At 43.4% G+C, this 72,089-nt stretch overlaps 3 protein-coding genes across 3 annotated transcripts; 1 reads left to right on the top strand and 2 right to left on the bottom strand.

Annotated features, from left to right (window-relative positions):
* Positions 1–23,807: 23,807 nt before the first annotated feature.
* LOC308366532 (L-asparaginase 1-like) lies at positions 23,808–32,504 on the top strand (the record flags this gene model as incomplete). Its single annotated transcript, XM_080840250.1, has 11 exons — positions 23,808–23,898; positions 25,153–25,291; positions 25,741–25,867; positions 26,207–26,332; positions 26,766–26,861; positions 27,214–27,340; positions 27,540–27,652; positions 28,125–28,304; positions 28,758–28,865; positions 31,416–31,463; positions 32,375–32,504. 11 exons carry the CDS (start codon positions 23,808–23,810, stop codon positions 32,387–32,389), a joined length of 1,170 nt encoding a protein of 389 aa, XP_080696376.1. The 3' UTR covers positions 32,390–32,504.
* A 10,532-nt stretch (positions 32,505–43,036) lies between these two features.
* LOC308366531 (GTPase IMAP family member 7-like) lies at positions 43,037–46,615 on the bottom strand (the record flags this gene model as incomplete). Its single annotated transcript, XM_080840249.1, has 3 exons — positions 43,037–43,168; positions 45,347–45,948; positions 46,588–46,615. 3 exons carry the CDS (start codon positions 46,613–46,615, stop codon positions 43,037–43,039), a joined length of 762 nt encoding a protein of 253 aa, XP_080696375.1.
* A 2,650-nt stretch (positions 46,616–49,265) lies between these two features.
* Positions 49,266–50,566, bottom strand: LOC308366530 (GTPase IMAP family member 7-like; the record flags this gene model as incomplete). Its single annotated transcript, XM_080840248.1, has 2 exons — positions 49,266–49,987; positions 50,539–50,566. The coding sequence occupies 2 exons, from the start codon at positions 50,564–50,566 to the stop codon at positions 49,266–49,268; spliced, it is 750 nt and encodes a 249-aa protein (XP_080696374.1).
* Positions 50,567–72,089: the final 21,523 nt, after the last annotated feature.

Here is a 72,089-nt window from a genome sequence, read left to right as displayed (position 1 = left end):
TAGTCTAGTTTTAGGCACCTTTAAAATTCCATATTATAGCCACATTAAAGTCCTTCCCTTCCCTTCTCAGGCCCAGGGACCTCCTGTGTTGTGTCTACTGCATAGTAGTCTAGCTTGCAGTAATTGTGGATGCAATTAGTCTCCAAGATACAGATCTCATGCCTACAGCTGAATTCCAATTAAATCAATGTAAATAATAATGTAAGGCAATACTTGATTAACAGAATTGTCATTCAAATATATGAGAATTGTCATTCAAATATATGAGAATATCACGTCTAGATTTGGAAAATTCAAATGATGTGATGGCAATTTTTCGAGGTGCCCATTTGAAATAAATCTTCATTATCAATGATAAATATTGTATAATGGGCTGAAATGGAAGGCACCCAATGCATTCACTTAAATTATGTCAAATTAAGATTCACTAGCATTAATAACTGATTATAAACAACAACATTCTATAGGTAGGGACTGATATTATTGTTTCAAAATACTAGAGAAATATATTAATGTAAAGAATAGAGAGATGTCGATAGTTATTTCTTGTATTTCGAATTTGCTCGTTCACACTAACAAAATAGCTAGCTGGCTTAGTGTTACCATAGCCCACTACATTCCAATATTTACATTTACCTCAAGTAAACCTACATTTGAGCAGGTTACAATCGTTAACAACTACAGATAACAGATGCAGCCACATTCTGTAACTACCTGTAGCCTACTTACAATTTCACTCCTTGCACCGTTTACTTTGAGCTAAACTCCATGGCTATAATCCTGGCTGTCTTGAAGAGACGTTAATAGGCAAAAACAAATACATTGTAACGCTGGTTGCACAGGTTGCAGACGCAGACCACTATGATTGACTGACACACGCACACATTGTTCAAATCATACGCTGGACGCTTGCTTTATTAGTATTTCTACATGGATTTAGTTAATGATCAGGCTATAATAAGACCACATCGGCTATGTAATCGCTGACAACCGGGACGATTTCATAGTGGTTGGTGTAAACCGGGACATATTAGCGTCCCGACAGGTTTTTGTCGGGACGCAGGACACGCAACTCAAAACCGGGACGTCTGGTCACCCTAGGCACAATACAACTAGGCTACTATGCCTAGCTGGCCTTAGAGTCAAATCAACCACATATCCTCCATATGAAATGCTGTGAAATGTCATAACCAACAGATTTAGCTAGACGGATAGTTTTGACAGTTGAAAATGGTGTCAATGATAATAACAATTGCCCAAATAGACAAACTATAATAACTTAGCTAGGATAATGCTACCTCATAGTTAGCTAACGTTAGCTAGCTAAACGTTTACCAAGGCTAACGAATTGCCCAAATAGACAAGGCTATTCAAACCAGTCACATATTCATTTATTTTTTGCTTGATTAATGTTGTGCGTAGCCTGTCCTATAGTCCCTACTGCAATGAGTTTACTAGTTAGCTATCGATAGCTAGTATAACTTAGCTAGGATATGCTACCTCATAGTTAGCTAACGTTAGCTAGCTAAACGTTTACCGAGGCTAACGTGAAAGTATGGGAGCTAGCAAAGCCATTTCTAGCTCTACTTCACAATATTGCGCACGTACCTATTTTTAGGCGCATATGCGAGTGAAATACTCGCACTGTGGAGCCCACTGTAGAGCCATGTGCTCGTAAATTAATATTCCTAGTTATACAGTTGAATGGAGAGGGACAGAGACTAGAGGAGCCTTGGCGCAGGTGTCAGTGAAGCACAGGTGCTAGCTAGTTTTAATGACCCCATTATGATGTCATAATCCACAGAGTTCTGCCATGCAAGTCTATGGGGAAAAAAGGTGATGAAAAAGAGGAATAAAAAAGGAGTGGCAAGGAGAACCGCCACGAAAAGATATAGCAGGTTGCACCGGATCGGGCCAGACGTTTCGGTGTTTGAACGGCGTCTGTACCTCGAACAGGCGAGGCCTGATTCGATGCAAGAAAAACGGGCGGAATAAAGAAAATTATGAAGAACAATAGTGTGCTTCCCTTCGGGCAAGCACACTAATGATGGACTTCTTTCAACATTGGATTTTTTTTTCCTTTTCCCACAGGCAGTGCGTCACCCCAAACGCCTTGATGGACGAGCCGCCCCTGCTTGGAGTCTATCTTAGGCTACTTTTATTTTGAAATAGTTGGTTGACGCACCTCCTTACAATGTAACAATGTTTATTGTTTGGGGAAAAATAGTGTGCAGAGAGAAGTAAGCAAAGAATTAGCTGGGAACGATGTCTTTGTCAAAAGGTCTTAAGAGGAAAGTTGACAACCAAAACAGAGCCTATAAAGGGAAATGGAAAGACCATTTTGTGTTCATCTTACCCGGTTTCACTAATGGAGGACCATGTTTCTCATATCATATGTAACGAATTTGTCGCAGTTTGCAAAACATAAACCTATGTTTTTTATTTCGCAATAATCTTGTTGCAACATTTCTGTCGAGCTGAAGTTCAGTTAAAGATAAGTGATAAAATTAAGAATGCAAGTCATGTTGCCCTGGTGTTCTCTGTCATTTCTGGTTATCATCAGCTTGCCTAATTCGTGAGCCTGTTGACCGGAAGAAAAAAAAAACGAACGCTGCAAAAGGTTCTCCATAAGTGACCCCGCAACAACTAGGCCTACATGGGGAATGGATAGGTCTACTTAAAATAACTAATGATAATAAACCATGTGAATGAGCCATTGGTGGTCTGTTTGAATAATTTCATTATTTTAATGAACTCTATCTTACCCCCCTCTGTCAGTATAGCCTCGCCTATTGTGAATAATAGCAACGATGGACCTCTTTCAACATTGAGCCTCCTAATTAGACCTGTGATAAAAAAAAACATGTGATGTAATTTCTTTGTAATCATCCAAAATAATGTTAAGTGTATGGGTATTTTTCCAAATAGGCGACTGACTGGTCGATACGTGAGATGCACTGACTGGGCAAGGCGCCGAGTATTAAGTGGGCCGGTCTGACAGTAACTCCCGGGCCACTTTTTTCCCCCAGTCCGCCCCTGCGTCGATGCAGGCCTGATCCAGTGTCAATACAGGTTCTGACTTTAAACTGCCATACCTGTGGCCTCATAAGAGGGTGTGTGTGTGTAGAATACAGAATGGTGTATAATACAGTATATATGATAGAAAAGTTTAACTATGTTGTTATTATGTATAATCCATTGTATGCTTGTGTAAGAGACACAAGTGCAATGCTGAAAGAATGTGTTCTGTGAAACGCTCTTGCTGCAATAAACACATCCTGTTTTCATGCTTCAGGAGATATTCTGAGCTAAAGGCCAGTTGCTTTTGAAACCACTTTTGCAAATTGATATTGTTGAGAATCATGGTTATAATACAGTGGTGTGGTGACCATGAATCAGTTTTGCAACAACAACTGTCATTAGGCCTGTGCGCAGAGACTAGTGTCTTGTTAGGTCAGTCAGAATGGCCCGCGTGCAGAGACTAGTGTCTTGTTAGGTCAGTCAGAATGGCCCGCGTGCAGAGACTAGTGTCTTGTTAGGTCAGTCAGAATGGCCCGCGTGCAGAGGTGGGTGTCTTGTTAGGTCAGTCAGAATGGCCCGCGTGCAGAGGTGGGTGTCTTGTTAGGTCAGTCAGAATGGCCCGCGTGCAGAGACTAGTGTCTTGTTAGGTCAGTCAGAATGGCCCGCGTGCAGAGACTAGTGTCTTGTTAGGTCAGTCAGAATGGCCCGCGTGCAGAGGTGAGTGTCTTGTTAGGTCAGTCAGAATGGACCGCGTGCAGAGGTGAGTGTCTTGTTAGGTCAGTCAGAATGGACCGCGTGCAGAGGTGAGTGTCTTGTTAGGTCAGTCAGAATGGACCGCGTGCAGAGGTGAGTGTCTTGCACGGCCAAGCATAAAGGCCTGTTCCCAGGGGGGAGACGGTCGCATGTTGGTACTACTTGGAGTCTATCTTAAGGTACTCTTATTTCGAAATAGTTGGTTGACGCACCTCCTTACAATGCAACAATGTTTATTGGGTCTGACATCTGACATCAACATTCAAGCTTATTGATTCAAAAATATATTTCTCTCTCAAATCCAACTCTGTTGCTCTGTTATTTTGCAGTGACTGTATTTCCTGTTCTTAAATACTGTTCTTTTTTCTCAATCAATTAAACTGAAGGTTTTCTCATTACATTTTTCTAGGGAGTTCTGTTTTTCGACTATGTGGTTGTCAGTAGAACATTCAAACAAACAAACCCACGATTCCACGAAGTTGTCGCGGTTTGCAATGTTTTTTTTATTTCTCTCTGACGCAAATATCTTGTTGCAACACTTATCTCGGCCTGAAGTTCAGTTAAAGACGAGTGATGAAATAAAAAATGCAAATCATAGTGCCCTGGTGTTCTCTATCATTTCTGCTTATCATCAGCTTGCCTAATTCGTGAGCCTGTCGACCGGGGGGGGGGGGGGGGGGGGGAAGCGCTGCAAAAGGTTCTCCTTACGTCACCCCGCAACAACTAGGCCTACATGGGGAATGGATTGGTCTACTTAAAATAACTAATGATAATACACCATGTGAATGAGCCCATTGGTGGTCTGTTTGAATCATTTCATTATTTTAATTAACTATCTTAGCCCCCTCTGTCAATATAGCCTTGCCTATTGTGAATAATAGCAACTAGAATGCGTTTCGTGAACGAACTGCGAGAGTGTGCTTGCTCTGTTGCGGCCATCAAGCATATGTTGTGCGCATATGTTGTTGAGGGGCCTCACAGACTGATATCTGAGAACAAAATCTGTATAGTACTGTGTTTTCTGTGTTCAGTACAACGTTGAATGCAGGTTGTAGGATGAATCTGCCAGCCTAAACCATCTGCAGTGTAACCATCTGCAGTGACACTGAATACACCTTTCTGTTTTCAACCAATATATTTTAGCAAGCAACCAAGCTCAACCATTATATTTTGGCTTCACTGACTGAAAACTCATTACAATTTAGTCTAGTTTTAGGCACCTTTAAAATTCCATATTATAGCCACATTAAAGTCCTTCCCTTCCCTTCTCAGGCCCAGGGACCTCCTGTGTTGTGTCTACTGCATAGTAGTCTAGCTTGCAGTAATTGTGGATGCAATTAGTCTCCAAGATACAGATCTCATGCCTACAGCTGAATTCCAATTAAATCAATGTAAATAATAATGTAAGGCAATACTTGATTAACAGAATTGTCATTCAAATATATGAGAATTGTCATTCAAATATATGAGAATATCACGTCTAGATTTGGAAAATTCAAATGATGTGATGGCAATTTTTCGGGGTGCCCATTTGAAATAAATCTTCATTATCAATGATAAATATTGTATAATGGGCTGAAATGGAAGGCACCCAATGCATTCACTTAAATTATGTCAAATTAAGATTCACTAGCATTAATAACTGATTATAAACAACAACATTCTATAGGTAGGGACTGATATTATTGTTTCGAAATACTAGAGAAATATATTAATGCAAAGAATAGAGAGATGTCGATAGTTATTTCTTGTATTTCGAATTTGCTCGTTCACACTAACAAAATAGCTAGCTGGCTTAGTGTTACCATAGCCCACTACATTCCAATATTTACATTTACCTCAAGTAAACCTACATTTGAGCAGGTTACAATCGTTAACAACTACAGATAACAGATGCAGCCACATTCTGTAACTACCTGTAGCCTACTTACAATTTCACTCCTTGCACCGTTTACTTTGAGCTAAACTCCATGGCTATAATCCTGGCTGTCTTGAAGAGACGTTAATAGGCAAAAACAAATACATTGTAACGCTGGTTGCACAGGTTGCAGACGCAGACCACTATGATTGACTGACACACGTGTGACCGGTGGCTTATTCTCTCTGCGTTGTGTTGTTGACAAATGGACACACGACTTCGTTTGGAATGTTTATTATTCTCTGGAAAACAGCAGTTGGGGAGGCACTGTGAATCCTACCCTCTTCCACAGAATTAAGAGACAGGGCAACCGTTACACAAGGCTAGCAAAGTAGCCTAGCCCCACACCAAAACCATACCGGCAGCTAGCTAGCCTAGCTAACCGTATTAGCATAAATGCTAGCGAAACCTAGCATGACAAGCTAACTAAACAAAATGAGTGTACAAACAAATCGGAATATAAACGAAACAATGACACACCTGGAAAACAGCAGTTGGGGAGGCACTGTGAATCCTACCCTACAATAAATAACAATAGCATACATAATTATCAATACACTACAATGCTAGTTATTACCACCCTCTTAGCCCCCAAGCTAACTAGTCACAGGCTTATCCTATACCATGTGACACTAAACTAATATATAATAGCACAGAATAAGACAAGTCACCACCACAATAATTATGTATAAGTGTAGAAATTAATGTGAAAATAACAATGGGACTTTTATCAGTGGTGACTGAATGATTATAAAGGGGATAGTTGTGAGAATAGACAAGGGTTGAAAATAGACAGCCTACCTCTTCCACAGAATTAAGAGACAGGGAAGAGGTGACAGGCACAGTAGGATATAAGAGAAGAGAAAAGTTAGAGAGGGAGAAGGAGGGGGGCAGGAACCCAGATCACCCAAGGGTGCCACTGGTAGGTGTGTCAAAATAAAAACCCATCTTTGAGTAATTCTATATGCTACATTTGCAACCTGTTACACTCACCCCTCTAGAATTACACAAAGATAACAAGCCTAAAAAAAACAATTCTCTTTGACAGCCATTACCATTACCAGCTTGACAGCTACCTGAAAGGTCAGACGTGAACTAGGAGGGATCAAGTCCCAGAACACCGACTGGGCAAATGAGGTGCCCTATACACCTCATTAATAAGGCTTAACCTCACAAGACATCTTATATACAGTATATCTCAAAATGTAACATCGCAAACAACAATAATCACTGTGTCATTCAAAAACAACTACACATGGATAACATGACCCAAACCTTCCTCCCCACCACCCTGAACCGTTCGTAACTGACCCATAGATTCAATGAGCCTACATATAGGTCGAATAACCCTACCAAACCTAGATGTAGGAAGTGGGGGGACACGGTCAGTATGATGAGGGCTAGTGTGTGTGACATGTTCTGCATCATCACCAGGGTCAGACACACCACCAAGAGAGGCATCTGGAGAGGAATCTCCACAAGATCCGTCGGGAGAAGGTGACCTGGGACAGGCCTCTTCAGAGGCGACATCCATCTGAGGATAAGGGTCACCTGCGTCAGGCCCATCAAAGTCATCCTGGATGGCAGACTGCTCAGTGACCCAAGAGGAGGTGCGGTCCTTGTCATGGCATGGCGGGTCAGTGCCAGTAGCAGGCAGGGCATCTTCGGTGGAGAGGTCAGACAAACCAGCGTCGGACTCAGTCACACTCGAAAAATCACGTTCCACTTCATGGCCTGACGTGACATCAACAGGACCATCACCGAGCGGCAGGAAGTTAACAGGGAGCAGGAGGTTCCTGTGCAGCACCCTCTTGTTGCCATCACTGTCTTGGACTTTGTAGATGTGGAGATCGGGCTTCGAGGCGACAACAGTGAGGACATCTGGCTCCCATCTGTCAGCGAGCTTAAGCTTCCCTCTGCACCCTTTGTTGGCCACAAGAACATGGTCACCGATTGAGAGAGCAAGGCCCCTGACTCTTTTGTAATACTGGATGGCCTGGTGTCTTTGTCCGAGCCTGGAGTTCCTCTGAGCGACTTGCATGGCTGACTGGAGATCGGAGGCCAGGGACTGCACGTAGGAGTTATAATCAGCAATCCTCTCGTCATGGCTCACATTCCTGAACATCAAATCCACGGGTAGCCTTGGAACCCTGCCAAACATCAAATAGAATGGTGCAAACCCAGTTGTTTCATGGACTGTGCAGTTGTACACAAAGGTCATCGTCTGAATCATCTGGGGCCACTTCTGTTTTGACTGGGGAGGTAAGGACCGCAGCATGTTCCCCAACGTCCGGTTAAACCTCTCTGTGCCACCGTTCCCCATCGGGTGATAAGGAGACGTGTGAGACTTCCGAACATCAGCCAGCTCCATGAGTTCCGCAATTAAATCGCTCTCAAACTATGCTCCCTGGTCAGAGTGCAGGCGGGTGGGAAAGCCGTATACACAAAAGTAGTTGTCCCAGAGCTTTTTCGCTACGCTCTTGGCGGTCTGGTCTCGACAAGGGAATGCATGGGCCAGCTTAGTGAAGTGGTCAGTGATGACCAGGACATTTACGGACTTGTTGTTCTTGTCCTCAGCTGACCAGAAGTCAATACAGACGAGCTCCAGAGGTGCAGATGTTTTGATGCTCTGTAGAGGGGCTCTGGCTGCTGGCTCAGGGGTTTTACCGAGGACACACCTCACACAGGCTTTGACATGAGTCCTGACATCTTTCTCCATGTCGTGCCAGAAGAACCTCTGACGAGCAAGGGAGAGGGTGCGGGGTTGACCTTGATGACCGGCCAGGTCGTGAACACCAGCCAATGCGTCACTCTTCAGGGTGTCAGGCACGACATACTGGAACCTCTTGGTGTTAGTGAGGGGGTCTTTGGAAACTCTTTAAAGGATGCCGTCCCTGAGCTGGAATCTCTGCCATTGCTTCAGCATCTTCAAGGTCAGGAGGTTCTCATGGGCACGTTCACGCCTCGATGGTCTCAGCTTCCGATCGACATAGTGAACCACTCTTGAGATGGTTGCATCCTGAAGCTGGCGAGCCCTCAGCTCATCTGTCGACCAAGTGTTGAGAGTGTCCTGACCACCAATGCCCAGGCTCTCAAGGTGACCACCCAGGGAAATGGCCCTCTGCTGAGCCCCACAGTCCCAGGCTCCCTGCGTGTCCAAGGCAGCCGACACGTCGTCCCCCGACATGGATAAATGCCGCTCAACAGCGAGAGAAGAATCAGTCATGGCCTGAGGATGGCAAGTGAGGCGAAACACATCTTGAACACAGCCATTGTCCAAGTCAGATGCTTGCTGCAGCAGGTCCACGTACGACTCAGACAAAAGCCGCAGACTGACAGGCTTCGCAAATGGGTCACGACTCAGAGCGTCAGCCACCACATTCTTCGTCCCAGCGATATGTTTAATGTCGAAGTCATAGGGAGCCAGCTTGGAGACCCACCGCTGCTCACACGCATCCAACTTTGGCTTTGTCAGAATGTATGTGAGCGGGTTGTTGTCTGTCCAGATGGTGAAAGTGTGACCCTTGAGCCAGTGACTAAACTTATCGCACACAGCCCACTTCAAGGCCAAAAACTCAAGTCGGTGTGCGGGGTAGTTGACCTGGCTCCGGCTAAGTGATTTGCTGGCGAACGCTATAGGCCTTGCTTTCTCTTCACCGTCTGCAACTTGAGACAGAACTGCACCCAATCCATCAAGCGAAGCGTCAGTGCATAGAAAGAAAGGCTTATCGAAGTTAGGGTGGGCTAGAACTACACTATTCAGCAGCGCACTCTTGAGATCCTCAAAGGCTTTCTCACAAGGTGGTGTCCAGTCATCTGGCGTCAGCTCACGAAAGGTGCCAGGTCTCCTGAGCTTCCTGTCATGCCTACCTCGCCGTTTCTGGCCAGCTGTCAGTGCAAACAGAGGTTTGGCAATGGATGAACAGCCAGGGATAAAGTGCTGGTAATACATCACCATTCCCAGGAAGGAGCGAACTCTCTTCTGAGAAGGTGTGCATCCATCCCCCATCATCAGGTCCTGTGTGGTGAAGCTGGAGATGACATCCACCTTGTCCTGATCAACACACACGCCACTCACATTCACAACATGCCCCAAGAACTTCACAGACTTGCGCAGAAAGTGACATTTCTTTTGGGAGAGCTTCAGGTTGTGTGCTCTCAGTCTAGTAAAGACAACCTCAAGGCGCAACAGAGCCTCAGTCTCAGATGGAGCGAAGACTAAGAGGTCATCCAAATAGCACAAAAGGGTGGAAAAGTTGAGGTCACCAAAAATACTCAACATCATGCGCATGAATGAGGCAGGGCTATTACAGAGACCTTGCGGCAGACGGTTATATTCGTAAAGCCCAGTAGGAGTCGTGAAGGCTGTATATTTCCTGTCAGACTCATGGAGGGGGATGTTATAGAACCCGGATGTCAAATCCATGGTGCTGAACAGTGCATTTCCACCAAGTGCAGCAAGACAGTCAGACTGGTGCGGCAGGGGATGTGCATCCTTCACAGTTTTCGCATTAAGCCAGCGGAAGTCTGTGCAGATCCTGAGGTCTCCGTTTTTCTTCCAGACCATCACCAAGGGCGAGGCGTACTCACTGATGGACTTTGTGATTATCCCCTTCACCTCCATCTCTCCCAGGACCTCCCTCAGCTTGTGATAGTGGGCAGGGGGAATCCGGCGATAAGGCAGTCTGAATGGGCGCTCATCAGTAAGGTGGATGCGGTGTACAAAATCCTTAGCCTCTCCACAGTCCATCTTGTCCTTGGAAAAGACATCCTGGAATCTGGAAAGGAGCTCAGCCAGCCTGGACTTCAACTCTTCAGAACCCTCACATGCCTCAATGTCGATGTCCCCCAAGCCACAGGCATCCAGACATTGTTTCGGTGGGGACAGCGGTGTTTGGGTGGCTGCCGGAGACTGGACAGCACTGCTACAGGCCAGGCCCTGGGTCAATGGCAGGTCCTCAACAGCTAGACAAGGCGAAACATCTGCCAGCTTAGTGTTCCGTCGCAGCCTGACAGGGTGTTCAGATGGGTTGAGAACTCTCATTGGGATCCAGTGGTCGCCCCACATGGGTGTGATGACTCTACCCACTAGTATGTTCTTGGGACCTGAGCGTGCTGCCGTGGGCTCCACCATAACTGTACTGCCAGGTGACACAACGACATCGCTAGGGAGCTTGCCCCATACCAAGTACTCTTGTTTAGGGAGCAGAGTAATCGCCTGTCTCAGTTTTACTGTGCCAATAGGACCCACAGACTCCGGGCCCGCCCAGCGCGAGACGCACGTGAGGAGTTCTAGCACCTGTTCACACTCAGGAGAGGAGGGAGACGAAGAGACCAGATCCCAGTATTTCCTGTCAGACTTCATCCTGTTCAGGAGGGGCTTCAAGACATTGGTACCTATGATGAACTCATCGCGCTGACCAGAGATCACAAACGTGGGCACCAGAAACTTTGATCCAGACACCACAATCTCCAGCTCATATATGCATTTGGGACGTGTGGTCAAGCCGCCACATCCGATGAGAACAATGTTGCTAGGAACTGGTTGTGGACAAGGGAGAATGCCAGACGTCTGCAACCTCATCTCACCCTCTTCACTCAGCGTGCATGACATTGAGCCTGAATCCAGCATGCCCTTCAATGAAACAAGACCACTGACTACGACTGGGGTGTAGAACAAGTCACTGGCGCCCTCAAGCCTCTGGGAGTTAAGGTAAATGGCAGTGGTGTCAGCAGGCAAAAAGGTACAACTATTCACATAAAAAGATTCGATATCATTCTCTGGGAGGGATTTACTAGAGGAGCCCATGTCTAACCTCTCTCTGCATGGGCTGTGTAGTTTAAAGGTGAGGGAAGAGTATTGGCAGTGAGCCGTGCTTTTGGGCATCCATTTCTAACATGCCAAGGCTGCAGACAGTTGTGACAGAGCCGATCCATTTTACAGTGACTGAACGTACTGTGGTGAGCAGAGCCACATATCCTACAAGGCTGGTGTGTCTGACCATGTGGGGAACGGCCCTGCGGGGCTGGCATGGGACGAGAAGACATGGAGGCAGTGCACACTGAAAGTACTTTGTCCAACATACTCACAACATGAGACAAGTTCGGCTCAGCTGTCGTGGGGCTGGGTGGCTGGGCAGACTCCAATGGGGATGAGGCATTGACCGGATGAGGCTGCTGTGGAGCTGGGTAGCTGGGCAGACCCCAGTTAGGAGGGGCCATTGACTGGGACAGCGGGGCCATAGATGAGGGTTGTGTTTCACCATGCTGAACAGTGGACTGAGTGAGTGGGCGTGTATGACCTGTGGGCGCTGGAAAACGAACCACACCACTTCTCTTCAGCTCCCTTTGGTGAGCATCCAGCCTCTCCTGAATCTCCGCCAGTGTCCACCTCTCTGCTGGCTTGAATGAGAGAGACACAGCAAGACTAGGGACAGGGCAATGCGACACAAACATAGCAACTACCTCTGCTCCAGGGTCCTCTACAGTTCTCTGTTGCCTACGCAGACACTCCTCAGCCACATCGATGGCCTTATTAAGGCGAATCCAGTACTCCATGGCAGACTCACCGTTGCGCGGGACAGTGTTGTAAAAATCCTTCATTGGCATGTTAGAATACGCCAGCTCACTGAAGTGCCTCTTCAAAATGCTGAACACAGCAGATAAGTCACTGTTAGATTTTAATTCTGAGCTGCATCGCAGGGAGACTCTCACCACATCCCTCGCTTTGCCCAAGAGACGGCTCATAACTAAGTCACGCCTCTCCTGCTCAGTGTGTTTCATGTGACGGAGATGGCTCATCACTATATCCTCCCATTCGTCAACAGAGAATTTATCTGTGTGGTCACCTCTAAAAAATGGTGGGAGCTTGGCATCTGACTGGACTGTCACATTGAGTCTTGAGGCATCTGCTGCACCCAGGGATGGTGAGGAGTCACTGGCGTGTGCCTGACCACTGGCTCGATGCAGTGTTCGTATGTTGGCTGTGATGCTATCACTAATCTGCTTAGCTAAACCAGACATCACAACGCTCAGGGTATCTACACCAATGACCTGCGTTTCTGGCATGGGGTGCTCATACAATGTTGGCGCTGCTTGGCTTGTACAGGTACTACAGAAAGCATCTCTCAGGGGAGTGGATGTAGCCACTGGGCCTCTAATTCTGTTCACCAGACCCTTACCACTACTTACCCTCCCCCTAATATGACTATCTGAGCCTAAAGGACGAGCCCTCCCATAACCTACTGGAGGTGGCAAATCATATCTCGCACCAAGCAACCCTTCACCACCTGCACCCAGCAGGTCTCTATCAGGACTATTACCCCCTGATGCCATCTTACACACAAAATCAATTGAATGAAAAACAGTCAATATACCCAAAATGTCAATACAAATGTATGGAGAGATGTAACGTCTGTGTTTGTATACAAAAATGTATTGTAAAAAAAAAACAAATAAACCCAAAATGTCAATTAAACTGTATGGTAATGCAATGTATGTATTTGCATAAAATGCACTGAGACATAAACACAATATATAGTGATAAACTGTGTAACACGTATGTATAGGGATCCTATTCCAACACTGAACCAGAATACCGTTACACACAGAAGGTGGGGCGAAGAAGCAGGAGGGGGAGGGGCATCAGCAATCCGGGCGATCAAACGGCAGTTGATCTAGCTGTCACGACGAAGTCACGGCACCAAGTGTGACCGGTGGCTTATTCTCTCTGCGTTGTGTTGTTGACAAATGGACACACGACTTCGTTTGGAATGTTTATTATTCTCTGGAAAACAGCAGTTGGGGAGGCACTGTGAATCCTACCCTCTTCCACAGAATTAAGAGACAGGGCAACCGTTACACAAGGCTAGCAAAGTAGCCTAGCCCCACACCAAAACCATACCGGCAGCTAGCTAGCCTAGCTAACCGTATTAGCATAAATGCTAGCGAAACCTAGCATGACAAGCTAACTAAACAAAATGAGTGTACAAACAAATCGGAATATAAACGAAACAATGACACACCTGGAAAACAGCAGTTGGGGAGGCACTGTGAATCCTACCCTACAATAAATAACAATAGCATACATAATTATCAATACACTACAATGCTAGTTATTACCACCCTCTTAGCCCCCAAGCTAACTAGTCACAGGCTTATCCTATACCATGTGACACTAAACTAATATATAATAGCACAGAATAAGACAAGTCACCACCACAATAATTATGTATAAGTGTAGAAATTAATGTGAAAATAACAATGGGACTTTTATCAGTGGTGACTGAATGATTATAAAGGGGATAGTTGTGAGAATAGACAAGGGTTGAAAATAGACAGCCTACCTCTTCCACAGAATTAAGAGACAGGGAAGAGGTGACAGGCACAGTAGGATATAAGAGAAGAGAAAAGTTAGAGAGGGAGAAGGAGGGGGGCAGGAACCCAGATCACCCAAGGGTGCCACTGGTAGGTGTGTCAAAATAAAAACCCATCTTTGAGTAATTCTATATGCTACATTTGCAACCTGTTACACACGCACACATTGTTCAAATCGTAGGCTGGACGCTTGCTTTATTAGTATTTCTACATGGATTTAGTTAATGATCAGGCTATAATAAGACCACATCGGCTATGTAATCGCTGACAACCGGGACGATTTCATAGTGGTTGGTGTAAACCGGGACATATTAGCGTCCCGACAGGTTTTTTATCGGGACGCGGGACACACAACTCAAAACCGGGACGTCTGGTCACCCTAGGCACAATACAACTGGGCTACTATGCCTAGCTGGCCTTAGAGTCAAATCAACCACATATCCTCCATATGAAATAATGTGAAATGTCATAACCAACAGATTTAGCTAGACGGATAGTTTTGACAGTTGAAAGTGGTGTCAATGATAATAACAATTGCCCAAATAGACAAACTATAATAACTTAGCTAGGATAATGCTACCTCATAGTTAGCTAACGTTAGCTAGCTAAACGTTTACCAAGGCTAACGAATTGCCCAAATAGACAAGGCTATTCAAACCAGTCACATATTCATTTATTTTTTGCTTGATTAATGTTGTGCGTAGCCTGTCCTATAGTCCCTACTGCAATGAGTTTACTAGTTAGCTATCGATAGCTAGTATAACTTAGCTAGGATATGCTACCTCATAGTTAGCTAACGTTAGCTAGCTAAACGTTTACCGAGGCTAACGTGAAAGTATGGGAGCTAGCAAAGCCATTTCTAGCTCTACTTCACAATATTGCGCACGTACCTATTTTTAGGCGCATATGCGAGTGAAATACTCGCACTGTAGAGCCCACTGTAGAGCCATGTGCTCGTAAATTAATATTCCTAGTTATACAGTTGAATGGAGAGGGACAGAGACTAGAGGAGCCTTGGCGCAGGTGTCAGTGAAGCACAGGTGCTAGCTAGTTTTAATGACCCCATTATGATGTCATAATCCACAGAGTTCTGCCATGCAAGTCTATGGGGAAAAAAGGTGATGAAAAAGAGGAATAAAAAAGGAGTGGCAAGGAGAACCGCCACGAAAAGATATAGCAGGTTGCACCGGATCGGGCCAGACGTTTCGGTGTTTGAACAGCGTCTGTACCTCGAACGGAAAAGGCCTGATTCGATGCAAGAAAAACGGGCGGAATAAAGAAAATTATGAAGAACAATAGTGTGCTTCCCTTCGGGCAAGCACACTAATGATGGACTTCTTTTTTCCTTTTCCCACAGGCAGTGCGTCACCCCAAACGCCTTGATGGACGAGCCGCCCCTGCTTGGAGTCTATCTTAGGCTACTTTTATTTTGAAATAGTTGGTTGACGCACCTCCTTACAATGTAACAATGTTTATTGTTTGGGGAAAAATAGTGTGCAGAGAGAAGTAAGCAAAGAATTAGCTGGGAACGATGTCTTTGTCAAAAGGTCTTAAGAGGAAAGTTGACAACCAAAACAGAGCCTATAAAGGGAAATGGAAAGACCATTTTGTGTTCATCTTACCCGGTTTCACTAATGGAGGACCATGTTTCTCATATCATATGTAACGAATTTGTCGCAGTTTGCAAAACATAAACCTATGTTTTTTATTTCGCAATAATCTTGTTGCAACATTTCTGTCGAGCTGAAGTTCAGTTAAAGATAAGTGATAAAATTAAGAATGCAAGTCATGTTGCCCTGGTGTTCTCTGTCATTTCTGGTTATCATCAGCTTGCCTAATTCGTGAGCCTGTTGACCGGAAGAAAAAAAAAACGAACGCTGCAAAAGGTTCTCCATAAGTGACCCCGCAACAACTAGGCCTACATGGGGAATGGATAGGTCTACTTAAAATAACTAATGATAATAAACCATGTGAATGAGCCATTGGTGGTCTGTTTGAATAATTTCATTATTTTAATGAACTCTATCTTACCCCCCTCTGTCAGTATAGCCTCGCCTATTGTGAATAATAGCAACGATGGACCTCTTTCAACATTGAGCCTCCTAATTAGACCTGTGATAAAAAAAACATGTGATGTAATTTCTTTGTAATCATCCAAAATAATGTTAAGTGTATGGGTATTTTTCCAAATAGGCGACTGACTGGTCGATACGTGAGATGCACTGACTGGGCAAGGCGCCGAGTATTAAGTGGGCCGGTCTGACAGTAACTCCCGGGCCACTTTTTTCCCCCAGGCCGCCCCTGCGTCGATGCAGGCCTGATCCAGTGTCAATACAGGTTCTGACTTTAAACTGCCATACCTGTGGCCTCATAAGAGGGTGTGTGTGTGTAGAATACAGAATGGTGTATAATACAGTATATATGATAGAAAAGTTTAACTATGTTGTTATTATGTATAATCCATTGTATGCTTGTGTAAGAGACACAAGTGTAATGCTGAAAGAATGTGTTCTGTGAAACACTCTTGCTGCAATAAACACATCCTGTTTTCATGCTTCAGGAGATATTCTGAGCTAAAGGCCAGTTGCTTTTGAAACCACTTTTGCAAATTGATATTGTTGAGAATCATGGTTATAATACAGTGGTGTGGTGACCATGAATCAGTTTTGCAACAACAACTGTCATTAGGCCTGTGCGCAGAGACTAGTGTCTTGTTAGGTCAGTCAGAATGGCCTGTGTGCAGAGACTAGTGTCTTGTTAGGTCAGTCAGAATGGCCCGCGTGCAGAGGTGAGTGTCTTGTTAGGTCAGTCAGAATGGCCCGCGTGCAGAGGTGGGTGTCTTGTTAAGTCAGTCAGAATGGCCCGCGTGCAGAGACTAGTGTCTTGTTAGGTCAGTCAGAATGGACCGCGTGCAGAGACTAGTGTCTTGTTAGGTCAGTCAGAATGGCCCGCGTGCAGAGACTAGTGTCTTGTTAGGTCAGTCAGAATGGCCCGCGTGCAGAGGTGAGTGTCTTGTTAGGTCAGTCAGAATGGCCCGCGTGCAGAGGTGGGTGTCTTGTTAGGTCAGTCAGAATGGACCGCGTGCAGAGGTGAGTGTCTTGTTAGGTCAGTCAGAATGGACCGCGTGCAGAGGTGAGTGTCTTGTTAGGTCAGTCAGAATGGACCGCGTGCAGAGGTGGTTGTCTTGCACGGCCAAGCATAAAGGCCTGTTCCCAGGGGGGAGACGGTCGCATGTTGGTACTACTTGGAGTCTATCTTAAGGTACTATTATTTCGAAATAGTTGGTTGACGCACCTCCTTACAATGCAACAATGTTTATTGGGTCTGACATCTGACATCAACATTCAAGCTTATTGATTCAAAAATATATTTCTCTCTCAAATCCAACTCTGTTGCTCTGTTATTTTGCAGTGACTGTATTTCCTGTTCTTGAATACTGTTCTTTTTTCTCAATCAATTAAACTGAAGGTTTTCTCATTACATTTTTCTAGGGAGTTCTGTTTGTCGACTATGTGGTTGTCAGTAGAACAGTCAAACAAACAAACCCACGATTCCACGAAGTTGTCGCGGTTTGCAATGTTTTTTTTATTTCTCTCTGACGCAAATATCTTGTTGCAACACTTATCTCGGCCTGAAGTTCAGTTAAAGACGTCTTATGAAATTAAGAATGCAAATCATGGTGCTGTGGTGTTGCCTCACATTTCTGCTTAGCATCAGCTTGCCTAATTTGTGAGCCTGTCGACAAGAGCAAATAGAAAACGATTACGTAAGATAAAAATCGGAAAAATATGAGGGGCCAAGAAAAAATGCTGGTGGCCTGCCTGTTGCCAACCCATGCTCTACACTCTACTCACTTGCAATAGCACCCTAAATATATGGAAAATGGTATAGGTATTTTTACCATTACAATCTGTGGATCATAATTGAACAGCTGTTTGAGTTTACTTTCACTCAAGAACACAAGGAGAGGAAGATGGACGGAGAGCCAGAAGAGCTTTTTATAATAATATAATCTGTAGCTACAGTGATCTGTGTCATATGGTCTCTTTTTCCATGATTTTGTGGGATTTATAGTTCCATTTCTGACAGACCAGTATTGGCTATAAAGGGAGATATCACAAATCGCAGGAGTTTGTTGCATAGATACAGACAGTTCTTGGTGATGTAATAATAATAATAATGCATTTTATTTGTATAGCACACTTTCACAAACAAAGATGTCTCAAGGTGCTTAACAGGGTCACAATAGCAAATTAAAACAATGCATTCAAAAACAATACAGAAAAAATAAATAAAATAAAAAACAGAAACCAGGACTTTAGGAGAAGGCAGATATAAAAAGATGGGTTTTGAGGTGGGATTTAAAAGAAGTGATGGAGTCCAAAGCCCTAATGTTCTCCGGGAGCTTGTTCCAGAGTCGTGGCCCCAGCGAGGAGAAGGCACGATCTCCCATTCTGGACATATTTGTCCGGGGAACAGCAAAAAGGTTTGCTTGTCCGGACCTAAGAGTCCTTGGTGATAGATGAGGGGTGAGGAGATCCTGGAGATAGGCCGGACCAGTGGTGTTTATGGCCTTGTGAACTAGAAGAAGGACTTTGAAATGTATTCTCTGGTTGATTGGAAGCCAGTGGAGGGAGTGGAGGACTGGGGTGATGTGCTCGGATCTCCGTGTCTTGGTGAGAACCCGGGCAGCACTGTTTTGAACATACTGCAGCCTCTGGATGGATTTTGCTGGAAGACCTGCCAGCAGAGAGTTGCAGTAGTCCAGACGGGAGCTGATGAATGCATGCACCAGCTTTTCTGCAGCATGTTTGGGAAGAGAGGGTCTCAGCCTTGAGATGTTTCTCAGGTGGTAAAATGAAGTTTGCCAGATGGATTTGATGTGTGAATCAAAGGACAATGAAGAATCCAGCTTGACACCAAGGTTTGTGACGAGTGAGGAGAGAGGGGTGGGGTGGCCATTTATGGTGATTTGGGTGATACCAGCCTTTTTTATTTGGTGGGGCGTGCCAATAAGAATGGCTTCAGACTTGCCACCATTTAGCTGAAGTGAGTTGTTGCTCATCCAGTGCTGGATGTCATCCAGGCATTTGGTAGTCTGTGATAGTGCCTGTTGTTTGTCGGGTGAAGTTCGGATGTAGATTTGTGTGTCATCTGCATAGGAGTGAAATGGGATGTTATGACCTCGAAGTATGTTTCCCAGGGGTAGCATGTAAAGAAAAGCAGGGGCCCCAGGACTGACTCCTGGGGGACACCGGAGGTAACGCACCTAATGCTGGAGGTGACATTGCCAAGGGCAACATATTCCTGCCGTCCTGAGAGATAGGAATAAAAGAAGTCCAGGGCAGTGCCTGTAATTCCCACCTCCTGGAGGCGCCGAAACAGGATAGTATGGTGCACTGTATCAAAAGCGGCGCTTAGATCCAGCAGGACTAGTAGGCTGGGTGAGCCAGAGTCTGATGACATTAGGAGGTCATTTACCACCCTCACCAGAGCAGTTTCAGTGCTATGGGAAGGTCTGAAACCAGACTGGAAGGATTCATAAAGCTGGTGGGAGTGGAGATGGTTATGCAGCTGGAGGGAGACGACCTTTTCCAGGACCTTTGCTAGGAAGGGGAGGTTTGAGATGGGACGGTAGTTTGATAGGTCCTCAGGGTCCAGATTGTGCTTTTTAAGCACAGGTTTGATGGCTGCCAGTTTTAGGGAGGGGGCAACTTCACCAGTAGATAGGGACCTGTTTATTATGTGGGTTGCAGTGGGGACAATGGCTGTGAGGCAAGCTTTCAATAGGGATGTGGGGATGGGATCCAAAGAGCTGGTGGAGGAGTTCATTTTTAAAACAATGCTGGACAGCTCAGCTTGGGTGACCTCAGCAAAATGATCAAGGGCTGGGCCATCACGGGGGGCAAGATCCGAGAGAGGATCAGGTTGGTCGGGGGTGATGTTGCGCCTGATGTTATCGACCTTTGTTTTGAAAAAGTCCATAAAGCGGTTGCAGTCATCAGAGGAGGGAATATTGGTGGAGGAGCTGCAAGGTTTGAGCATCTGATTTATAGTGGAGAACAGGTGCCTTGGGTTATTATGGCCAGAGTCAATGAGAGTGGAGTAGCATGATGCCCTGGTAGCTCTAAGAGCAGAGGAATATATTTTCTGATGTTCTCTGAAGTACAGCTTGTGGACAGTTAAGCCAGTTCGCCTAAATCTGCGCTCAATTTTTTGACCCTCTGACTTAAGGGCTCTGAGATGGTCAGTGAACCAGGGGGCTGAGCGCTGGAAGGACACCAGCCGCGTTCTTTCAGGGGCAAACCTGTCTAGGCCATCTTGAAGAGTGTGGTTGTAGCGGTGTACATTCTCTTCAAGTGAGAGTGCAGGATCAGGCTCAGTCAGGGCAGAAGAGAGAGCATTTGATAGCAGGGCATGGTCAATATCCTTGATCTTACGGAAGGTGATGGAGCGCTTGCTGCTGGGGGCAGGTGGTGTAGCAATAGTGTCCAGTAGTACCACACTGTGGTCAGATATGCCTAACTCCAGGACATGGGTGTTGGAAACTGAGACATCGGCAGTGATGGCAAGATCAAGGGTGTGGCCATGTTTATGGGTAGGTCCTTGTACATGCTGAGTGAGCCGGGGGCAATCAAGGAGGTTGAGGAAGTCAACGGCCAGCGGGCACTTGGGGGCATCTACGTGAATATTGAAATCACCAAGTACAACCATCCTGGAAAAGGTGGGGCACAGGGTTGTGAGGAGATTTGAGAAGTCAGATATAAAAGTAGGGTTAGCTCTGGGTGGTCTATAAATAGAAACAATTATCAGAGGTTGAGGGGTGACGATTCTGGCAGCTAAGCATTCAAAAGATGGGGAAACAGGGACCTGCAGTTCAACAAGGCCGAAAGTGTCCCAATAAAACACTGCCAGCCCCCCACCACGACCAGAACTGCGTGCTTTTTCGATGTATTTATAGCCTGCAGGAGCCGTTTCATTTAAGGAGAGGTAGTCACCACTGTGATGCCAGGTTTCACTAAGACATAAAATGTCAATGTCATGGTCAGATAAAAATTCATTCAATATAAGAGATTTGTTGATGTAGTCTATGGATTGCTCTCATCTCCGATGCAGGACTACATAGTCTGTATTTATTAATAAGGCAACAATAAATGAAATTAAAGTTACCAGCTTTATTGAATGTGTTATGGCTGTTTGAAAGCAAATGTTCAGATGGGTGGAGTGTTGATTGACTTGTGTAATATGTGACATATTTCTTTCATCATCTTCTGATTTGATCTTTTACTGTAACTGTGACTCTATATTTCACAATTAAATGACTTCTGAATTACTGACAATGCTCCAACTTTCTCGGTAAGTGATTACAAAACAACCCCTGACCTCTTTAAGATCAGGCCTCGCACAAAACTATAAAAGGAGCATCAGCAATAACTCAAAAAACAAGTTCAGAACTGGCCGGAGGACGCAGCTGTCTCTGGGAAGGTAACTAGGTTCTTCCTTTCTAATTACTTGTCTAGCCTGTAGTGCTGCAAGTTTTTTCCACAAGATTGTTCTATTTAAATCATGCATGTGTTTGTGACGGCATTATTTAGTTTACACTTTACAGATTGTTCTATTTCGTCACCGATTAAATGTTATGCAATTTAAACGTATACCTATTACCTAAACATAATCCAAAACATCTGAGTTCGCGACTAGTCTCTATTGTCTGCTGTTGCGGACGTATCGGTGTCGTTTTAACAGCGGGTATTATCCCCAAGGAGCAAACATACTAATGAAAATGTGCATCTGTACTATAAGTAGGGTTGTCGCAGTGAAGGGATTTCCACTGCAATGATTTAGAGTTGCAAATGGTTTTACTAATGAATGAATTGATCCTGATTTTAGTCCTATATAAATTGGCTTTATTGTTAGGCAATTATTATCTAGCCTATATTGTTGTTTTTCAAATTACATAATGGCAGTTTTATAAAAAGTTACATATATTTAGTTTGTTTCAAATATATTTAGTTTATTGCCAGGCTAAGTACAGAACACAGTTGGGCAATAAGGCACAATAAGAACGCAAGGTAGACTATACCTCCTTCATGAAAATGGTGTAAAACTAAGATAGGAAAAAAAAAAAGATAGGAAGCAAATGATTCCTTTCCTAGAAGGGCCAGCTGGATGGAGATCAACATTTCGTTGTGGGGACGGGGGGGACGGGACAATACACGGTGACATTTCAGAGAGTAATTCCTGGGGGGGGGGGGGGCTCTCTTTCTCTCTCTATGCTGTCCTCCTACCGCATTTACCTAGCAAGACTAGACAGATAACACTTTTCTTTGCAGAATTAAGATCATGAAATTCAAGTGAATCCACAAGTCTTGTTTTGCTTGAGTTTACTGAAGTTATCAGCATGCAATTATTCATACAGGACGTTTGATTTTGTAAAACTATCTGGAACAGACAGAAATAAAGAGACACATACATTTCACGTGGAATAATGTGGCATAAAGGTAGCACCACAAGAGCATTTACAAACAGAATTTCGATGTCACTTTTAAATTCTCTAAACAGCATTAAATGAACATACACAAAATATCTACTCACAGACAAATAATATCAAAAGTTCAAACGCAAATGAAGGCTCTCAAGGGGGAAATTCCGCTGCATGTAAATGAACGTCTTCTCCATTCTTATTCATGCCATTGGCAGTGTTGGTGTAGTGTTTTTATGTTAGGACATCACAATGCCTCGTAGAATCATGACTATACATGTGAAACTTAATTGTTTATGATACAAATATTCTCATATTTATTATTATCATAATTATTTTAATCCGAGGATGTCATAGAGTTGATGTGAACTCAATCAGCAACGATTTCTCACAAATGCAGCCCTTAAGAACATGGACGCAGGCCAATCTGGCGATTTATGACTGTTTAGTGTTCTTACAGTCTGTTCAAAGTTAAGGACAAATACCAGATGAGAAAACTTTCATGAAAGCCAGAATTGTCTCTGGAACTTTGTAACATGTTCTTAACTGTGTTTGAGAATGAGATCCAATGTCTGTCAGTCTCTTAACATATTGTGCATAGGGGCAGTGACAGGGGAGAGAGGAGGAAAAACTGCGTGGCGTTATAAAGCTGAATGGCACTGGGGACAAGCTTACTTAGCCTGTCTGATGACCATGACTTTGACCGGGGTCTGCACTGAATATGCTCCTCTGTCCGTTGAGAGTTATGTGTAGTGGGTGGTGAGCATTGTCCAAGATGGTCAGCAACCTACTCAGGGTCCTTCTCTCCGCCACTGTTGTGAGGCAGTCCAGTTTGGTGTCAACAACAGCTCCCGCCTTCCTCACAAGCCTGTCCAATCGCCCTGCATCCCTCTTCTTTATGCTGCCTCCCCAGCACACTACAGCATAAAAAAGGACACTGGCAACAACAGACTGGTAGAACATGCACAGGAGTTTGTTGCAGAAGTTGCTTTTGTACTAAATATCTAACAAATTAATTGCTAGTCATCTTTAAAAATGTTTTGTTAGCTAAATTCAATCAGCTAGCTGAATAGTTACCATATGTTAAAGTTACACAGCTATTCAGATGCCATCAAAACCTAATTTAACTTGGGACTTATTTATTCATAGCCTGTATCCGTGTTTCATTTTACAAACAGATAATACACACGTCAACTGATTAAAAGTGTTTCAGGAGACACTGCACAGAGAGAAATAGACCATCCAGCTGTATTCACCATGTCACAAATCGTCTTGGAACTGAAATTAACAAGAAAGGTGCTTGTGATCTACACCGGAGGCACTATTGCAATGTTAGAGAATGACGAAGGTAGGTTGCTGAAATATATTTTTGTGATTTCCCGTAAATGGGGAGGAAATTAATTCAACCCTAACCCTAACCCTAACTGAATTTATATAGTGATTTCCTCCACTGTGGAGATTTATGCAAGACATTTCGACAATGAGGTTGCAGCCGTATGAATGATGACTGCCTTTGATATCACATATTGATTATCAATGATGTTGCAGCCGTATGAATGATGGCTGCCTTTGATATCACATATTGATTATCAATGATGTTGCAGCCATATGAATGATGGCTGCCTTTGATATCACATATTGATTATCAATGATGTTGCAGCCGTATGAATGATGGCTGCCTTTGAATCACATATTGATTATCAATGATTTTGCAGCCGTATGAATGATGGCTGCCTTTGATATCACATATTGATTATCAATGATGTTGCAGCCGCATGAATGATGGCTGCCTTTGATGTCACATGTTGATTATCAATGATGTTGCAGCCGCATTAATGATGGCTGCCTTTGATGTCACATATTGATTATCAATGATGTTGCAGCCGTATGAATGATGGCTGCCTTTGATATCACATATTGATTATCAATGATGTTGCAGCCGTATGAATGATGGCTGCCTTTGATATCACATATTGATTATCAATGATGTTGCAGCCGTATGAATGATGGCTACCTTTGATATCACAAATTGATTAGTAATGTGCAGCAAAACCAACACGTGGTTCTGAAGTACATTTTGAAATAGAATTGTTGGTCCATTAAAGTGGCCCTATCAAAGGTGTGTTATTCCAAGCATTCACATAGACGTCATTCTATTTCATCCAACCATCCCACGTATGGTTTTGGCCAAAATTCCAATCACCATGTAACCATGGCAAAATTGTTTTACATCACTTAATTTACTGTTGCGCAACCCTTGCCCTGGGGCCCCATTTTGTTTTAATATGTTTAATGGCAGCTACGCCCACAATTACTTGTTGATTGATTGAGCTGCTTATACTGCTTCATTTGACTTCACTTAAGATTTTTTTATTATCAGTTTTTTTCAGGATTTGTATTGTTTGTTTGTTAAATAACTGAGTGCTCAGTTATTCATATTGAAAACCAGCATGCACAATGAGCCCCCAGGGTAGATTTAGATTTGTTCTCGATAAGTAAGATCTGAATGTAGTGGTGTGAATGGGTAATACATAGTATGCCAGTGATGAAGATGAAGAGGAGGGTGATATCAGTGATGAAGATGAGGGTCTATGTATTTCAGGATATCTACAGCCGGTGAGCAAGAAGGTCCTGACAGACTGGCTGTTCCGCCATTTGGTGCTGTATGAGAAGAGACCCAACGAGACTGAGGAGCAGGCTCGAGAACGGCTCACAGTCCAAGAAGGCTGGTTGCTGCTGCAGTAAGTGCAACAACATGATGGTGGGGGTGGTACCAATCCAAGACATTGTTACGATACTCTATTGGGTTACATTGGCCAGCTGTGATGGATAAAGAGCTAAACATAATAAAACTACACATTTTTATGTTTTCAAACCTGAACGCTGATGTCAATACATCTTTTTAAAGGGATGGATGAAAACTGCATACTGTTAGTAGCTCTGAAAAAGGGTATTCTCTTAGTACCTCTGAAAAAGGGTATTCTGTAAGTAGCTCTGAAAAAGGGTATTCTGTTAGTAGCTCTGAAAAAGGGTATTCTGTAAGTAGCTCTGAGTAATGGTGTTCACTATGTCAATTAAGTATAAATAATTAATATATTGTAATATAAATGTAAAGTAGCTACATTCACGTGGAACTGTCATGCATGCTAACGAGATTTCTGTCTAAATGCTGCTCTCTTTCTTCCTCAAGCCAAAAGGCTGTGAATGACTACAACAAAGACTTCAAGGTTCTGTACCACATAGAGAGTCTGGATCCGCCCATTGACTCGTCCAATATGACCCCCTCCGAATGGTTTGAAATAGGAGACATAATTCGGGTAACTATGGTTACTTCTCTGTATGCCTCCAGAGACAGAATTCTGTTTACTATGCTAACTTCTGTAAGCCTTCAGAAACAGAATTCTGGTAACCAAGCGAGCTTTGCTTCTCTATGCCTCCAGAGAGAAAATAATTTGTTTACGACTGCGTTGCAATATTGTTTACTGTAAACCCAGACTCTTCCTCCTATTGTGTCTAATTAAGTGTTCATAAGCCTATGCAGTTGACTGCCAGTGATTTAATAAAAAAAAAAATGGGGGGGGGACGGGAGGGGACTCGGGAGGTATATTTCTGCCTTCTTAAATCTCTCTCTCTCTCTCTCTCTCTCTGTACTCCAGGCAGCAGCGGATGACTATGATGGCTTTGTCATCCTCCATGGGACCGATACAATGGCCTACACATCCTCTGCTCTGTCCTTCATCCTGTGGGACCTGAAGAAGCCAGTCATCCTGACAGGCTCCCAGGTGAGACCGCCATACCCACTGTGGTACAACACTGTCTGAACAAGCACTACCTGAGCTGGGATGGCCCACAGAGCCAGAGCGTCTCCCTATTGCTGTGGTATGAGGAGGGTTAGGGTTAGGGTTATATATATATATTAACCCTAGAGGAGTGTGATATACAAGTATACCCCTTAGACAGGACACCAGTCTATCAGAGGACCATCACCCACGGCGCTGAGCACTAGGCACAGTGCGAGTGCATATCATAACAAGTCTTCAGTTTATCTCCACTAGGAACTGACCCCGCTGGCCATTTAAGGTCTTCTGAGTTTATAGTTTACACCTATAGAATATTACAGGATATAATTACATGTTGCTGTTGCTGGTGTTCCTTATGTATCATTGCTCTGCCCACCTACATCCTGTTTGTTTGTCTGTCGGTCTGTCCATGCAGAGTCCGTTATTTCACCCACGCAGCAATGCGGAAGACAACTTCATCGGAGCTATACTGATGGCCAGCTGCTACTCAACAAACAAATTTCTGCAACAGGTCAGCAGAGGGCGCTCCAACAGCACTTTTCCTTCTACCTCCTACCTAAGACGCATCACTGCCATGTCTCCCTCCCCTTTCTCTCTCATCACTCCCTCCTGTTTTCTGACACTCTCCACTTGAGTTTTGTTGCCATATGTATAATTTTTGCCATTCACATGCTGCTGAAAAACTTACTGCAGGATTAAAGGGCAGTGTCTTACTGGAATAAAAGAACAGTGTCCTGCCTTTGATTCAAATTCTAGATCTAAGCGCAGTCATGTTCCCTTTTCATGTCATGTGTATGAAGTGCCGTTCTGGCAACTGCTCCATGCTGCTACCCTGACCTCTTTGTTTCTTAATGCCTGGACAGGTGATGATCTATGATGACACCAAGCTGTATCAGGGCAACAGGGTGTGCAAGTACGACTGTGACTCATACAGTGTGTACGACAGCCCCAACGCTGAACCCCTGGCCAGGCTGGAGACTCTGATCAAGGGTACGTTTCTGTGAGGTAGTGTACGGACAATAAAGATTAACCCTGAGTGTAATTTGTAACGTTATTCAAAAAAGCAGAGCGAGTGAGTTTTAGGTTGATTTAACATTGATTCACTGTGTAGCTATCGTTATCCTATTTTCAGGAATAACTAAATAACACTGTTATAAATAATGTCATCTCTCACTTCTCTGTCCTGAAGTGCGAGAATGCAAGCCCATATGCAAGCCCAAAGAGCTCAGAGTCAAAGCCTCCATATCTGAATTCCCTGATGTAAGGTTGCTGAAGGTCTTCCCAGGGATAAAGGCTGAGTATGTAAGTGTACCTGGATTCTGCATATGAAGTGGCATGAACTTGTAGGGGGAGAGTGGGGTATGTTGAGCCAGGGGGTAAGATGAGCCACCTCTTGTTTCGAGGAAATTAACCACTAATTTGGTGAAAAAGTTCCATCATTTCACTTTCACCATGAAGGTTTCAAGCACATAAAATAAAAAGTACGCTTCCATTCAAAAGAAAATAATTCAGTCCAGAGTGAAATTTGGATGTTTTTATTCCGGTGCCGAAGAGAGCTAAAATCATGCCACACAAAACAAAAAAGGCTGCAAATCCACTCAGGTTGCAGAAGGTAACATCTTAAGCTACATTTTAGGAAATACTTAAAAAAGAACTAGTCTTACCCATGTTACAGGTAAACTATCATTAACTGTTACCTTTGTACCAGGTTAACTCTTGCTTGCTCTTACATGTATTCCAGGTGAGGTCTCTGTAACTCTTTCCTCTGTTCCAGGTCACTTCTATTCTGAATGGGGCAGATGGTCTCATCCTTGAGACCTTTGGTTCAGGCAATGCACCGAATGACCCCCATCTGATCGATGCCCTGAAGGATGCCGATGCGAGGGGTGTGGTCATTCTGAACTGTACCCAGGTCTACAAGGGCACTGTGCTGCCCATCTATGATGTGTCCTCGGTGAGGTTCCCAGTGCACATGTTCATTAGCTGCTCCCCTCCTCTCTCTGTCCCTCACCTTCACTCTCCATCTCATCTTCCAAGAGCAGCAGTGAGCACGTCCGATTACCTGGCTTTACAGCAGTTACATTCCTCCACTTTTTTCTCTATTGTTATGTAAAATAGTATTTATTGTTACACTAGGTCTCTATTCCTTGTAGCTTGATTGTTTTCTCCCTTGTACGTCGCTTTGGATAAAAGTGTCTTCTAAATGACCAAATGTAAATGTAGATCACATTGCAGAGTGTACAGTGTCTCTGTCCCTCAACTTCACTCTTCTCTTTCCAAGAGCAGCAGTTGGCACATCAGATTACCTGACTTTGTCTGGCAGAGATCCCACTGCAGAGTGCAGGTGAGGTGTGTGTCCCCTCCCTCTACTGACGACTTTCCTTCCCTCTCTTTCCCCGTGTCTCAGGAACTGAGGAAGGCAGTTGTGTCTGGGTATGACATCACCCCTGAAGCGGCCCTGGCCAAAATGGTCTGGACCCTGAGAACTTTCCCCGACCAAAAGACAAGGAAGGAGGTTGGTGGCTTTTGTCCTCCTTGTTGGAATGTTCTATTGTGTTCTATATGAACTATTAAAGGTAGGGTAGCAATCTTGGAGAAACCAGCGAGGGTGAGCTAGACTTATACAACCGAAAAAAATCCCTTCTCTAAAGCCATTCATCCAAAACACATGGACATGAATTGTCTGACAACTATGTACGTCGCTTTGGATAAAAGCATCTGCTAAATGACTAAATGTATGTATGTAAATGTATATAACTGGAGCACTACTAGAGTGCTCCTAGACTAGAGCGATGAGGAGAGGAGAGCAGCAAATTTTCGTCCTTGCTACATCAGCTACGTTGGCTGTATAGTTCAGGGAAATTACACATTCCCCAAAAACAAACCAAATAATTACCTGACCAACAGACACAGCAACCATGGCCTCTCTTTTCAGGCCCTTCGATTCCCTCAGTTGTTGCCATCGTTACCTCCTGACCTGCTGGGAGGGTTTAGGGTTTAAGAGCTAGGATATAGCTAGGTATGCTAACTGCCACACCATCAACTAGAAACCAACAACCGCCTGGCTTCCTGTCCCTATGGTGGATGCTTTTACTGAACTGTCAAGCTTGGCTTTAAGAACCCTTCGTCCTTATCTCCATTGCTGCCCACAGGCTTCTGTGGCTGAGTGGCTTCTGTGGCTGAGTGGTCGGTCACCTGTCAGCTAGACTGAGAGGAGGCAGCATGTTGGGAAGCTGTGCTCCAAGTTTCTTGTCACAGAGTTTGTGTTTCTGAACTATGGAGGCCTTTTGGTACACAGCCCTTGAAAATTGTGTTTCTCCTCCACCAAGCTGTGGGAATTGCTGTAAATTGCTTTAGATGGTGCCATGGTGTGGATCTGTACAGAAGTGTGTGTGTGTGTGTTTCTGTTCTTTACCTTTAACTATCTCGCTAGTTTGAGCAATATGTCTGCCTTGTAGGTTGGTAGAAAGCAGTGGTGGACAGTAACGAAATACATGTAATTCGTTACTGTACTTAAGTAACATTTCCATGTATCTGTACTTTACTCAAGTACATTTATTTGGTAAGACTTTATACTTTTACTTCACTACATTTAAAGCGAAAATTATTACTTTTCACGTCTTACATTTACAGAAACACTCGTTCCTTACTCGTTCCTTTTTTATTTTTAATAAAATACCAAAAGGTCAAAGTGTATCGCGACTATAACCAATCAGTGGCAGCGCCCAGCGCGCTATTATCTGATGAAGTTAACAACAGGTGTTGCCCTGATTGAAGCATTGCAAAGTCACGCTGGAGCTGGAAGCACAAGGTGGGGTACGTGCTTGTGGTCATTGAGAGTTCTTACTCCTAGATTATTAATATTATTTGTCAGGTAAATGGCTGAGGAGCTGACTGCAGCCTCATCGGATGAAACAGAAGTTGGTGCCCAACACCCCTGGCCTTATTTAGCCGAATTGTTTGAATTCATCGAAAAGAAAAAAGAGTCCTATTACTTCAAGTGTCGCCTCTGCATTAAGAACACTACGCTGTCGGCATTCTGGAACTCGCCATCAAATTTAAAAAAGCACACCAATGTAAGTTCGCGATTACATGACTACTACTAACAGAGTGGTTATAAATATGCCCCGGTTGATTATATTACATTGAAATACATTACATTAACAGGTGCTTTTATCCAAAGCAATATGCTAGCACCCAAATTATCTGTAGAAGTGCCAGATTCTAAGTGCCAGTTTAATACAGCCTCCCTCACCAAACGTTAACGCCGGGGACACAGTCGAATTCATGGCCAAGCGAAGTGAACTTCGCAATTCATTCTTATGACTACTCTGTTTATGACAAGTGAAATTAATGGAAAATAAAATAATGAAACTTGAAGGAATGCTTTTTGTGTTGTTGCTTCAAAACCACTTGGTCTTACTTAAAGATAATATAGTTTTGAGTATTTTGGGTTTGATTAGGCAAATGTAAAGCATTGTTTACCTGTTCAAGTAGGGGGTTTGATTTTAAAAAATTAAATAAAAATACTTTTACTTTTCATACTTAAGAATTTTTGAAGGCAGATACTTTTGTGCTTCTACTCAAGTAAAAAAATGAGGTGAATACTTTTACTTTTACTTGAGTAATATTCAATGCAATGTAACTGTACTTTTACTCAAGTACACAATTGGTTTACTTCGTCCACCACTGGTAGAAAGGCACGTAGGCCATCCGCTCATTTAATTTCTGGCTAAATACATTGACTGGACGAGCATTTTACAGCAGTGCAAAGGCCACAGATGATGGATTTTCTCTCTATTTATTCGATTTTCTCTCTATTTATTCGTTGCTGTCGGGATGTAAAGAGAATTTCAAGAAATAGAAGTAAAAACACTTCCAAAAAAATAGCAAAACCTATCTTCAAGATATGGTCTTGTTCTGTCAGACCTGTAAGCATGGCATTGAGGGGGAAAGGTATTTCTGTGGCATGGTCAACCCTGGCCATGTATCATATATGGTTCCATGTTGATTTAACATCATTTTGACAATTGTGTCATTTTGATTCTATGTTTTCTCTTCACAGGTGATGAAAGCCAGTATCTGTGGAGAGACAAGTGCACCTCCAGTCAAAGTGAGTAAAACAGAACATCACAGAACCACTGTCATCCCCTTTCAATCTTACGTACCTACTGACCTGCATCTTGCCTACTGACCTGCATCTTACCTGCTGACCTGCATCTTACCTGCTGACCTTTATCTAACCTGCTGACCTGTATCTTACCTGCTGACCTTTATCTAACCTGCTGACCTGTATCTTACCTACTGACCTGTATTTTACCAACTGACCTGTATCTTACCTACTGACCTGTATCTTACCTATTGACCTGTATCTTACCTGCTGACCTGTATCTTACCTGCTGACCTGTATCTTACCTACTGACCTGTATCTTACCTACTGACCTGTATCTTACCTGCTGACCTGTATCTTACCTGCTGACCTGTATCTTACCTACTGACCTGTATCTTACCTACTGACCTGTATCTTGCATGCTGACCTGTATCTTACCTGCTGACCTGTATCTTGCCTACTGACCTGTATCTTGCCTACTGACCTGCATCTGACCTGCTGACCTGTATCTTACATGCTGACCTGTATCTTACATGCTGACCTGTATCTTACCTATTGACCTGTATCTTACCTGCTGACCTGTATCTTACATGCTGACCTGTATCTTACCTACTGACCTGTATCTTACCTGCTGACCTGTATCTTACCTGCTGACCTGTATCTTACCTGCTGACCTGTATCTTACCTACTGACCTGTATCTTGCCTACTGACCTGTATCTTGCCTACTGACCTGCATCTTACCTGCTGACCTCTATATTACATGCTGACCTGTATCTTGCCTACTGACCTGCATCTTACCTGCTGACCTGTATCTTACCTACTGATATTTAGGTTAACCCAATGATTGTACCTTTATCTGCCACATATTCATCCGCCCCTTGACTGACATGATGCTGCTTCCTCTTTCCCTCAGCTGATATTTGAGTAAAATCTGAAGATGGACGACCTGGATCCCAAACACAAACTTCTGGCATTTATCTCACTGAGGTTGTTCCTTAACCTAGAATGAAATACTCTGGTCTTACCTGTATGCAAAATCCTGCTCTCTCTCTCTTTCTCTCTCTCTCTATCTTTGTGCAATCACAGACACATCAGCCGTCCTGCTGAAATGCAAAAATAGACAGTGAAAATAACATAATAATCTTAATAATGATATTGACATCATTCCAGCAACATTCCATAGACGGACACATTTCACTGCAGTTTCGATGTCTGTATTAGCATAAATATAATATGTGTTTAACCATTTTAGCAATTGGAAAGTGGAGGCTACATGTACCCAATGTAGGCTATAATTACATTACATTGATAAGTTAGTAGTTTCGCATTGTGCTCTCTCTCTCTCTCCCTCTCTCTCTCTCTCTCTCTCTCTCCCTCTCCCTCTCCCTCTCCCTCTCTCTCTCTGAATGAGAGCAATTAAAGTGACGTGACTGATTCCGTGTAACAACTGGTCAACTTTCTGGTCTTCACTTTTTACTTTTTTCATCCATCAACAATGGATGATACCAAACTGATTATGTATTGATGCAGTGTGTGCAGTGTGTATTGGACTCAATGCAGAAAGACAGGGTTGGCAGTAGAAGCGCCGCAGTAGAGATGACGAAGGTGTAAATACACACAACTGAGATGCAGCAGTACCGCAAAGCAACAGCCAGGCAGTGTGACACAGGCCTTACCTGCTGACTTCAAATTACACTGAATTTCTGTTCCAAACCGTGACCAGTTTGTCATCCCATACCTGAAATTGTTCTTTTGTTTGTTTTTGTTTGTTTGTACAAACAGTGAGCGGCCTACTTATGGAATGATATGAAAGATTAGAAGGACAAACCCTGTTGCGGTCATTCATTTTTTGAAGCGACTACTATAAAGAAATATCTGACATCAGAACAAATATTACACATAATATACATTACAACACAATACAAAACAAACACAGGACAATACAAAAACAAACAGTGCAATGGTCTATTCAAGTTTGAGAAAGTATATACAGGAGCTGTGAATTGTTACAATAGTGCAAAGAAGAAAGTGGAGAGTGCAAGAAGTGCAGGGATAAATATATATGCTACATGGATAAATATGTATGTTACTTTGAGTTGTTCAATAGTGAGATGGCGAGGGGGAAGAAATTGTTTTTGTGTCTGGAGGTTTTTGTGAACAGAGATCTGTAACGCCTACCAGAAGGGAGGCGTTTGAAAAGTTTGTTTCCGGGGTGTGAGGGGTCTGCAGTGAATTTTCCTGCCTGTTTCCTGACTCTGGCGGTGAACAGGTCTTGGATGGTGGGCAGGTTGGTACAGATGATCTTTTCAGCAGACCTGACTGTCCGTTGGAGTCTGTTCTTGTCCAGTTTGGTGGCTGAACCAAACCAGACAGTTACTGAAGTGCACAGAACAGACTCTATGACTGCAGGGTAGAACTGGTTCAGCAGCTCCTGAGGCATGTCCTAAGCTGGCGCAGGAAGTACATCCTCTGCTGGGCCTTTTTGAGGATGGTGTTGATGTTGGGTTCCCACTTCAGGTTCCTGGAGATAGTGGATCCAAGAAACTTGAAGGATTCTACAGCCAACACAGTACTGTTGAGTATGGTGAGGGGGGGCAGTGCTGGGGGGCTCCTCCTGAAGTCCACTGTCATCTCCACGGTTTTAAGCGTGTTTAGCTCTAGGTTGTTGCGACCGCACCACAGGGCCAGCTGTTCAACCTCCCGCCTGTATGCAGACTCATCATCACAGATGAGGCCGATGATGCCTGCAAATTTTAGGAGTTTAACAGATGGGTCACCTGAGGTGCAGTCGTTGGTGTAGAGTGAGAAGAGCAGTGGGGAGAGCACACATCCCTGAGGTGCACCAGTGCTGACTGACCGGGTGCTGGATGTTGTTTCACCCAGCTTCACCTGCTGGGGAAAGAAAGATACATGATTAAATAATGTAGAAACGTGTGATTGGGGGTTCTTTGATGGGTTTCTTTATCTGGTTCCCCCTAGTCTAGACTCACCACTGGCCAGATGCTCCCATTCGATCAAATTTCACAAAACAGCCATACATTGTGGCAGTGACTGTATCAGGTTTGGACCTTTAGATCACAAGGTATTTGCAATTGAGCACTATGTCCTGTAGACGCTTTATGCTGTATTTCATTCGAATCTAAGCAGCAGTCTCAGACAATCTGTTAAAAGTAGGTTTTTCCAGACAGTGTGAAAAGAGTAGCTAGAAAAAAGATTGGCATGTAAAAAGTCAAATTTGCGATGCAGATCGATATAAGTGCATGTTATTTCTGAGATACATGCTAAAACGTAAATGTCTGTTGTAGTGTCACAGTTTGGTTGTTTCTGCAAACGTTTTTTACAGTCCTTGTTCATGATGTCATAAAACGATGTCCCAGTTTCCATGACATATGACATATAATACAATATAATGTCACTTAACAAAGGCTTTTAGTGAGCCCAAAGGAAATGCTGATCACTTAAGAGCATACTCAAGAAGGACCCAGCTCCTGATGCTGTGGTCTGCATTGCAAATGTATCTGCATTAACACATGCATGGTGATCCACAGCATCCTTCTGATCTGCATCAAGTATATTTTGTTGCTCCCCACACAGTGCACATGATCCTGTACTATGGGCTGGAGGCCAGACGACCCACATTGGCCTTCAATCCAAGATGGAGTCCTCCTCATTCAACATCAGAACAGCTGTTGCTGTCCTCCATAGGGTAGTCTCTTCCTTTGGCTGTCGAACGACCTCTCTTGCCCTATGCATATGCAAAACATGGGGCAAAGAGACATTACGCAATAACGCAAACTGCCATCAAACACACACACTCAGATCACTTTAGCTCATGCTAATTGCCCTCACACACACTGTTCGTGAGACTCTCATGCTGACCTTCCTGATGTAGGTAAGTGTGTGGCTGCTGTAATACACTGACATAAACAGCATGTGTGTGTGTGTGTGTGTGTGTGTGTGTGTGTGTGTGCAGTGGCGATTTTAGCCTGAAATTTCTGGTGGGGCAAATTTATATGATGTCATATCACATTACAAAAATAGAGGTAGCTGATTATTATAACAGTAGGCCTACATATATAGACCAGTCAGGTATACTATGGGCTGCATTTTGAGTGCCAGCAGGGAGCAGACATCCTATTTCAAATACATGTCACATGCTTTACCGCTCAGCACGACACAAAGATGTTGCCTATAATAATATTAATAATAATATTGCATTATATTTTAAACGCACTCTTCGTTCCAAATAATCTCAGAGCGCCAACATGGTACGCAATATAATATAGCATTAAAGTAAAAAGATTAGACAGACACATAGCTTCAATAACTTGCATAATTTATTAAACAAAACGATCTCCTTCAGCTCAGTTTTGACTCACCAATGCAGATCACTTAAAAAGGAAGTTGGCTCCACGGTTCTTTGCTTAAAGGGATAGTTCGGTTTTTAAGACATGAATCTGAATAGCTTCCCCGTCACCAGTGTCATGCAATCATGAATCACTTACCCCCGACAGCGTCCTGTGAGCAGAGTTCTCGTCCAGTTTTGGTCAAACCGAAAGTAGTCCGGCAGGTTTGCTAGACCCAGCAAAATAAAAAGTTTCTCTTCCCAAAACATTATGTGTTCAAAAGAGTGATATATTTGCATCCCAAAAACATTGTAGTGGAAAAAGTCACACCTCGTTATCACTTGGCCCTATTTTCAATACGCTCGATACTGCAGAGTCTACGGCAGATACTACTAGAGTCTACCGAGTTTTGATTCGCGAAAGTTGATTCGCGAAAGTTTGATTTGCCAAAGTTGCCTGAGAGAAACGTCCATCACAGGAAAACGATGAAAACTGAGACAACATTTGATAAAATTGACATAAAGCATCGTTTTTCTGTGATAGACGTTTCTCTCAGGCAACTTTGGTGAATCAAACTTTCGCGAATCAACTTTTGCGAATCAAAACCCGGTAGACTCTAGTAGTATCTGCCCACCTGCCCCTAATGTAGAAACGCCACTGTGTGTGTGTGTGTGTGTGTGTGTGTGTGTGTGTGTGTGTGTGTGTGTGTGTGTGTGTGTGTGTGTGTGTGTGTGTGTGTGTGTGTGTGTGTGTGTGTGTGTGTGTGTGTGTGTGTGTGTGTGTGTGTGTGTGTGTGTGTGTGTGTGTGTGTGTGTGTGTGTGTGTGTGTGTGCGAGTCCGACTTAGCCAGTTTCAAATCTAGACTTTAGACCTAACAGTTCTCAGATGCTTTTTGTTATCTGATTGAAGGAATTCTACTTTTCATTCATTCAATTTCTTTAAAATAAATACAATTACCTTGCCTTGCATTGCCTTTGCAACATATATGAAATTCTAGAAAAATATTTTTCCCATTTGTGTCTAGAGAATTGATATAATGTGTTTTAGAAACACATGAGAGCTCATAGCTGTAACGTGACTTCAGTCCATGTCCTTGGTGTATCTTCTTGTCTATTTATCACATTTTCTCTGTCTTATAGCGTGACCTTTTTTTTTTCCTTCCTTTTTCCTTCCTTTTTCTACATTTTCTACATTTTCTACTTTTTTTACTGGCTACACTAGCCCCTTGGACTGCCTTTCCTTTAAGTATTTATATCACTGTACACTATCCCCACACACACAAGCACAGGACTCTTTGCACTATCCACACATGCACAGGAACACTTTTGTACTACTTTCCACTAATTACAGCCCTGTCACATGAAAAGCACATTGTTATATGTATATGTTATAGGTAAACACCCCACCCCCATGTGTACATGTTCTCCCTATGTGTATTGTTTTTGTATTTATTGTGATTTTTGTATTTATTGTTATTCATGTTTGTTTGTAAGTGTAAGCTACTGGATGACCTTAATTTCCCTCGGGATCAATAAAGTATCCATCTATCTATCTATCTATCTTTGCTCGCAAATGCTAATGCCTGTGAAAATACTTTACCTTATTATAGGAGCCGCATTTAAGTTTATTTTTATTTTCATAATCTATTACTTTTTTGTATTTGTCTTTGGAAAGTGTGCACCCTCTACGGGTGGTGAGGGTGGGTGCTGGACTATAAATTGGTCTGAATTGCACATATGGGGGAGGAAGGCGGGTGACAAAGCCATATCTCAGCCAGTTTGGTCAAACGCAGCCAACTCAGCCAGCTCAGACAGTTCGGTCAGACATAGCCACGGACTACAGCCTTCTCAACTGGGAGCCTTGGCCTAACCCTGGACTGAATTAATTTACGTTTTTTTTGTTACAATAAGACAGTTGGAAAACGCAGCGGGGAATGCAACTGTATTGGTTCTGTATCATTCCTACTGACCGCCAGAGGCGGTGCTTACAGCACATGGATGTTATCACACGGTACGTGCAGGTCGAGACTTAATAACAACAAAGTCAAACGTGACCTGGGTGACGTCACCCGGTGACCCCGTGACAGGGGTTAAAACACCGGTGGACCCAGGAAACTATCTCTTTTATCTTCTCGCATTTGCGTTTGCAGGTTTGGAGATGGTTTGTAGACTGAAGCGCCGAAGTTTCGTTACCTTTTGGTTGGGGCCGTGATTTCACCCCCCAAGAGACTGCGTTTTGGTCATCTGGATTATATTTATTTTCACTGTTTATTTCGCCGTTGTGCCGCCTTTAAAGAGTGCTCTCGCTCGTTGGGGCTGGCTGCTGGCCCTTCCGAAGTGGTGTGTCTCTCGCCGCGGGAGGCCGCCTTGGCGTTGAATTGGAGGTAAGGTTGTTTTCTTACCAGTTTGTTTTTAGCGGTGTTTCTCGCTGCTGTTGATTTATTAGCGATATTCGGTGGCGCCCGGCGCCCCTTTTGTTGCCTTGTAGTTACCTGTTTGTAGCCTTCTTGGTTTGCCTGTGGGCTGCCCTTCTTATTAACTAAGTTTACCTTAGCTGTGCTACCGCTGACTATCGGGGTGTGCTCGCTCCTGTGTTCGGTATCCTTGTTGTAGCCTTCTTGGTTTGAAGTTCCTCGCATAACAGTTCCCTACTTTGTCTGTCACGATGAGGTACGGCAGTCAGTATAGATGTTCTCGCCTCACGACTGATATTTAAAACCACTTGTTAAACGAGATGGAAACCCTCGCATAGTTTGCTTTTGTACCGTCGTTGTTTTGAAGAGGCAAGCGGCGTTCTAGCCTACTTGCCCCTGTCGGCTTGTGTCACGCTCAGAAGGCTACAGGTGTTTCTCGCCTTATAGCTGATAATTAAAACTTCTTGTTAAGCGAGATGGAAATCCTCGCATAGTTGGTTTTGTACCGTTGTTATGATGAAGATGCAAGCGGCGTTCTCGCCATAAGCATTCAATTAAGTAAACGAACAGGATTTACTCCTGTCGCGACCTACTGTTGGGTAACTGTTAAAGCTACGTTCTACGCGAAATGTCAGTTCTAAAGCAGGTATGTTTGCGGAACTGTTAACTGTGGCGTTAAAAGCGAGTGTGTCCGCTCTTAGACGGGATAGGGTTTTTACTCCTGTTGGCTTGTGTTAAACGCTATAGGCAGGCTGCATTTTCCTACGGGCAAGTGGCTGCCTTCTTATTAACTAAGTTTACCTTAGCTGTGCCCTAGCTCTTTCATTGCGGTGACTATTGATAACGTAGACTTTGTTATCATTATATTGATTCTGACTTTGGTTGTCTTTTTATATTAAGACAAGAAATACTGTTGGGGTGTGCTCGCCCTGTGTTCTGTGTCGTCTAGCTCTTTCATTACAGTGCATGAGATGCCCTGTATTATTTTGTGTTAGTCATTGATAACGAACCTAACAAAATTGTTGGGGTGTGCTCGCCCTGTGTTTTGTTGTCGCCTAGCTCTTTCATGGCGGTGACTATTGATAACGTAGACTTTGTAATCATTATATTGATTCTGATTTGGTTGCTTGCAGGCTTAGTCTAGCCTAGCCTGTTGACCCTTGTTGTTTTTTGTAAACTACTAATAACATTGGTGGGGTGCTCACGCCCCTGGGTGTTTTGTGGCCTTGGTTGTCTTTTTATAGTTAAGACAAGAAATACTGTTGGGGTGCTCTCGCCCCTGGGTGCCTTGTGGCCTTGGTTGTCTTTTTATATTAAAACTAAAAATACTGTTGGGGTGCTCTCGCCCCTGGGTGTCTTGTGCCTTGTTTATCTCTTTGTTTTTTGTCTTATGTATTGAGACTAAAAAATACTGTGGTGGTGCTCTCGCCCCCGGGTGCCTTGTGGCTTTGGTTGTCTTTTTAGATTAAGACAAGAAATACTGTTGGAGTGCTCTCGCCCCTGTCCTCTCTCGTCAGCTTGTCCTGTCCGGTGCCTTCGCCTGACTGGTTGACATGGAGTATCCTCACTGCTGCGTTTATGAAGACTAAAAATACTGTGGTGGTGCTCTCGCCCTGGGTGTCTTGTGGCCTTGGTTGTCTTTTTTAGTTAAGACTAAAAATACTGTGGTGGTGCTCTCGCCCCTGGGTGCCTTGTGGCTTTGGTTGTCTTTTTATATTAAGACAAGAAATACTGTTGGGGTGCTCTCGCCCCTGCCCTCTCTTGTCAGCTTGTCCTGTCCGGTGCCTTCGCCTGACTGGTTGACATGGAGTATCTTCACTGCTGCGTGAGCTGCCGGGTGAATCTCAGGATGGAAGACGGGCATCGCGGTGCCCCTCCTGTCTGGGTCTCGGCCACTTACAGCAGGGCTTGACCGACCTGGCCTGCGCTGACTGCATGTGCCTCAGCATGGAGGCACGGACTGCCAGGGTTGCGCTGGTGGCTGCGCCACAGGAAGCTTCCCTGACCCCGGCGGGGCAGGGAGCCGTGTCTACTGCAGCGACAGTGCCAGCAGGCGCCATGGGGTGGCCTCACGCCCCGCCTTCAAGGCGCATGAGTCGCGCTCGGTCCCTTTGGCGGCGAAGGTCCGCAGAATGTCTGCTGACTTGGAGGAGATGAAGGCCCTGTTGGCTCGCCTTCCACCTCCGGCGGACGGTGGTACCCCTGCGGCTGACCGGCAGCCCGCGCGCACGCCACCGCCTCACAATCTGTCACAATCTCTGCGCCCCGACGCTAGGTGCCCCCGCGCTCAGTGGCGCATAACAGATGATCTGCTTGTCCGGAGCTATGACACGGCGGCGCGGGTGGGACGCCTTAACAACTCCACGTCCCACCTATTGTTGGCCCTCGCCCAAACATCTCAGGGGGCGGCCATGGGCTCTCAGGAGCTCTGCGAGGCTGCGCTCCAGGCCTTCGCCTATTCAGCGCGAGAACTTGGAAGGCTCATGTCCTTCTTGACCCTCGCCCGCCGCCAAATTTGGTTAGCCCAGTCGCCGCTGGCGGAGCCGGACAGGAGGGTCCTGCGCTCTCTCCCTGTTGTCCCTGGGGAGTTGTTGGCCAAGCCGCGCAACAGGCCCTGGACAGGAGCATTCAAGTCGTCCAGGCACGGGAACAGTATGCCGGTCTGCGCCAGCTCGCCGACCGCCGAGATTCCAAGGGGTCCGGACCACCACCGTGGCCTGCCCGGAGAAGGCCCTCGTCCTCCGGCAAGAGATATTCAGCCTCCTGGAGAAGGGTGCTGCTCCCGGTCGGAGGCCTAGGCCCGCTCCGATGTCGCACATGTGCTCTCGCATGTTGCGGAGCTGGGGCTCAGCGTCAACCTGAAGAAGAGTTTGTTGGTTCCAAGCCAGGAGTCTCTGTTTCTCGGTATCCACCTGGACTCAAGGTCGTTGAGGACTACTGTCTCTCCGGCCAGGATCGCCGGCATCCACCGGTGTGGCAGGTCACTCTCCCTCAGGTCCTTCCAACGCCTCCTCGGCATGCTGACCGCTGCCTCTTCTCTGGTTCTGCTAGGGCTGCTGGAACTGCGCCCGCTCCAGAGGTGGCTGAACGACCTCCGCCTCCACCCTGCCTTGCACGGGCACAGGCTGGTCTAGGTCTCCTAAACCTGCGACAAGCTCCTCCGTCCCTGCAGGCAGAGGGCTTACCTCCTGCAGGGTGTCCCCTGGCTGCCGTCCCTTCCCGGCGGGAGGTCGTCACCACGGACGCCTCCCTGGAAGGATGGGGTGCGGTCTGGCAGTGCCGGACGGCCAGAGGCCGCTGGAATTCTCTGCAGCGGCAGCAACACATCAATGTGTGGAGCTGCAGGCTGTCTTTCTCGGCCCGCAACGCTTCCTCACGGGCCTGGCCGGCAGACACGTTTTGGTGAGGTCCGACAATTGCACGGTGGTGTACTACATCAACCACCAGGGTGGCACCAAGTCCCTCCAGTGCTTGAGGGTGGCCCAGCGTCTGCTGCAGTGGGCCCATCGTCGTCTCTTGAGCTTCTGGGCCCCGTATTTGCCAGGGGCCGCCAACAGTGCAGCGGATCTGCTGTCCCGGCGGGGCCCCGATCCCGGGGAGTGGCGGCTCAACCCAGCGGTGGTCCTCGCCATCTGGGACCGCTTTGGCAGGGCAGAGGTGGACCTCTTTGCTTGCCAGGAATCGACACACTGCCCCTTGTGGTTCAGTCTCCACGGCCCCAGTCTCCTGGGCAAGGACGCACTGGCACACGCGTGGCCGCGACGACTGCTTTATGCGTTTCCCCCGCTACCACTGTTTGCGTAGACTCTCCACAGAGTTATGGTGGACCGTCATTCGCTTCTGCTGGTGGCTCCTCGATGGCCGGGGAGAGTGTGGTTTCCTCAGCTGCTACAGCTTTTGAACGGAGACCCCTGGTGCCTGCTGATGACGCAGGATCTTCTGTCTCAGCCGGGGGGCCAGATCTGGCACCCGGATCCGGCCCGGATACAGCTCTGGGTTGGCCCTTGAGGGGCCAGACCCCTTACTAGGGCTTTGCGAGCTGGCGGTGGTCAACACGATTGCCAGCTCGAGGGCGCCCTCCACCAATGCACTCTACGCCAACCGGTGGAGGCTATTCTCCGATCGGTGCCTGGCGCTGGGCGTGGAGCCTACACGCTGCCCCCTGCCTACCATTCTGCGGTTCCTCCAGTCACTGTTTGACAAAGGTCTGGCACCTTCCACCATCAAGGTGTACGCTGCTGCCATCCCTGCACATCATGCCAGGGTTGACGGACGTACTGTGGGATCCCTTCCTCTGGTGGCTCGCTTCCTCCGGGGCGCTCTCCGTCTGAGGCCCCCCCCCGGCGGGCCCGGGTGCCCACCTGGGATCTGCCTTGGTGCTGCAGGCCCTCTGCGGTGCGCCATTTGAGCCCTTGCTGACAGCAGATGTTGCAGGGCTCTCCATGAAGACGGCGTTCCTTCTGGCTATTACATCTGCCAAGCGCGTTGGGGAATTGCACGCGCTGTCGGTTAATGGGGACTGCCTGCAGTGGCACCCCGGCGACAGTGGGGTCACTCTGTGGCCTAACCCCTCTTCCTGCCGAAGACCCTCTCTTCCGGCTTTGTTAATCAGTCTCCCAGCCTGTCTGCGTTGCAGCAGATCAGGGGGAGAGGTCAGAACCTTATGCCCTGTTCGTGCCCTAAGGATGTACGTGTCTCGTACTGAGGGCTTCCGTCTGAGTGATGGCCTGTTCCTGTGCCACACCGGACCGAGGAGGGGCCTGGCACTCTCTAGGCAGAGACTGTCCAAGTGGATAGTGTAGGCCCTACGGCATGCCTACGGGCACAGTGGCTCCGCGGTTCCTCGGGATGTCCGGGCGCACTCCACTCGTGGTATGGCGGCCTCCCGTGCTTCGCTGAGGGGCGTACCCCTCTCGGACATTTGCAGCGCTGCCTCCTGGGCGTCCAGCTGCACGTTCACGCGGGTTTACAGGATTAATGTTGTCCCTCATAATCCTTTCCCGCTGGCGGTTGTTCCTGGCCCGTCCCAGCAACGGTGGGTACGGGTAGGCACTCCTCGTGACTTTGTTGGTATTGGTCATCCATGTGCTGTAAGCACCGCCTCTGGCGGTCAGTAGGAACGATATAGAACGATGGTTATGTATATAACCACGGTTCTATGAGTTCCGGATGACCGCCAGAGCTGGCAGTCACTCGGGAGTCTATGCGAGAAGACTTGCCAAGAGATAGTTTCCTGGGTCCACCGGTGTTTTAACCCCTGTCACGGGGTCACCGGGTGACGTCACCCAGGTCACGTTTGACTTTGTTGTTATTAAGTCTCGACCTGCACGTACCGTGTGATAACATCCATGTGCTGTAAGCACCGCCTCTGGCGGTCATCCGGAACTCATAGAACCGTGGTTATATACATAACCATCGATTTATTCAAGGGAACTGGCTGCGAGTCAGACAGACCTGCACCCCCACTCCCTAGATGGGGTTATAGGAAAAAACTGAGTGTTGCCACTACACTCATCACCATATCCATTAGTCAAACTCTATCCACTTACTTTGTCTCTTAAAATTCTCAGTTGCTGTGTACCGTAAATCCTCAAATAAAGACTATTAAAGACTAGACAATTAAAGCCGGGCCCCAGATAGTAGCCGGGGTCGTGGTCCATACGGACAAATAAAGGCCAGGCCCCGAATACAAGCCGGGGGTAAAATAAAGTAGCCTATATTACTGTAGCCTACCAGCATCAGTCCGTCGGCTCAAAGTAGACATCACAATTTAGTTGAATGCATTTCACAAATACATGTTCTCCTCATGTTTAATATTATATTATATAATATTGTTGGCTAATTTGTTTATCTGTAATGTTTTAGTTGGCTAGGTAACTTTTTTCAGAAGGGATCATAAAGCAGTAGTAGACTTACGTAACTTTGATATTAAATTCAAAGAGATGGTGTATGCTGATTGCTGAAGAACATTCGGGAGAAAAAGCAGCAAAGAAATTTGACATTGACCCGAGACGAATGTGATAGGCTACAACTAGCAGGTGGAGGTAGAAAGAAAGTTAGGCTGGACATCAAACCAGCTCGTTGAATACATTTTTTTCAGTCCGCGATAAGCATAATAGAGTGTCTAGAAAAATGATTAAAATCAAGGCTTTGGAAATCTTTTCCTCTGTGACTGACAGTGGATACCATAACTCCAATGTTTATTTTTACGTTGACACCGCACATAAAGCGCTAGGCGATGAGCAGGCAGTGTTGAACGCATATGCAATTAATTATATTAGCCTACTGCAATTATGCCCATTATTTAAATACTACAATTCTATAACAGAAGATTAGTAAGAAATAAAGGCCTGCCCCTTATACAAGCCTGCCCCAAATAAAGGCCGGTGCGCTGTGCAGCCTAAGTAAATACATGCCCCGGCCACAATTTGAGGATTTACGGTATTTTGGTAGGTAGCGAAAGTGTCAATCTTGTCAAATTAATGCAAATAAAATGCAAACATCGAGCAATTACGCTTCAAATAACTGGTCTCAGGCGGCCATTTGGGTGCAAAAGGCTTGTTGGCTAAACAATCCGGAACATGATGCTACATGCTACATTATGTAGCTGGATGTGCTGTTGGAAGTGGTAAGTAGCACTGAGAGAACAAGTACTAAGTATTTTTTTAAGAATGTATTCAATATAGTAGATGGAAGTAAAGCATTGCATGGACAAAAATAGATTGAGGAAATTCTAAAATGAAACGCTTGTGTCAAACAAGCAAACTATAATCACTTTAAGTTTTATGAAACTTTATTTCACAGTAATCATAAGCTCAATGGAACATTTGGATACCAAAATACCACCTGGTTCACCGACAACAAGTTTCCTTAAACAAAATATTCAAACACACACTCGTGCAACAAAAAAATCTTCAATGTGAAATCATGAAAATGTAATCAGCTGTGAAACATGCCTAACTTCTTATGCCTAACCATGTAACATAATCACTTGATGATCAATTTATCTTCAGTCTTCATCAAGAACCCTTTGAAAGCCTTCCACCCTGGTCAACAGGAGAGATAAGAAAGTTAGATAGCTGTCTAACTCAGGTCAGTTCCAGGTTAGCTCTCTTTCTGTCATGACCCTCTGTGTCTCTGAGTACATCTCCTCAGCGAAGTAACCTCCCCTGTTTGATGCCATCATCTCATCTATTTTCTTTACCAGCTCAGCAACCTGAGCGCGGTCACTGCTGCGGTTGTTAAATAAATGGTATCGTCCACCACAGCTCTGTATCACTTCCTTCAGTTTGGGGTGACCTTTGCTCACGTAGTCACTGATAGTCTTACCCACAAGTTCATCACCACGAGTGAACACCACCATCATGTCGTCTGCAGCCTTTTCCCCAAAGAGCTCCTGTAAGGCCCTGACTGCATTCTGCTCCTCCTTAGTGAAGCGGCCCAGCTGCATCACCAGCAGGTACAATATGTGGGGCCCTGGACATGAGTATTTAATGCACTTCACTATCTCTCTTTTAATATCTTCTGCATCTCTGTCAGTGTCTAATATACCAGGTGTATCAATCACTTCAATCTGTCTGGGATAAAGCAAACTCCTTCTGTCACAAGTGTCTGTGACATAATTAGCCGAAGACTCTGAGGTAAACTCTTTTCTCCCCAGAATGGTGTTCCCCACAGCACTCTTCCCCACTCCAGTCTTTCCAATCAGCACGATTCTCAGGGGTTCACCTATAAACCAAATACACCATATCAACATACACACTGTATCACATTTACCTCAATAAAATATATACACAGTATATTTTCTGTGTAAATTATATATTTATATATATATATATATATATATATATATATATATATATATATAAATATATATATATTTTATATATATATACTACATCATCATAACAGCACACACACTGTATCACATTTACCCCAGTAATATATGGGCTGCTATAGTATAGTATGGTGCTTAACTGTGTTATTTAGATCTGATGTTAGATTTGCTCCAATTGCACATTTAGAAGATAAAGTTCAAGAGAAGCGGAGAAGTTATTGTTCATTTTTAACTAAACAATGGAACAACAAGTTTACCTCAGATTTTGCTATATGGTTGTAACTTTATGACATATACACATATTTTTGTATGTGTGGAACAGCAAGAATACTCAGTCTTCTCAACATCATAGCTATGGATGCCTATGGCTTATACCTCATTCTCTCAACCTCCACAGACGGTTGTTGGAAACAGTTCTTTAAAAAAAAACATTAATCTTCTGAATGACTGTATTTTGTAAAAAAAATTGTAGTATTTTGCGGAATTTTTTTTTATCAAATCAAAATGAACAGTGAATAGTAAAATTATACCTTTAGGGATAGATGTAGAACCTCCCATTTTCTCTCAGTGTCAGATGAAGCTCCACACACATATCGTATGAAACAGGTCTTGGTGTGCTGATCCTTTTTTATAGAATCCCAATAATGGTTGTATTTGCATAATGGTCCGCCTACTTCCTCAGCAGTATAAACTCTGTTCTGCACGGTAGAACTCCAGTACTTCAGCAGTGCATCCTGGCGATTGTTTTAGAACACAGAAGTGCTCTTGGTCTATAACAGCATCATGTCAAACAGTAAGTTTGCCTTCCTCATTATGATTACAGTACACATATATATCCTGTGAGTGAACATGAGATTCATAATCAGCAGCTGCTTTCCAAAATGGTAATCTTATCATGGTAACAAAGGAAAGGTCCCCACACTGGATTTGCTCAGACACCTGTGGTCAGGAACGGAGGTGTGAGTGACTGCAATTAATCATAGTATGGGAATGGGGGAGGCCATTGTGAGCAAACAGACAAACAAACAAACAATGACCAACCTCTTGCTTTCTCTCTCTATCTCTTTGTACCTCCCTCTCTGCGCACATGGACTGAGGTGACTGAGTGGGGAAGGATGTGTTGTAAGTGTGGAGCGTGACCGCTGTGCCACGAAAATTTTTGCTTTTTGCTGCATCTTTTTTCTATTTCTTTGCTTATTTGTTTTCTGTGTTTTAGTTTTCTTGTTTTGTGCTTTAATTTCTAGTACATAGAGTAGGGATAGATCATATATTGCCTACCTGGGAGTGCCCCATGAATGGATGGATGGATGGATGACTTAAGTTTTCTTACACAGCGTCATGCTGTTAAAGTAGCATCAACTGCCAGCGTTGGGGACTGCAGTCTTGCAATTGAGGAGATAATTGGCCATGTGAATATTTAACTTTGGCATGAATGAACAATGCCACTGTTATTTTTCTGAGATCGGTGGAAATGGCAAATTATGTGGTTGAAATGAATGGCGACCATATATCCGTCCTGCCCTTGTCAACACCTTCAGAAAAGTTACCCTAATGTGCCACTCTTCATCAATGATGAGGTTTTGGTTGAGACCCTTTAACGGAATAGTAAATTAGTTTCGCCAATGAACCACCGCTTTTGAAGCAACTAGTGTCCTTCGGACCTTCTGTTTACATGATACAAAAATCATGAATTAGATCTGACCTTAAAGTTGATAACTTTAATGTAATCTATGTTATGACAAACACGATGAAATGTTTTGGATGTGGGCAAATGGGATATGTCTTAAAAGCATGTCCTGAAACACGAAAAGACCCTGATAGTGCAAGGTGCAACAGAAAAGAAGGGATTATGCTAAAGCTGGTGTAGCCACGGATGGTGAGGCAGCAGAAACAAGTCATGCCCAGACCACAGCAGTGGAGGATGATGTGCCGCAGGACAAAAGGTTTAATGAAGATCAAGACACTGTGGAAAAGTCAGTGGGTGATGAGACATCTAGTGCTGATGAGACAGATGAGTGCATGCAAACCACACTAAAAAGCACTAACTCAATGGCTGATATTGAAAATGTTTTGGTCAATGTTGATGAAGAGAGAAGTTCTTTAATGGACACTGAGGAGACTCTCTTCGAAGTACCGCAAAAGGGAGAGATCTCTTGCTAAGGATATTGAGTCCTTCCTCACAAGTACATAATCTATAGATTTTTTTTATTTGTGTTTGGATAGTGTGCACCCTCTCCAGATGGTGAGGGTGGGTGCTGCAGCTTTCTCAACCGGGAGCCTTGGCCTAACCCTGGACCGAATGAATTAAAGGGTCTTGTTTATTTTTTGTTACAATAAAACAGAGGGAAAACACAACGGTAAACCGACTGTATTGGAGTTGTTGAAGGGAACTGGTTCTGAGTCAGACAGACCTGCACACTCCCCAGGTGGAAACCACAGAAGGGGTTATAGGAAAAAACTGAGTTTTGCCACTACACTTATCAACATATCCATTAAGTACATATACATGTATTGACAGTAAGACTCTGCCCACACATTTTGTCTCTTGAAATGCTTAGTTGCTGTGTATTTTGGTAAGGTAGCGAAAGTGTTAATCTTGTCAAATCAATGCAATTAAAACGCTTCTAACGACTTGTCTCAGGCAGTCATTACCATTCAAAAGGCTTGTTGGCTACACAATCCAGAACATGATATTACATGCTACATTGGATGTGCTGTTGACAGTGGGACGTAGCACTGAGAGAACAAGTAAAGTCAGCATTATTTGAAGAATGTATTCAATATACATGGAAGAAAATGCATTACATGGACAAAAAAGATTTTTTTTTAAATCTAAATATAGAGCTGAGTATTGGTTACATATGAAACTCTTGTTTCAAACAAGCAAACTATTTTCTTGTTAAGGTATTTCACAGTCATTATAAGCTCAATTGAATATGTTGATACCAAAACACCACCTGATTCATCATAAACATGTTTAAAATATTTAAACACACTCCCATACTACAAAGTAATCCATCAAATATAATCAGGAAAATTGAATCAGCTATGAAACATTTTATTAGATATTGCAGAACAATGTCAGACTTCTGGGAAGGTTTTTTCAGTAACTGGATAACCATAGTCTTAAATCAATATCACAATACCTTTCGATAACCACCTAAGATGCCCAACCATGTCACAGAAACACTTGCTGATCAAATTATCTTCATTCAAAGTCTTCATCAAGAACCCTTTGAAAGATTTCCACCCTTGTCAACAGGAGAGATAAGAAAGAAAGATACTTGTCTAACTCAGATGAGTTCCAGGGTAGCTCTCTTTCTGTCATGACCCTCTGTGTCTCTTTGAACATATCCTCAGTGAAGTAACTTCCTCCATTTGATGCCACCATCTCATCAATTTTCTTTATTAGCTCAACAACCTGAGTGCGGCGAGTGCTGTGGTTGTTAAATAAATGGTATCTTCCACCACAGCTCTGTATCACTTCCCTCAGTTTGGGGTGACCTTTGCTCACGTAGTCACTGATAGTCTTACCCACAAGTTCATCACCACGAGTGAACAGCACCATCATGTAGTCTGCAGCCTTTTCCCCAAAGAGCTCCTGTAAGGCCCTGACTGCATTCTGCTCCTCCTTAGTGAAGCGGCCCACCTGAATCACCAGCAGGAATGCATGGGGCCCTGGACATGAGTATTTAATGCACTTCATTATCTCTTTTTTAATATCTTCTGCATCTCTGTCAGTGTCTAATATACCAGGTGTGTCAATCACTTCGATCTGTCTGGGCTTAAGCATACTCCTTCTGTCACAAGTGTCTGTGACAGAATTAGCAGAAGACTCTGAAGGGAACACTTCTCTCCCCAGAGTGGTATTCCCGACAGCACTCTTCCCCACTCCAGTCTTTCCAATCAGCACGATTCTCAGGGGTTCACCTATAAAAAAAATACTTCATATCAACAAACACACTGTATCACATTTATGGTAACACATTTACCTCAGTAATTTATGGGCTGCTATAGTTTTTTTTAAGTTGCTAAACTGTTGCAGTGTTATTTAGATTTGATGTTAGATTTGCTCCAATTGCACATTTAGAAGATAAAGCTCAATTTGTAGAGAAGGGGAGAAGTTATTGTTCATTTTTAACTAAACAATGGAACAACAAGTTTACCTCATATTTTGCTATATGGTTGTAACTTTATGACAAATACCCATATCTTGTGGAACAAACTATTAAAAATATCAAAAACATACATTTTTATACGTGTGAAACAGCAAGAATACTCAGTCTTCTCAACATCATAGCTATGGATGTCTATGGCTAACACTTCATACTCTCAACCTACTCACACAGACGATTGTTGGAAACAGTTCTTTAAAAAAAACATAAAGCTTCTGAATGTCTCTTTTTTTTACCAAAATGTCTAGTAATATGCAGAACAAAATTCAATCAAATCAAAATGAACAGTGACTAGTAAACTGATACCTTTAGGGATAGATGACGAACTTCCCATTTTCTCTCAGTGTCAGATGAGCTTATACGCAGAAATGAATCAGGTCTTGGTGTGCTGATCCTTTTTTATAGAATCCCCATAATGGTTGTATTTGCATAATGGTCCGCCTACTTTCTCAGCAGTATAAACTCTGTTCTGCATGGTAGGTCTCCAGTACTCCAGCAGTATAAACTCTGTTCTGCATGGTAGGTCTCCAGTACTTCAGCAGTATAAACTCTGTTCTGCATGGTAGGTCTCCAGTACTTCAGCAGTATAAACTCTGTTCTGCATGGTAGGTCTCCAGTACTCCAGCAGTATAAACTCTGTTCTGCATGGTAGGTCTCCAGTACTTCAGCAGTATAAACTCTGTTCTGCATGGTAGGTCTCCAGTACTTCAGTGCTTTTGGTCTAGAACAGCATCATGTCAAACAGTGAGTTTGCCGTCCTCATTATGATGAAATTACAGTTGCTATCCATAATGGTCATCTTATCATGGTAACAAAGGGAAGGTCCCCACACTGGATTTGCTCAGACACCTGGGGTCAGGAAGCAAACTGAGGTGTGAGTGACTGCAATGAATCATAGTATTGGAATGGGGGAGGTCATTGAGAAACATCTAAGTCAGAGAAACTTGATTATCAAACAAAACAACAAAAGGTTGCCAGACCTATTTGCATTTGAAGCCTAGCTGATTTACAGTAGAAGCCTGTGAGGTGTCTTAAACAGTATATATGGCTAGAATTGAAGATGCTTTTAGTTCAGACCTACACCGCTGAATCGGAGTATGTTCCACGTGCTTCGTTACTTTACTTTACTGGAATACAGATTGCTGCATCAAAAACAAAGACACTTCCTTCATTTCTTACAGGTGTTATTACCTTTTATCATCTTCAATGATCACATGCTGAAATTAAAATGAATGTAGAGAGTTTCTGTCTGGTCCTAGCAAGCATACTAACTAATAGCCTAAATCCTTTCCTTGCAGACATACCCTTCCCCTTAGAAGCGTGTGTGAGTTTTACATCTATCCAGCTCTACTGTTGTGTGTGTTTTTGTCAGTACAAATCCTAGTGTCTGATTGCTCTTCATATGACACGCACATAAGATCTTTCTCATGCTTCTAGAAACCTGCATCATAGTCATGATTCTACGAGGCATCGTGATGTCCTTAAATAAATAAAAGCACTACACTAACACTTGTAACTGAATAAATCAATAAGCACTAAACTGAATTGCGTGGATATAGCCATGGTGGAATAGATTGGACACATCAACATTCTGCAAGAGTACCTCCACCTCTGCATCGGTGAAGTTAGGTCTGCGTTTATTTGACCACTGCTCGCTTTCCGCTTTGACATGACTGTCGCATTCAAGTTGCTTCCGCATGGATTCGGTCGATTCTGACTGCACACGTCACTACAGTTGCGTTCCCTTATAAGGAGATGGCGAGCGTGTATGAATGCAAATCCAGGTGCACCAGAATGCGCTTTCAATTTCAGAATCCTCATTCGGGGGAGCAAAGCTGAGAATACTTTGTCTGCGTAAGAACACATTTTCAGGCGTCATGAATCAGGCGGAGGCCTTTCTTTACGTTGGTCTTCCGTGTGTAAGAAAACATTTCAGGAGAAACTTCAGAAAATGATCGAGAATGAGGCCCATTACACACACACACACACACACACACACACACACACACACACACACACACACACACAGACAAGTTGTAGAAATGTTTGCCATTTAGAAAGTAAGACATTCTCCAGTGTTCTTGGATCTTGTGCACTTGACAGCAGTTAATATCACCATGACACATAAATCTATGAAATGTAATGAACATTATTTATTTTGCTGTGAATAATGAAGGAAGCAATAAATCTGATTATTTCCCAAACCCTCAAGAGCTGTTGGTATGGAGATTTACGTTACTTTCTGTCTGAAGCTAAGGTAGATAGATAGATAGATAGATAGATAGATGGATACTTTATTAATCCCAAGGGAAATGTAGGTTATCCATAGTAGCTTATACACTTACTCACAGGCATACATTCATAAATCACATACACATAGGGCTTATACACTTCCTCACATACATACATATATACATAAATCATATATACATGTGCTTGTATCATAGGTAGGAGCTAGTGTTGAAGAATGGAAGACGTGAAATTGGACTCATTTAAATTAATATATGAAATTGATACAACAACGTGAAATTGGACTCATTTAAATAAATATATGAAATTGAACAACATCATAACAAGGATAGCAAAACAGATTCATAAGCATAGAATGAGAACGGCAGAAAAGCAGGCAGGTCATCAGATGACGAGCCAGATCAAAGTAACACAGGCTGTTTTTTTTCGTCATGTGAAGGCTGAGACATTCATAACATTTTAGTATAAAGTCTTACTGATGGTCCTTTGTAATGCCAACTGGTGCACTTGGTTGAGCACAAGTATAAATCAGGCTTAAAACCTGGTTTGCAAAATGTTTGTAGTCTTCCTGGTAATCTTTTGTTTGGTTTATTGGTTTATATAAGTTTATTTAGAGGACCATTTCTCAATTGTTTGTTCTTGATGATTGAATGTTTGTCAATGTTTTGAGTCATTTTTCAACAAAAAACTAAATTATAATTACAAAGAGGAAAATTTGAAACTTTTTATCGAAACTTTCACTTGCTCAGGCAATTTCATCGCAACTTTTTGCAAAACCTTCCTTCTGTAATAAACAAAGGATACAAAGCCTAGTGGATATTTTTGTAAAATTGGTGTAAACAAAGAGGTAATTAATTCAATTCAATTCAATTTTATTTACATAGCGCCATAACAATACAATTGCCTCTAGGCGCTTAACAGAGCCCAGAGCCTAAACCCCCTTAGTGCATGCACAATGGCAGCAGGGGTAAGAAAAAACTCCCTGTGGCAGGAAGAAACCTTAAGCAGAACCACGTCACATAAGGGGGGACCCAATTGCTTGAGGTCGGCCGGGTGGAGTTAGGAAGGTGGGAAGGGGGGGAAGGGGGAGGGTTGTGTGGCAGAAGGGGAAGGGAAACAACAGGGGTTGGACACAGCCATCATTTGGTCGCTGGACATAGTATGAATACAGACATCCGGTGGTAAATACATGATACAGGCAAGACATTTCAGTGGTGGCAATAATGTATATGTGACAGTCACAACACGCGCCGTATGCTGTACAGGAAGCGACGAATCGATCAGCCCAAACCACACTCAAAAAGAAGCTCACAGCACACCTTTCTTTTTACAAGCTGGCGCATGAGTGATTGAGACGGCTCCTGGCTACGGTACAACAAACGCTGTCAAGGGGTAATGGATGTAGGGACAGAGAAACATTTCAGTGGTGGCAATAATGTAAATGTGTCAGTCACAACCAGAGCCGGACAGTAACGGAGTACATTTACTTGAGTACAGTACATAAGTACAATTTTGAGGGATCTGTACTTTACTCGAGTATCATTTTTGGGGAGTACTCATGACTTTACTCAAGTACATTTGAGAGGCAAATATTGTACTCTTTACTCCGCTACATTTCTATTCATAACCGTGAGTACCCGTTACTTCTACAAAAAAAAAACCCTCTCAAACGTGATTGGATTCTGCAGGCACCACTGATTGGGACAGCCTATCAGCAATCACCTTCAGCTTTCCGCCAAAGTCAACTCCATGGTCAGATTAGATGAGAGACGAATCCATGGACGAAACGAAACAATGGAAGAAGACGCAGCAGGGCCATCCCGGGAATGTGTTAACCCGTGGCCCCACCTCGCCATCCTATTTAAATTTTTAACAAGTTTATGATAGTTTTCGCTTCAAGTGTTTGCTCTGTTTACCAAAACAGAACTTCAACACCGCCTACAAAAATTCATCCTCCAACATGCGGAAACATGTCAAGGTACGTACATTCAACTCCTTACATTTCTAAGCTATATTCTAGCTACAGAAAAGTGCACTAAATGATTGGCTAGATGCGATAATGCAGCTTTTTAAGCTTTTTTTCGAAGCCACATGCACCCGCCAATTTGCCACCTGTAGCTAGCCATTCAGATAGCTAACTTTTGCCTGACAATAGCCGAGGCAAGCTAATCGTGTAACACAGACAATCAACTGAAGTCCTTTCAGCTTCATGTTTTGACATGCCCCTGACAAATAGAAAGAACATACAGTGTATCTTTTCTAGTCTAAGATCAAGTATGAAACGTCTTTTTTTACCATACAAAAGTAAAAGCCTAATTAGTTCAGTTTTAAGGTATGCTAGTTGCAAGCAGGACATTTCAGCTCGAATAACTAGAGCTATCCCTACAGTTTAGTCTACTCTAAGAGGCTATTTGGCTTTTTAAAAAGTAACAGTTCAGTTGGCCTAGACAGGATTACAATATTGTTTGTTGAACTGTAAGGCTGAAATGCCTATTTAAGTGGGGGAATGCTCTTGAGTGTACTTATACCTGTCTTGTTGTACCATAACATAAATTGCTGTAGCCTTCAATTGTATTTAAATACATGAGAGATATGCTACCCAAAGTCTTGTATTTGCCTAACCTAATATTGCAGGACTTGTTAGAATGTCAGAAGCACCTAAATACTTTGCTGGTCCCCGTAAATTAAAATTAGTTGCACCAGTAAAACCAATTAAAAATTTAGTCTGGAGCCATTGGAACATTATGAACAACCAGAACTTCATAATTAATAATACTGCTATGTAGACTATATGATGGGTATCTTTTCTAATATTTATTAGTTTTTATAGTGTAAACTGAAATATTATACTGTGTTTTACAGAGAAGGCATGAGACGCATCTGGAGGAATACTGCCAACTGATCTCAACAGCCTGCAAGAGGCCATCAGAAGGTGGAACAGGCTTCAAGGCGAAGCAACTGAAGCTGTTGGAGACCAAGAATTTTGAGAACCAACTTCTCAATTTGAACAAGGACTTCATGACATTTGATTGAACTGAAGTACAGTACACACACACAAACACAGAGTTGTCACACATAGATGTGTGAGAATGGTGTTATTCAGCTGAAAGCATTTTCTCCTGCCTTTGACTGTATGTCAATGTGAGAGGAAGGGGCTTAATACTGTCATTCAAATGAGCTGAATTGTTCCTTCTTTGTACGCTTACCTAAACACAGCTGATTGCTGATCATTATAATTTTCTCTTTGCTATGCTGCGTGTATAACACGGTCAGGTTCCGAGGTGTGCCAGAACATTGCTATATTGCCTTCTTTGCTGGTTTAGGTTCATTGATTTGATTGATGAAAAAACTGAAACTCACACATACATACAACTGTTAGCTGAATTTTCTTTTCTGATATTACATATGTAAGCTGAGCATTTGTTTTTATCTTCTTGAGTATACTGTGTGTTTAGCAGTCAGGTTCAAATGTGAATGCAAAAATCCATTAAAACTCTAGCAGAGGTTTGTCAGAGCGTTGCCATTGTGCTATTGCCTTGTAGGCAAGTGAGATGTTAAATAAAGCTACATGGTAAAAAGATGAAAATGACTTGATTTTACTTTAAATTCCTTTTACATTCTCCAAGGTATTAACATAAACATTTTTCATAACTCCATGTAGGACATTTCTATACATAAATGTACTGTAAGCACCGTGGCAGTAGTAATGCAATATTTAGAACTTTTGTACTCATGATACTCAAGTACTTTTAAAAACAAGTACTTTAGTACTTTTACTTAAGTAGACATCTGACTGTAGTACTTTTACTTGTACTTGAGTAAAATTTAGAAAGGGGTATCTGTACTTTTACTCAAGTAAGGAATCTGTGTACTCTGTCCGCCTCTGGTCACAACACGCGTTGTATGCTGTACAGGAAGCGATGGATCGATCGATAGGTTTGTCGACGCAATTACTTTTGGCTATAGGACGCACTAAAGAGGAATGTCTTTAACCTTGATTTGAATATAGGTAAGGTGTCTGCATCTCGGATGGAGGCAGGGAGGTTGTTCCAGAGGAGGGGGGCTCGGTAGCTAAAGCCTCTGCCTCCTATTGTGGTTTTTGATATTCTTGGAATTACCAGGAGGCCTGCACTCTGGGAACGGAGCAGCCTTGGAGGGCAATAGGGGACGACTAATTCCATGAGGTAGTTTGGAGCCAGGTCGTTAAGGGCTTTATATGTTAGCAGGAGTACTTTGAAATCGATTCCACTTTTGACGGGGAGCCAATGCAAAGAGGCGAGTACCGGTGAGATGTGTTCATATTTTTTAGTTCTGGTGAGTGTGCGAGCAGCAGCATTCTGTATAAGTTGGAGGCTCTTAATTGTGTTGATGCTGCATCCGGACAGGAGAGCATTACAGTAAATGAGGCAGGAAGTAATAAATGCGTGGATTAGTTTTTCTGTATCTTGGAGGGATAGGACCTTTCTAATTTTGGCAATATTGCGTAAATGAAAAAATGATGTCTTTGAGATCTGTTTTACGTGTGAGTCAAGTAGGAGGTCTTGGTTGATAGTCACACCAAGGTTTTTGATGTTAGTGTTGGGTGTTGGGAAACCATTGAGTGTGGGTAGATGAGTAGATAGTGTAGTTCTCAATTGATCGGGGCCTACAAGCATAACCTAAGTTTTATCAGAGTTGAGGAGCAGGAAGTTGTTAGCCATCCAAGATTTTACATCATGGAGGCAAGCTTCTATCTTGGGTAGATATACAATTTCATCAGGTTTCATGGATAGGTAGAGTTGGGTGTCATCAGCATAGCAGTGGAAGTTAATGCCATGTTTCCTTATGACAGCACCTAAGGGTAGCATATAAAGGGAAAAGAGCAGTGGTCCAAGGAGAGAGCCGTGTGGAACACCGTAGCTAACTCTGGTGTGATTTGGCGACTTCTCATGGACATGAACAAATTGATGGCGGTCAGAGAGGTAAGATCTAAACCAAGATAGGGCACAGCCTTTGATGCCAACGTAATGTTCAAGTCTCTGTAACAGGATATGATGATCTATAGTATCGAAAGCAGCACTAAGGTCTAAGAGAACTAGTATTGAGGTGCATCCATGATCAGATGCGATTAGTAGGTCGTTTAGGACTTTGACTAAGGCCGTTTCAGTGCTGTGATTGCTCCAAAACCAGATTGGAAGGTTTCTTCAATTTTGTTTTGTTGTAGAAAGGAAGTCAGTTGCTTAGCTACTAGTTTTTCAATTATTTTTGACAAGAAAGGGAAGTTAGATATGGGTGTATAGTTAGATTATCGGGATCAAGGTTAGGTTTTTTGAGAGAGAGAGAGAGAGAGAGAGTTTTATCACTGCTATTTTGAATGATTGTGGGACGTATCCTGAAATTAGTGAATTATTCATTACATTGAGTAATGTCTCACTTAATAAGGGAAGTGCATGTTTAAGTAGTTTTGTGGGGATAGGGTCTAGTATGCACGTCGGTGATTTAGATGAGAGGATTAAGGAGTTTAGTTCAGGGAGGTCGATGGGTGCGAAGGATTCAAGGAGAGCACCCGGTTGAGGGGGTGTTGCCATGGTGCATTTTGGAAGGGGGTGTGGGCTCACAGAGGGGGAGGAGTCTATGAATTTGATCTCTTAATTTAAGGATTTTATTATTGAAAAAGGTCATGAAATCATTACCACTAAAGATTATGGGAACAGAATGTTCGATTGTGTTGTGATTTTTTGTTAGCCTAGAAATAGTGTTAAATAGGAACTTTGGGTTGTTTTTATTACTATCAATCAATGAAGAATAATAAGCTGATTTCGCCTCAGAGAGCTTCCATGCCAGGAGGAATACCTCAAGTTTGGTGGAGTACCATTTTTTTTCTAATTTTCGTGTGGTTTGTTTAAGTGCACAAGTCTGATCAGTGTACCATGGGGCCTGTTTTTTCTGTTTTCTTATTCTCTTTTTTAGTGGTGCAACAGCGTCAAGGGTTTAGTGCAGCGCATGTATGACGCCTTCTGTTAGTAGATCGATATGAGGTGGGGGTGTGAATATGTCATTTACTTTGCCAGTGGTAAGAGCTGAGGCGATGGCGACAAGTAGTTTTGATATAAGTTCAGCTGTAGTCCTGTCGGATAGACAACTGCTGTAGAAGTGGGTTATTTCCGATGTTGGACAGATTTCTAATTTCATGTTGAATGTAATTAGGTGGTGATCAGAAAGTGATCAGGTAGTATTTTGGGGTAGAACTATAGGGCGGTCAATTTCTAGGCCATGTGTTAATACAAGGTCAATGGTACAATGGTCAATGAGTTGGTGTGTTAACATGTTGTGAGAACCCGATAGAGTCTATCAATGATTGGAATGCAATTGTAAAGGTATTATTTTCATTATCCATGTGGATATTAAAATCTCCCACTATCAGGATTTTATCAGAATTTACAATCAGGGCGGATAGGAAATCGGAAAATTCGGATAAAAATTCAGTGTAAGGACCTGGTGGTCTATATAGTGTCACAATAGTGACCGGGTTAGTGGCTTTTGAGTTCGGTTGCGTAAGATGAAGTACAAGGACTTCAAACGATGCAAATTTAAATGTAGGTCTTGGGGAAATACATAGATTAGCGAGCGAAGTTGTAGCAACTCCACCTCCACGTCCCGTGCTGCGGGGGATGTGGCAGTTAACATGACTTGGAGGGGTAGATTCATTTAGGGCTAGGGTTTTAACCAGGTTTCAGTTAGGAAAAGTATTTGGATGTTGTTGTCTGTTATCAGCTCATTTATAAGTGCACCTTTTGATGTTAAGGACCAAATGTTAATAAGGCCCAGTTTTAGTATCGTGCAAGTTTCAATCTGTGCTGATAAGGTTGGTATCTTTATTAGATTTTCCTGATTAATACTTCTTCTAGTGTGATTTGCGTTGGGTTTATGTATTCTGGGTATGGATAACGTTTGTATGTGGTTTAATATGGGCAGAGAATGTACTGATGCAGCAGAAGTTAACGTGGGATTATAGGTCTGCCGTCCAGTTCTAGTTATTGATTTAGGAAAAGAAGTAAGAAACATACATTTTGAACTCAGTCACCTTACCTTTGTGGAATAAACGTGAGTCCTTATTCATCAAACTTTTCCACCTGAAACTAGTCAGAAATGTGAACGATTTTTTTCAAAATGTATCATTCAAGTGGAACATTCTTCAGTATTAACTATTGTGATTTACTCATACTCACATTTCTTAAAAACAACTTCTTGTAGTAGTATGTATTAATATTGAAAGTATTCAGTATTGAAAGTATTTATTACAAGCATAAAATGGCTATAATGAAAAAATTAAATGTCACAATACATAAAAAATACTTTTATAACATTTCATTGTCTCAGTACTTGTACTCTGTGCAATGACAATACAGTTGAATCTAATCCAATCTAATGTGACAGTGAAGGATGCATGCATATGCCAGTCAGAACTTAAAAATTGAATAGTCCTAAAGTCCAATGGGCCCATGTAGTGACTTTGGTGGACAACATACTGTATGTTGACATCTCTCTACTAGATTTCTGGTAAGAGTAGCCTCCCTAATAAAACCTGCTCACAATCTTCACCATTGCTCTGTTTAAATGAAAGAGTCACAGTTTGCAAGGCACTGGGCTATATTAGAAATGTCAAACTTAATCCTCAAATCATTCCCTTGAAGATTGACAAGTTTTGACAAGATTGACAAGATTTCATACACGGCTCTCTCACAAGAGTAAACAGACATCATATGAAGGATACTACCTCGGTCTGTCTCTCTAATACACACATACTCAAAACAAACGCAAATACACACACATCCTTAATGTGTATGTTGGACTATAATTGTCCTGACATTGTGATAAAGAGAGAGAAATGGAGAAAGAAATTGGATTGGAATGACAATGGCCAAAGGTCAACAACATTGCATTCATAGAGTTAAGCGAATGAAAATAGTGCAAGTCAAACTTTTTAGTTTGGCTGTTAAGAGCTTTCATGTGGTTTTGAAATTTGAATACTGCAGTAAATGCCATCCAGCTTTGAGAGCACTGAAAAATACTTGATACACACACACACACTTGAAGTATTGATAATTTCTATAAGGTAACTGGAAGGGCCTTCGTTTTATTTGTTTCTTAATGCACAGTTTTTGTAAATGTACACAATATTAGATACAGAGGGCACACGCCCACACAAACAAACATACATGCATGTTAAAGGTAAACTGAAAGGTAAATTCATTAAAATCAATACATTTTGGTGCACTATTTTTGCTTTCGTTGCACCATCTACAGGTCAAAGTCTGCAACTGCATTTAGGGCATTTTCTTTTTTTTTTAAAGATTTATTTTTGGGCTTTTCTGCCTTTAATCGGATAGGACAGTAGAGAGAGACAGGAAGTGAGCTAGAGAAAGATCGGGAGAAGAATTGGAAAATGACTGCGAGTTGGACTCGAACCGGGTCCCCATGGGTATTCCAACCCATTCATGGTATAGGGCTGCTGCCGCTTGCGCCACAGCTCCCCCCATTTAGGGCATTTTCCACTTAAAAGTATAGAATGTGAAATGCAATGACAGACACTAAGAGCACCCCTAAAACATAAGTATTCTAACCCTAACCCTAAAACACTGCATTATACATAAGACACCTTTTTAACAGTCCATGCAACAACACTGGTACTTCTGAAAGCATGCGTGACACGACATTCATTGACGGGTGTTGATCAGCATGTGCTCCTTTATTAGGGAATGCCTATGAAGTTTCTTTTACAAATAGCTCACCTCATAAACATTTATGATAAATGTTTTACAAGAAATAACAAATAAGTAAACACTCATTCATTATGGGGAATATGTATTATGTGCAGTGGTTCTGCTTAAAGTTTCTTCCAGCCTAACGGAGTTTTTTCTTGCCCCACTAACTGGGGTTCAGGCTCTGGGCTCTGTAAAGCACCTAGAGGCAATTGTATTGTTATGGCACTATATAAAAAAAAATTAATTGAATTGATTTGAATTTAATTCCCCGCTTATCGATACAAAAAAAATAATAATAAAAAGAAAATCCATTTCCTTTATGAATATCCATAAACTCATTATTGTCACATAGTCATTTGGGGAAGTTTGGAGCTGAAAGATAAATCCTGATTCTGCTGCGTCAACTGGGAGGCCACTGAGATACTTTATATACTCTGTCTGTCACACCTGAAACTAACACATCTTAATTTCCTGCAGGGTAGGGGTTCCTTCTGATAGGCTCAAGTCATGTCCATATTTGATTATTCTGCCCATCTCATACAAACACACACTCAGAGAGACACTTCTCTTATATTTCTCTTCAGAGTGAGCTTCAAACTGGTACTCACAGAAACTATATTGACATAGTCATCATCAGTTTCCAGCATCTCGTTGACTGATGTGCGGATCAGTCTCAGTGTCATTCCAGACACACTCACATTCCTGGTACAGCGGAAGTAACAAAAAGTAAGAAATCTATATGGTGCAAATACTATGATCATAATATATAATAAAGCCATATTGTGATGTATTCATAAACAATATTATGAATACACCCCAAATTTGCAAAAAGGTTGCAATTGCCTTGGAAATCAAGCAGTACTAAACACACTAAAACTTAGCAAACAGATCTCCCATACACCTTGCCAGGCAGCCTCTCTCTCTCCCTCTATATCATATTGCCAATGCAAATACTGATAATTATAAAGGGGTTGTATTTCCTGCTGTTAATTGTTTACCTAAATGTATCTCCTTATTTGTTTATCAAATTGATGTCTACTAGCAAAATTCACTCTCAAGTGCAACCTTTGCCTTCAAATGCTGATGGATGTGGAAACACTGTTCCTCATCACCATAACCATTAAGTATATTCACACATATTGGCAAGCAAATGCTAACCACTCACTCTGTTTCTTTCTCTCCCTCCTAGTCTGCACTATCTTCACTGTGAGACGCTGCTATAGTCTCTCCACCAATCTACTTGTAGAAAACTTGGGCCTACACGTACCAAACCCCCACCGTACTGTCATAGACTTATTCTACACCATAATCTGTGTAAGCATAAATAAGTGCCACCATCGGCATTTTCTTCCAGAATTTACCCTTGGAATAGCAACCCTGTATTAAAAGCAGCGAGCTTGCGTTGGAGAATCTACATAATTGTTGAACTCTTAACGTGCTTGCCTAGTGGCTCGCAACTAAGAGATGGCCACATGAATGGAGTTTAAATGAACTCTTAACGTGCTTGCCTAGTGGCTCGCAACTAAGAGATGGCCACATGAATGGAGTTTAAATGAACTCTTAACGTGCTTGCCTAGTGGCTCGCTACTAAGAGATGGCCACATGAATGGAGTTTAAATGAACTCTGAACGTGCTTGCCTAGTGGCTCGCTACTAAGAGATGGCCACATGAATGGAGTTTAAATGCCTAGTGGCTCGCTACTAAGAGATGGCCACATGAATGGAGTTTAAATGCCTAGTGGCTCGCTACTAAGAGATGGCCACATGAATGGAGTTTAAATAACTAGTGGCTCGCTACTAAGAGATGGCCACATGAATGGAGTTTAAATGTAGGGAACGGGCTCTTTTCATCTGCGGAAACTTTGATCTTTCTTTTCGCCCTTAGAATAAAGGTGACATCTAAATCAAAAAGTTTTTTTGTTTAGGCTTTTTTTTACTAATGTTCAAATCATAACCGTTGTGCTTTGATGGACGTTGCTGAATCCATATTTTGGGGCCCCTCACTTCGTGTTAGAAAACATGAGAAGAATTTTGGGAACATTGCATCAATGTCTTTTCAGCATCAGTTGTCTTATTATGAATGAGAGATCTACACGTTAAGACAAAACTGAATGGTTGTCCACAGGTGGTCTACTCCCATTATTCCTGCAGAACTGTATGCATTATTATTATTATTTCAACTTAATTAGAACATGTTGGCAAGGTTAACATACTCACACATATTCTCTCTGTTGTAGTAGTTCACTGTATTGTCTCATCACGGTCAATAATGAGTACTTTAGATTATTTTACAGCCAGGTACAGAAAAACAGAAGTTTTGATTACACATTTAAATTAATGACATTTTCAAGTATTATTTGGTACTAGTGCAGTGCCCGCAGGAATTATGCATTCTGTAGTGTTAGCAGACGTAGGTGTAGCTGTTGGGTAGTGTAATAGCAAGACATATTTGCACTCCACATAGGTAGGCTACAGGTTACACTGAAGTGTTATTGTGATGCATGTTTCCTTTTCATTAAGAAATGTTTTAATGTTAGCCTTTTTGGAGATATACCAACAAATAAAGTTTGAGATTATGTAGTGGATGCAGTTGAATATAAATGTCAACGTTGCTGTCTAAACTATAAACTAATTTACAGCGAGATTTGCACTGACTGGAGATGGCGTTACTATCCCCCACCCGAATTCAGTGCACAGTGCACGTTCGATGCACGTCAATAGGCTAGCTAATTTAACAGCAATTAACGTGAACAGGTTACATTTACTTACAGATGAGCAGGCCTACTCCAGACGTCGAAGTGTGTGTTCATCGAAGTGTGTGATCCTCATGAATAGCCTACACACTATAGAACATTTTACGCCAAAATCGCTGGTCTATGTCACAATGTATTGGCTCCAGTTGAAATGCATTGGGTTTATTAGTATACCGTTTGCCGTGCATTGAAATGCATCGGGTTTAGAAATCGCGTCGCTAAACCCAATGCATTTCAATGCACGGCAAACGGTATACTAATAAACAATATGAATATTTTTGATGGATTACTATTCCCTGTCTGTTAGATGACTGTACAACAGACATTACTTTGAAACTTAATATAAAGAAGCTTAAAAATAAACGAATAGATCAAATAAATCACTGTCTTAAGATTACCTGAGCAAAAGTCTGTATCTGTTCACCAAGAAGAATTTGAATGCGAACCTCCTGTATCATATCCATATCCTCCTGTATCATATCTGTATCATATGCAACGCTATTCTGAACTTTGAGTGAAGGCATGATAGTTTAATAACGCTGCGCGTTTGATTGTGACGTCACTACCCATAGTGCCCGACGGGACGGGAGACGATAACCCATTGTTTCCTACGGGAAACGGTAAAATACAAATATCTCGAAAACTATACATTCAAAAATCTTCAAAATTAAGGATGCACAGGTTCATGACATGCGTAAGCTACATGCGAAATCTCATAACTAACGTAACTACCGTCAGTGAGATACGCCCTAGACAGACAGACAGACACACAGAGATTCCTGGATTTATAGATAGATGATATGAAGTGCTGTGATGGCCCCGCCTCTTTTGGGTTGCTATGCGGGCTGTTTCTCTTGTATTTCAGATGATCTGCAGGTGTGTTGGCTCGTCAGCTAGGTCTATTGAGAACACCTGGGACCGGTGTACTTTAAGAGCCAGGCACACAGACTCATTGGTAGATGGCCCTGGAGATCCTGAAGGATTGTATGAGAGAGAAAGCACGCTGGAGAGAGAGAAAGCCTGATTGAGCGAGAGAGAGGACGATTGAGCGAGAGAGAGGACGCGCTGTCTGGAGATACGGATTTCTACGCACTTGCACCGATTCAAACATTCCATCCACTTCCACCGCATGAATGCATCCACGATAATCATACTGATTCACTGACTGCCCCACTTCACTGTAGTCTTGGATGGTGTTATACCCATAGTCAATACAATAATACAATCAAAACAATGATCATAAACCTTGTGTGACTTTTATTTGTCATGGTTGAGAGCCCAGCGTGACAGCATTGAAAGTTTTGCGGCGTAAGAATGACCATGTGTTTTGTTTCAGATGTACGCATTAAGGCACACCTTTACTCCTGTCCTCCTGCTTGCAAAGTTTACAGTTAACACGTTTACTTCACATTTATTCAGTGCTTGATCCTGTGAACATTGGGCTACAACTGTCTAGAACTAAGCTGGTCTAAGAACTGAGGGAACCAAGAACACGGTATACAGCATAAACCCTAAATAGTTAAAAGGATAAACGTTGATTGAAAATTGACAATGAATAACCTGCACAATTTTCCTGTAAAAGTGAGCATGAATTAGTCACCTTATGTAACAGTAATATCCAAAGCATGGCACAATGCCTACAGGCTGCCATGTCGAAATGGCTTTGGATTGAATGATTGTGAAAAGTATATGTCATATGAGTCTTTCCTGGTCATCTGACAGCTCTCCAGAAATGAAGGTGCTCTCTGTTTAAACCATCAATCTGTCAAGTTTATGATTTTATCTATTCTTTGACCACAGCATCTAAATACACTGTTTTTAGCAGAGGGCTAGATTATCAGCTTGGGCTTGGACCTATAATAAACAGTTTGTTCTTTTGAATTTTGAAAGCAATCCTATTTGATAGTGTGTCATTTCATCTCAAACATCAACATCATCTTGTCTGTCTTTTCGTCTGACTAGTATTCTACATTACTGGTCAAAGTGTTTTATTTTATTGCCTTATTTGGGCAATGTTCCCTGTAGGAAGTAGTATATTGTCATCATAATGGCAAGAAAAAGGCAATTAGCAAAGGAAGACAGACAGAGCATTCTAACCCTTAAAAGTGTATGTATTTCCTGTAGTGAAATTGCAAAGAAAGACAAATTGTAAGTGAGAAGAGTTCCCTACACTTTTGTCACCACAGGAAGTCAAAACAGAGATTCTGAGAGTCTACAGCTCTTGTGGCAAGTGGTTCACAGGACAACAGCTTCAAACACAGCTTAACACTGATCGATGTAAGGACATCTCATTTTAAACTGTGGAGAGAAGATCACGGAATGCTGTGCCGTTTCCAGACTTAAAAAGATTATATCTATAAGATAGGCAAATGGAGTGTGTGAAACAGAAAAATTCCATTATTTATTTTTATATCCAATTGTGTTTTGTACGCATTGCATAATGTACCCATATGAAGAATATGGCAAAATAAATACAGTAGATACAGATATGCAGCAGAAGATATGCTTTCTCAATGCTCACTAGGTGCTGTGTGCTGCTTTGAAATGGATAAATAAAGGTGTTTTTAAGAAACTATTAATACCTGTCAGTCAAACATTGCGCACAGGACAACTATGGCCACCAGAGGGTGCAAGTGTGAAACATTGGTCAGTCCCTCCAGAATTTTTCTGGAGAGGCAGAGGCGTAATCCGTTAAACAGGCAAAGGTCGGCAACAAGAGATCAATCAACACGGAGAACGCTGAAAGAAACTAAGACAAACTGGCAACGAGTAGACAGGAACACACAGACTAGATACACAAGGTGATGACACAGGTGAAAACAATCAAGGCGGGGCACACACACACACACACACACACAAGTAGGGTATGACGTGTGTGAAACGAGAGGAGAGATGAGGGGAGATGAATAGAGAACACAACACAGAACATAAATAATGACAACACAGGGGAAACATAAACTATCGAACAGGACGAAGTTAGACAGGGTAGTTATCTTGCTAGCTTTGAAACAGAGCTCCTTATTGCTGCTTTATCAAATGAGGACTGGATACTCAAAACGCCACAAGTTCTATGACGTACAATTGCAGATATGGTGCTCTAGCATTTAAGTGTGACAAATATGCAAAAAAAGAAGAAATCGGGAAGGGGGCAAATACTTAGCACTGTTTATATAAAAACACTTATAAACATGACCCATTTCCATAATCTATATAATTATATTGTTACATAGTCCTGGGGTTGGATTTGCCTTCTGCTCTGGTCTGCACAATTCCTGCTGTAGGTGGAGACTGGGCGTGGTCCTGTAACAACTGGGGGGCTGGCCTACCAGGATAAAAGCCATCCAGTTTTCAAGATGGATGCTCGCTCTCACCTCGCAAAAGACAGACGCTGGCACACCCCAATACTTTTGTCGATTGACTGTACACTTGAACGCTCCGTTAACATTCTATTTATATTCTGGATCTTGTTTGTTTAGCACCGGGTGGTTATTTTCAGCACCTTATTAGTGGTTAGGTAGTTAGTGTAGGTAAGTAAGTTGGACTGCGGAAGACTCACTACTTGTTTTGCCTGTCTTGTGATTTGTACGTCGGGCACGGTAGCCAGGCAAGTTCACACCACCAAAACAGCAAGCGTGAGGTTTTCTTTTTCCTTTTTCCTTTCGATCTTATAACCACCCTGTTTTTGTATGGTACTGTGGCGTTTTTGTTTGTTCTAAGTAAACTTATATTTTTGTTCACCAAACCACACTGTAACTCCTTTTATGTTATGATTCCTGGTTTGGATCCGTAACAGAATTGGGGGCTCGGCCGTGATATGAATATATGCGTTATTTTTTGTCGCTAAGCTCTTTGAGTTTTGATGCGCATATTGATTTCCGCTTTGTACGGTGGAAATTTAGTTTTCTCTGTCAACCGCACATTGGTTGCCTTTTGACTATCATAGTCATCAAAACAGTTCTGTCTCCTTCAAGTCGTGACTTCACACGCTCCCATTCAATCTCCTTTCCCCTTATCTCTAAACGACGAATTTCGAGTTCCGCCTTGGAAATTGGAGGCGTGGGTGAACGACCAGGTGCAGCAGGGGTTAGAAATGGGCTTTGTTTATGTTCCCCTCCACAACCTTTCGCTCCTCTCTGATCTGGTGACCGGGGATTTTAAAGTGGGTGTACGTCCTTCTCTCCCGATTGAAAACGTGCACGTGCTACTGGGTAACGATATTATGGGAGGGGTTGTGTTTTCGAGCCCTGTCATGACTAACTTTCTCGTTTCTGACGAGTTAGGTGTGAAGTTTCCGGAGGTTTTTCACACTAGTGTCGTTACGCGTGCAATGGCGCAGAAAGCCAAAGAGACTCCTGTTAGGCAAAGCAATGATGAGTGCATTGATCTCAGTGAGACGTTCATTGCTCATCCTTTGTCTGGTACTAGTGGTGAAAAGGCATATAAATCTGTTCCACACTATCTCTGGTTTCTCAGTCGCGAACGGCTGATTCTCGAACAGAGGAACGACTCTTCTCTCTCTTCCCTACTTTCTGACGCGGTGTCTGAGAAAGACATCGAGTCTACGCCGCAGGGCTACTTCATTCGAGAGGGAGTATTGATGCGCAAGTGGAGACCACCGACGGCCTCAGCAAGTGATGTCTGGCGTGTTTTGCATCAGATTTTTTGTCCCGCTTCCATGTCGAGAGGAAGTGCTACGTCTAGGCCATGATCAACATTTCTCCAGTCACCTTGGCATTAACAAGATATCTGATCAAATTCTCCGACATTTATCTTGGCCAGGTCTCAGGCGTGACGTTGCAAACTATTGCAAGACGTGTCACATATGCCAAGTATCGGGCAAGCCTTATCAGCTGATTCCTCCAGCGCTGTTACAGCCAATACCAGTGACATCCGAACCGTTTGAGCATATTATCCTTGATTGTGTTGGTCCGCTACCAAGGACCAAAACAGGTAAAGAATATCTGCTCACAATTATGTGTACATTGACTCGTTTTCCCGAAGCTATACCGTTGGGAAGAATCACTGCTCCTGCCGTCATTAAGGCTCTAGTCGGGTTTTTCTCCCATTTCGGCCTCCCGAAAATTGTGCAGACTGATCAGGGCACTAATTTCATGTCTAAGCTGTTCAAACAGGCTATGCAACAACTAGGGATCAAGCACATCACATCTAGTTGTTATCATCCTCAGACACAAGGTGCACTCGAGCGTTTTCACCAAACGTTAAAGTCTATGCTTTGTGCCTTTTGTCTCGAGTTTGCCCGTGATTAGGACGAAGGAGTTCCCTTTTCTCTCTTTGCCGTGCGTGAAGTGGTCCAGGAGTCATTGGGTTTCAGTACATCTGAACTTGTCTTCGGACACAGCGTTCGCGGCCCATTGAAACTCCTTAAAGAATCGTGGATGACCGAGAACACCTCATACCGCAGTCTATCAGACTACGTACCCAAAACGCATATTGGCTCGAGAGAATCTCGGCGTTTGTCAGAAACGCATGAAGCAGCGTTATGACAAAAATGCTGTGTTGAGAGAATTTAAGCCTGGTGATCAAGCCATGGTTTTCCTTCCGATCCTCGGTTCCGCTCTCCAAGCACGCTACTCTGGTCCATATCGCGATGAAAGACGTGTCGGTGATGTTAACTATGTCATTAACACACCGGACAGGAGTAAGAAGTCCCGCTTGTGTCATATTAACATGCTCAAACGGTTCTGTGAGCGAGATGAGACAAACGTGGTTCAACCTTCTACCTGCAGCGGGAGCTCCGAAGGGTCTAATGACAGCGCGATTGATCCAACATTGCCGCTGTCCATCGCACATGGTGCTGAAACCGTTGCCGCTCTGCCCGTGGCTGTTCGACCTGGTGCTTCAGCACCACTGCTGAGTGGACCGACTGATTCTCAGATTGAGGACGAGGACGTTCATTCTCCCTCAAAGGAGGTGGTGCTAGGCCGGATGAAAAATTCAGAGGTCCTTACTAATCTCAATTCTTATTTTTCTCATCTTTCGGATTTGGAGCGAGACCATTTGATCACGCTTTTCTCTTCCTACGATAATTTGTTTTCTGATGTTCCAGGTCGTACTACGGCAATCACTCACGACATTGACGTCGAGGATAGTAGGCCGATAAAACAACATGCTTATCGCGCTAATCCACTAAAACGTTCGCAGCTTCAAAAAGAAGTAAAATACATGGTAGACAATGGCATCGCTGAGCCGAGTTTCAGTCCTTGGTCCTCACCATGTATCATAGTGCCCAAGTCAGATGGTATATCCAGATTTTGCACAGACTTTCGCAAAGTTAACGCAGTGACCAAACCTGATAGTTTTCCATTACCGCGTATGGATGACTGTGTGGATCGCATTGGGTCAGACGTTTTCGTCAGCAAGATAGACCTTCTCAAAGGCTATTGGCAAATCCCTTTGACTGAACGTGCTAAAGAGATATCAGCCTTCCTCACACCGGACCGCTTCATGCAGTACAACGTGTTACCGTTCGGACTTCGAAATGCACCTGCTTCGTTTCAGCGTTTGGTAAATTACGTCTTGGCTGACGTTTCCAACTGTGAGGCCTATTTGGATGATCTGGTGATATATAGCAACACTTGGCAAGATCATGTTGGTCATCTGAAGACTGTTCTCGAGAGTTTGTTTGCTGCAAATCTGACCGTAAACCTGGCGAAGTGCGAGTTTGGCCGGGCCACCGTTGTGTACCTCGGCAAAGTGGTTGGTGGCGGTCAAGTGCGCCCTGTACATTCAAAAATCGAGGCCGTCCTAAACTACCCTGCTCCTGCATCTCGTCTTGAGCTCAGATGCTTCCTTGGTATGGTTGGTCATTGTAGGTCATTCTGTAAGAATTTCTCTGCAGTATCCAAACGGTCATCTGTGTGGACAGAGGAAAGCCAATTAGCATTTGAGTCCGTCAAAGCCTTACTCACCACTGCTCCTGTGCTGGCTGCCCCTAACTTTTCTATTTCCTTTTCTCTCGCTGTAGACGCCAGCAATCTCGGGGCTGGTGCAGTGCTCATGCAGCGGGGTACCAATGGTCTCGAACATCCACTGTGTTTAACTGCCATCAACGCGTGTACTCCACAATCGAAAAGGAAGCCCTGGCGCTTGTGTTGGCTCTTCAACATTTTGAAGCCTACGTAGGGGGTGCTGCGCAGCCGATGACTGTATACACAGATCACAATCCATTAACCTTTCTGGACCGGATGCGTAACAATAACCAACGCCTAATGCGCTGGAGCTTACTACTGCAAGGGTTCAACCTTAACATCCAACACATACGGGGACGTGACAACGTGGTGGCAGATGCGCTTTCTCGCGCGTAATTACATTTTCAATTGCACTTTTGCACGCATAGTGAAACATTTAAAAAATTTAAAATGAAATTCAAAAGAATTTAAAAATTTAAAAAAATAAAATGTGGTGGGTCTGAATAAATTGTGGTCTTGAATGCACTCTAACAAAGCTTTTATGTCTCCCATTCTCCAGTTGAGCTTATTTGGGGATTTAACTCTGATGGATGAGTATTTTCTATGTATTCATTTTTGTAAATATTTATAAAGAGCAATGCTTCGTTTAACCCCCAATTTCTTTCTTAAAGGGTGGGGGTGTTACATAGTCCTGGGGTTGGATTTGCTTCATGCTCTGGTCTTCACAATTCCTGCTGTAGGTGGAGACTGGGCGTGGTCCTGTAACAACTGGGGGGCTGGCCTACCAGGATAAAAGCCATCCAGTTCTCAAGATGGATGCTCGCTCTCGCCTCGCAAAAGACAGACGCTGGCACACCCCAATACTTTTGTCGATTGACTGTACACTTGAACGCTCCGTTAACATTCTATTTATATGCTGGATCTTGTTTGTTTAGCACCGGGTGGTTATTTTCAGCACCTTATTAGTGGTTAGGTAGTTAGTGTAGGTAAGTAAGTTGGACTGCGGAAGACTTACTACTTGTTTTGCCTGTCTTGTGATTTGTACGTCGGGCACGGGAGCCAGGCAAGTTCACACCACCAACACAGCAAGCGTGAGGTTTTCTTTTTCCTTTTTCCTTTCGATCTTATAACCACCCTGTTTTTGTATGGTACTGTGGCGTTTTTGTTTGTTCTAAGTAAACT

This window comes from Sprattus sprattus (genome assembly GCF_963457725.1).
Source record: "Sprattus sprattus genome assembly, chromosome: 6".
Classification (NCBI taxonomy): Eukaryota; Metazoa; Chordata; class Actinopteri; order Clupeiformes; family Clupeidae; genus Sprattus; species Sprattus sprattus.
This window is presented reverse-complemented; position numbering and strand designations above follow the sequence as displayed.